At 46.5% G+C, this 72,089-nt stretch overlaps 1 long non-coding RNA gene across 1 annotated transcript; it reads left to right on the plus strand.

Annotated features, from left to right (window-relative positions):
• The first annotated feature begins 3,322 nt into the window (after window positions 1–3,322).
• On the plus strand, window positions 3,323–56,281 carry LOC146866871 (uncharacterized). The gene is made up of 4 exons (XR_014965936.1): window positions 3,323–3,667; window positions 43,764–43,954; window positions 53,857–53,916; window positions 55,547–56,281. It is a non-coding gene; the product is annotated as an uncharacterized LOC146866871 (long non-coding RNA).
• The last annotated feature ends 15,808 nt before the right edge of the window (window positions 56,282–72,089 follow it).

The following is a 72,089-nucleotide window of genomic DNA, read 5'->3' on the forward strand; positions in this document are numbered from 1 at the left end:
TAGTCATTTTTACCCCTGCACTATCCAACACCTACCCTACTGTTGCACTCACTGGAGTAGGAATAGTAATTGCTACCCGTGCACTATCCAACACTTACCCTACTGTTTGCCCTAAAAGTATTATGCGTTGTAATGGTATGCGTTGTAATGAAATGCATTGTAATGAAATGCATTGTAATGGTAGTTTTTAAAAATGCGTTGTAATGGCATGCGTTGTAAAATATTGCAATGTAATGGTAGTTGTGATGTAAAGACTGCGTTGTAAAAGCATGTGTTGTAATTGCATGCTTGTCACATCATATATTCGCACACCTAGATCACTGCCCACTGAACTGTGCTGTACAGCCTAGAGGGGTTGTTGAGTTAGTTTACTATGTCTTGAAACGCTGGAAGTTATGACCTTGTTTTAGTGGAGAAGTGGGGTTTTCTGTGGGGAAGACGTGTATAGAATAGTGGAGGGGAGATTCAGGCGTCATGGTCTCCACTGGAGTTCCAGGCTACAGCAGCTCTTGGTGGTTAGGAAGGTGTTATGCTCCACGTATTTATGTGAAGCGCATTGTGTCATTGTTATTGCGTAACTGGGGTATGAGCAGTGCCACTGGAATTGTGCAGCTGTGGAGGACCAAATTATGCAGCAGGGTTGAGTGAATTATGCAGCAAGAAAAGGCAAATTATGCGGTGTAATGAGGCAAATTTTTCGACAGTATTATTTCATTATTTTGGCATTTTTAGACTTGTTACACTTTTTGGGCATTCGTTGCACCTCATTAGTGCCAATTTCACACCGAATTATAGCAATAAGGAGCATAAAAGTGACCAGTCAACCTTTGCAAACAGCCTTCTGCTGCATGGTAACACATGATGTGTTTTTAGTAACATTTGAACCGTTTAAGTTAGAAACACATTTTATTGGTTAAAATCTGACGATTGTGTAGCAGATGATGGATTATATGGCAAATGTATAATTCTGTAAAAAACTATTTTGATGCACAATCACATTATTCCAGTGGCCCTGGGCATGAGCCATTTTGGGTTGGAGAGTGAGTTCTGGCCTCTATGTTGTGTGTGGCCTTTATCAATGAAGATGCTGGGAGGCCAATTACACACAAGTGCCTGATGGGAGGGCTTTGAGGGATGGGGGCCTATGTTGTTACCTGGAAATGTATTAATGACATTACATGTTACAAAAGAGTCATAAAGGCAGCCTTAGTATTGGGGCATTGTGCATGAATGAGTCTGTTGTCTCTGGATCACTTTTATGAGCATTTGTGAGCATGTATGTGTGCAAGGGGGCTGTTTTGTATCTGTTCAATGGAGATTATTGGTGTATTTGTGCAGGAGGGGGTTGGTATGTGGTGACTTTTGGAGGGCAATTAGGCACCTGAATATAGTAACAAAGTTGTGTGCCAGAAGGGAATGAGTGTACTCTTACCACCCCTGGGATGCTGGCTTTTCTGTGGCTAGTGACATATTCCTTGTCTGGTTGTGACCGGTGCCTATGGCAGGTAGACACGTTTAAATGGTTGTGTGCGGTGCGTATTTTAAAAAGGAACTAGTGTAAATGGGTAAATTAAAGTCAGTGTGGTTGGCTGTCCAGAAGTGTCTCTGTGATAACTATGTGTGGGTGGGACTTGGCCCTTGTACGCAGTGCATAATTTATAAAATAATGAATGCCCATGCCCAAAACATTTCTTAAAAGCCTGAGGCCAACGCGGTGAATTTGCCGAATTCTCCCCTGTCTAGGCATAATTTCACCTTGTTCCTCTTTTGTCCACCACTCTACACTGCATCTTTACAGGGACAGACTGGCTGGAGCGTTTCCTCGGTGGGCCGCCAGGGTGGGGGCTGGTTTTTGTTACCGGGCCGGTTTGCAATATCGGCCCCCTGTAACAAAATCGGCCAAAACCAGCACTGGCAAACAGCTTGACCACACCCGCCCGCCCCTCCCCCCGGGGGGGGGGCGGATGAGCAGTTTGCCAGGGCCGGTTTCGGTTCCCAGTCCGGCCCTGCACGTTGCAGGCTATTTTTCATCTCTGCTGTCTGCCTTTGCGCTATTTTCCCTTCATGTTCTTGTTCCTGATAATTAACGCAATAAGGAAGAAACAAAGATGGGTTGATTGAAAAGGGAAAGAAGGGTGGAAGGTTGAAAGGAGGTAAACGTGAAAGTAAGGCAGGGTGATAGAAAGGATGGATAGATAAGTGGTTGAAAGTATTCATAGGTGGATGGATCAGTGAACTTGTGGTAGAGTAACTTGAAATCTGAGGGGGAGGATGGATGGGTGGATCAGTTGAGCGATTAAAGACGTTATTGATGAATGGGTAAGTAATTCAAATGATGAATGTATGGGCGGATGGCTGGATGGATGGATGCATACATAGATAATGGATGTATGAAATGATGGATGGATGGAACGGCTAATGGATAGAAGGAATGGTTAAATATTGAATGACTGATGAAAGAATGAATTGATGGCAGAATGTATAGATGAATTGGTGGATATCCGTTGACAGAAGGAAGGTCGAAGGCATGAATGGATGGATGCTTGGATGGAAGAGACAACTGAGCTCTTCAAGAGAGGTTCAGTCTTAGCTGCCATCAGAGGTTTGCTTTAAACTGGGGTGTATTTTCATTTTCTAGCTACTCTCTTGCATATGTAGAGGGTTTGTGGTGCAGGCTTTTGTACGTATATTCTTCGTTTATGTGCTGAGGGAGGAGTGTGTGTCGAAGATAAATCGACATGCATGCATACAGATGAAGTTTTTTGTCTGTTCTCGTTCTTGCAGCATAGTTGTGTGCTTATGCGTACTCATGGCTGTTTGCACATATGCCGAGGGAAAACGGTGTGGATGTATGCACAAGGCTCTTGTTTTTTTTGGTGTAGAAAGGGCTCGATGGCTCTTGTTATGTTCTTATGAATTTGTAAAAGGGCAGTGTGCGTGCATGTGTGAGGGGGGCAGGTGTGCATGTTTGTGCCCGCCTGATCGTTATATACTTAAATCTGTGTGGGTGTCTGTGACTATACACGATGGACGTGCTCTGCGTGTGTGGGGGGCCTGCTTGCCTGGTTGTATGATGTGTTTTCTTCCACGCGCTTGTGCGGAGGGTCATGTTTTGATAGGTGTTTGCGGCTGCTCACATATCGTGGGATGGCAGTGCTTTTGGTGCAGATATAATAGGTAGTTGTGTGTGGGTGGTGGGTGCCTGTGGTTTTTAGGGGGCTCGTATGCCAGCCCCGTATTTCGAACCCCTCTCCCAGATCAAAGCGCCGGGCCTAGCGCGGCCTCGGGATGTCGCTCTCGCGAGAGCAGGAGCCTGGTTGGCGGCTGGCCTTCCTCCCAAAGAACATTCTCACTTTCTGTGGGATTGAGCTGCGGCCAGGCTCTGCCGCAGGAATATTTACTTTACAAATCTCAAATAGATTCCAGCATATGGAAAGAGTTGTATATGTCAGCGCTGGAGGCCCCGTTAGCACGCCAGCTTCTTCGAAAACAGCCTTCACCCGTTCGTGCCCTGCGAAGGGGCAAATTGCAGCATGAAGCCATCTCATGGCTGCCCACTACGGCCCAGCCAATCCATCACACAGTACCTTCTCCCGCGCCCTGCTTCCCAGGATTCTTCGGATTCTAGTCAACTACGTCATGGCAGCGGTGGTCAGGTTCTTATAACGTAAGCATCTTTCTGTTCATATTTGCCCTTCTCGCCCAGCATAGTGAAATTGTCACATATGTTTGTCTCCTGAATTTTCTAGACGTTCTTAGAGGGGCACAGGCTGTGCCACACACAGAACTGGTGGGGCTACCTTCAAAGGGCAATTGTAAAGATTGTGCGCACGTGTGTATGTATGTATATATATATTTGCCTATATATTTATATATAGGTGCATGCATAGTCACATACATAGAAAGTCAAATTTAAACATTTTAAGGAAACGTACGTTCGTGCGTTGCCTCAAACAAACGCTTAAAGTACTCCGTTTTCTCTTGGCACGGTCAAAGCTTCTGTTCTTTGTTCTTTTGTTCTGGGGGGCGCCGGGGGATGGGCGACAAACAGGGCTGGAACAGAAGCCCCATCTGACCCTCCTGTGGTGACGCCACCGTATCTCAGTAACGGAGCAGATGTGCGTGTTATCGTGAAGAGAAGTTACTGATAATCCCCAGTGCCCTCCAAGCACATGTCTTCCAGTTGTGACGTGACAGCAAGGCTGTAGCTCGGCATACAAAAACGGACACTTTCAGGATGAAAAATGGGACTGCGACCTACACAAAGCACAAACATCCCCCAGTGCATCTCTAGAGGCTGATTGTTAGGTGGGTACAAAAGAGGTTACAGGTAAACATTGGGAGGTCCCCTACAACGGGTGATCATGAACATTTTATGTATGAATGTATATATATATATATATATATATTCACTTAAAAAACCATAGGTTTCACGCATGTTATAGTTAGGTGGATATTTCACTCGTAAAAAACCAATGAAATTCTCCCGTTATAGTTACTTCAGATAACTATAACTTGCGCGCCCGGAATCCTCTGTTCATGCCGTCACATATTACATCACTCATGACATGGTCAGTGGCATCACCCTTGACATCACTGATGACATCATCCTTGTGGTAGAGTGGCGGTCGCGCGAGTTATAGTTATCTGCAGTAACTATAACGGGGGAATTTCATTGGTTTTTTACAAGTGAAATATCCACCTAACTATAACATGTGTGAAACCTATGGTTTTTTAAGTGAATTTGCAAGGTTTTTTAAATGCTAATTCCTAACTATAACGTGTGTGAAACCTATGGTTTTTTCAGTGAATTGGTACGGTTTTTTAAATGCTAAGTTATGTATGTATTATAATTTTTTTTATATATTTATTTTTCAATAAACTACTTATTACATTTTTTTATTTAATTTTTTATGGTTTTTCACCGTGCACGCACCATGCGCGCACCTCCGCGATTTAAAAAAACACTCTACCCTGCCCACTTTTCACGTTCGCCACCTTCCTTTTCCACTCTCGCACTGAAAACAAACAAAATGGCTGCCGACACTTCCTGGTTTCGACCGATTCGAACGTTGACTGACATGTAACAACCAATCAGAATTACGCTCGCGCACGTTAGGGTGCGCGCACGGTGCGCGGCTATAGATATGTATGTGCTTTTAAATGCAATTTTCTCAGGAACTACTGAACAGATTGACTCCATATATGCAAAAGGCACTTCCCTGACCTGAGGACTACCTCTCTGTCAAATTTCAAGTAATTCTGTTCAGCCGTTCGGGCTGTACCCTCGGCTAAAGGTCCTATGGGAAAATGCATGGGGAAAACGCGTTTTGAGACCCCCTTTTTTCTCGGCCCCCGCTTGACGAATCCCCCCGAGACTTTCAGGGTAGGAGCTGAGCGGAGCGCCCCATTAGTTTTGAAAATTTCGCGAGGATTCGTCAACTGGCGCCAAAGTTATTCAAAATAGAATTTTGAGATTTCCTATGGAAACACGGTCCTAACTATAACTATCTACTGGCGACCGCCAGTAGATAATATATCGCCAACTATCGTCACCACTACTTCCAAAGAACAAGTGCGGACCGCCAATAAGTGCAATTTTTCTTTATTCTATCTGAAGAGTTATTGCTGCCATTACGTGTTTCAGCCGTTCACCGGCCTTGCTCACATGACCTATTATATATATATGTGTGTGTCTGTGTGTGTGTGTGTGTGTATATATATACATATGTGTGTGTGTATATATAAAACAGACTGTGAATTAAACATTATTATGGTCTGTGGAAGGTGTAGTGGTCTTTGGAGTGTTTCAATCACTCCTTTTCTTCTCTTCAAACCACTGTCTTCTGCAGTCTCTCAGTTAGACACTTATGGTCTTTTTCTCTTCATATCATTCTGAAACAATCAGTATATCTCACACTGCATCCCTTTCCTCTTGGGCCCCCTCTTTTCACTCCCTCCTGCACATACTTCCTTGCATCTCTTTTACTTCACCAATCCCCCCTCACTCAGCGACCTCAAATACCTGTACGCACTGCATTGTCTTTACCTTTGACCCTGTCAATATTTCGACGCCTATGTACCTCTTTTACACACTTATGCATATGATCACAATTATAGTTGGCGCATCTGACCATTGATTGCTCTGTGAGCCCTGCAGAGAGGCTGAGAATTGTAGAAGCGTTTATGATCCACTAATGGGCACTGTGAGAGGTTTAGACTGAGCTAGGTCTGAATACCACAGATCTCAATCACGGCCAACTCACAACCTGATCTCACATGCAGGCGACTCTTTACACAGGGCACACTAAATATGAGTAATGTGCTGCATGAAGAAAACAACAGAAACACAGCATCCTGGAAAAAGCCAAGTAAAACGTGAAATGTAAACTAGAAGAACATCTCTCTTCCTGGGCTGAGAGGGTTACATTTGTTTTTGCCGACAGCGGCCCTCACCGGTGTCGGGGCACAAGAAGGGACCAGGACATTTACAGATGGGGCACAGGTCCTCACTTAGCGACATCACTGACGTTCCCGCAGTTGTCTGGCTTCTCATGATCCTGAGCTCCAGGAGGAAGCCAGCATCCTCTGGCATCCAACTGGCTGTTCCAAGAATTGATCTCTGCAAGGAGGGAGTTCTTGCTACAAAATGCTGATGACAGGGAAGTATTAAACATAGAGGGAGGAGTAACGCCTCCTGTCCAGGAACCAGAGCCAACAGGAGGCGCCGCAACTGCTGCGATGGCACATTTTCTGTTTGGAATGGATGTCTCCCATCGCCAGAGAAAATAGGGCATTAGCCATAGCAGGGCAAAGAGTCAAATGTTTGCAAAGCTTCATTGAGCATGATATGTGCTTCCCTGAAGCATCTTGTTTGGTGCCCAATAGGAACCTGAGTACCCTGTACCACAGTTACTGGGAGCATCTCTTCTGAGCAGAAATAACACCCAAGACTCCGTAGCAATGGTGGGCTCCAGCCTTTAGCACAGTCTGATCCAATTCACTGAATGTCCTTCAGAGTACCAGCGTAGCAGACACTCCCCAAATATCAGAAATACAGCTGAACTCCTGCTTTTGTGAAAGGGCTACAAACTCATCTGCTAACAGATCAACAGCACCACCAGCCATGCCGTCACCAAGGTACCACCACCCCATCACCTAACCTGAGTATTATCCCTCCACTAACTCTTGCTCCTGGGCCTACACCCCCCAGACACTGGTCATGCTGCTATATTTGCGTGCGCTTTCACTAATGCACACGCTTCGATAGTTATGTTGTGCATATGTATGTATATATATATATATATATATATATTCGAGGAATATGCTGCTTTCTCACAGAACAGTACTCTATACATTCCCTTTCAAAATGTCATTAGTGGTTTTTCGATGTACTTGCGAGGCAAGTTGCAGTCAAGGCATCCCCTTTGGAAGATTTAAAGAGAGAGCATAAGTAGGTTGGAAAATGTTACTACATTTTGCTAGAGTAATTGCCAGTCACAGGGTAGAGCTCGGTGTGCCGGGAGCCCATTCACAACTGGGATCCTGCGAGCAGCCTCCAAGAACTGCGTTTGAAAGCAGCAATCACCTACACTGAAGAAGTGATCCATTGCATCTGAGCAGCGACATTAAGATTAAGTACTTCTAAAAGAGATGTACTCAAATTCTTGGAGAATTCACACACATCTGAGTAACGATCTCTATACCCAAGCATCCACTGTCCACATCCAAGCAGCAATGAATGAATGAACAAGGTGCTTATAGAGTGCAATACAGTGTCTTTTGAGCCTCATGAGGCTAGACACTGAAAGGAAGTAAGAAGTGATCTTAGCAGAAAAGATGGGTCCTGAGAGGCTTTCTAAACAGTTGGAAGTTGTTTTGCTGATGAAGAGACACAGTAAGAGCATTCCAAAAGGGGGGTGACAAAATGGAAAAAGCGCAACCTCCCAGTCTGAAGTGAGGTGAAGTCTGCAGAAGCAACATGCTAGACCTGAGAGAACGCAAGGAGGGGTATCTGGTTAACAACTTCCGATTCATAGAAATCTTTATGGCAATAGCATAGCACCTTAAATTGGATTCGTTTTTCTTCTGAGAGTCAGTAGATAATTCTACGGGCTTCAGAGATCCTGTCATACTTCTGAAGGTCCATACTAGCCTCACTCGTGTGTTTTGAACCCTTTGCAACCTTCATAATGATGCAGCAGGGAGGCCTAAATAACAGGCGTTAGAATACTTTTATCTGGAATGGATAGCTGCATACACTACAAGAGCTCTCAAATGAGAAGGGATATAATTCATCATCTTCTTGAGATATTTCACTTAGCGGAAGCAAGAAGACACTACATTAGTTTGAGTTACTACCGTAAGACCCTTTTCAAGCCAGGATCCTAGACTTTCGACCCTGTCCACGGGTACAAGCACCGTTCCCAGGTTGGGAGGCCAAAAAACAGAGACCAAGGGTAGTTCTAGCCAAGCAACAGCGCCTCAATTTTTGTCTCCAGAAGTTGTAATTCAACCATTGCACTGTGGCTGACATGCACCCTTTCAATGCTTCTTGGATCTCGGAGAGTGATTCATTGAGTTTTAAAACAAGCTGTGTGTCATGTGTTTAAGACACTGTTCTACATCTAAAATATCTGATAATATTAGCTAGAGGATGGATTTAGTTATTATGAAGGAAAAGGGAAAGTTACGAGCTTTATGGCATACCACAACATGCCAGATAGGATTTAGATCGACATGGGGGAAGAATAAGAGATTGACTTCTACCCTAGAGGAAGGAAGTAAACCAATCTCTGACTGTCCCCGATAGACCATCATCTCCAATTCACCTGACTCACATGGTGTGGTCAACCATATCAAATCCACCTGACATGTCAAGCAGGATGAGCCCACTTGGAAAGCCTAGTTCCAAATCAAGTCTACGATCATCGAGCACTGAAAACAATGAGACTTTTGTTCCTAAACCTGGCCATTTGACTAATGTCAAGAAAATGGCATTCTTCAAGGCAACCACAGAGCCAGTGGTTAAAAACGTCTTGCCAATCTTGCCTAATGCAGGTAGGATGGAGATGGGCTTGTAGTTGTATTTGACTGTTGGGTCACTTGGGTCCAACCACCAACATCTGAGCAGCAATCAACTTACATCACAGCAGCCATCACCAACATCCAGGCAGCAACAAACCTACATCTGAGCACCAATCAACCTACATCTGAGCAACATTCACTTATATTAGATAGCACTCGAACATTCTCTGCCATTTATTGCATAATTTGCAGATTTTAACAAAATATTCTTAGCTAAAAAGCAGCAGTAGCTATCACGGATCACATTGAGCAACATTGCACAAAACACTGTGAAAAAGTTAACTGGTCGCCCTTCAGTTGTTGTTTGCTGTATTCAGATATTTAAATAGGAGTCAATTTTACACACATACTGTAAATATTTAAATTAGATGGATTTGGGGACGGGATTTTGTCTACGGCGAGAAATAAACGCCATAAATAGGTAAAGGTAATCCAAATTAGAAGGTTAGATATTCCTTCTTTTTCATGAAAACGACGCCTGTGTTGAAACAGCAATCCTCTACGTCCAAACAACACCTACACTCAAGCAGCTGCAACCTTCGATGAAGCAGAAATCTGCTACATCTCAAGAAGTATTGAGGACATTTGAGCAGCCATCACTACATCTCTTCTATTTGATGTCAGATGATAACCATCATGTGTTTTACTTGTTCTTGGAAAAAGGGTTTAACCACTGATCCATTTGTGTGCTGACACTTTGATGGTTATTTATTGGGCTTCTCATAATTTGCTCTTGCCTGCACTAGGGACCTAATCTGTGGTTCACATTCTTTGCAATATCTTTCTTTTCAAACCTCAGTGTATTCTATGTGGTTCCTGCCTATTTTTCTTATCATTCAACCTTTACTCTAGATTGAACTTCTGTTTGATTTCAGGTGACTAGCACCACGTGTTCTTACTAGTACTGGGAATATTGACTTAACCGATGATTCACCTTCTAGGGAACATATATATGCTGATCCTTTAATGCTATCCTCTGTGCGCTTCTGGCCATTTGTAACTACCTGCATGTTTGCCAAGGACCTAAATGAAGGGTTCACCTTCGACGTCACCTTTTCTGTATTTTTAAGCTTCAGTGTATCTTTCCTGGTTTCCATCAGTTGCATGGCACTCCCAAACCTGCACAGGTTATCTCTGCCCTTTATGAAAACGGACCTGTTCTACAGCACTCCCAGCCCTGCACCAGTTAGGTCTGCCTTTTAGAAAACAAGTATGAATAACAAAATAAATGTCCACTGGACTGCCTGAGGCATTTTTTTCTCCGATTTTGTTATTTTTACAGTTATTTCGTAGTGTTAAGGAAGTAGAAAACATTGTTATGGGTCTTTGTGCCTGAACTTTTCTGTTCTACCTGTGCTCCAGTGCGAAAGGGGGGCACATTTTAAATTTCCTTCCTGCGTCCCAGACCCGTCGTCACACTAACTCATTCACACACGCATTCATTGGTGGGGCCCATAACACCAACACTCATACGTTTCTCTCACGAGTCTGCACACAGGAGGAACGATGCGCTGGACATGTGGGGGGTACCTTATTACCTATAGGAAAGAAAAATGTATTACAGTATATACATATTTACACCAACACCTATAGGATCCTAACCTTAACATCAAGGCACTCCACCACTTGGTCGAGTGGATCAATTAGTTGGACTGGTTGATGGTGATTTAGAACCAGCTAAAACACATTAAAGCTTCAGAATCCTCTAGTAACCTAAATAAAGAACCACTAACTCATTATTCTGTTAATCAATATTTAGTTTATCTAATCTTTGTTTCAATTTTTATAATAAATTAGCATTTCGGTCAATCAAATTTGAATTTTCAGTCTATCAAAAAAAAATTCATGACATTTTCTATTTACCTATTCTTGCTATCAGGGTTATTTTCTAATTCAATTGGTTCTACATAACCCAAATTCTTTGCTTAATCGTCTCAATCGGAAGCAGGCCAAGACTCAAAAGTCCGGAAAAGTTCTTTGCTCGGCACGACACAGTCCCAATGATCTCCAAAGGACCAAGTAATCGTGCAAGCGAATCGATCACAGGACACACTCTCCTCCGGACATGATCTGCTACCCCCTCTCTATCCTACTACCCTTTTTAAGTCTTGCCTGGCGTAGGCTGTGCGCATGCGCAGTCTTGCTGGCGAGATTTAATGAGATGTGGTATTTTCTGTAAGGGGCATTAAGCCCCGCCCCTCTTTTCCATTGGCTGGCATCACCGTTTATGCTAAACGGTGGCCAGCCATTGAAAAAGAGCTGTTGGTGACGTATTTGCTCGGCTTTTTGAGCCGTCCCACTTGGACGGGCTCGCCTGAATTACGTTAGTCGCAATAGGTTTCTTATCTTTATGGGGCCAAACACATGGCCCCATAAAGACAAGAAACCTTTTAGCAGGCGAGGCCGTCCAAGTGGGATGGCAGAAAAACCAGAGCAAATACGCACTGGCCCCAAACACAGTCTTACAGCTGCTAATGGCCGAATTCACCGGGAATACTGCAAGCCCAAACCACACGTCGGACATTAACAATACTACTCGGAGAGGGAGGGCGAAATGTCGCTTCACCGAGGATTCAAAACGCTGCAGTTCACATATTCATTGCCACTTGTTAGCGAAGAGTATTTACTTGTGGTCCTTCAGGTATCTGTCGCTCTGTCACATTAGGTGTTTTATTCTTATTAAATGGATTTAGTGACTTGCTGCCCTTCTCCACTCTTACCTAGAAGACACTCAGTTTCCTTCCGATTTTAAGATTTCCAAGCATGCCGTCAGCGTGCTGAGACATGAATGGCCCACGTTTCTTAAACCTCGGTGGGTGGAAAACTGAATGTTTGCAACTCAGATCTAAACTGGAAACCTTCACCGCTCCTTCCAGCCCGCTTCTGTTAACTGCGGCATTCTCCGTGTCATTGAGGATTTATTGATCTGAGCTTATTGGTAGCGCTGAAGTCTGTTTCTCCAGTATTTGGAGTATATCGATATAGTACACCGCGTATGTACTAGCTTGGTCTCAGCCTCACTATTTTTAAAATTTCTTCCTCTGATCCGTTCTTGTTCCTGCTTTAACTTTTCCGTTTGTAGGTTACTATAGCCACATTGATTTGTCATTTCACTGTCTATGGCCACTGCCGCTCGACCCCATAGAGATTATCGGATGACTGTGTGTAGGAGCACCTCGGGACATGTGTTGACACTTACTTCTGCAAACCGGGACACTTTCAGGCGCCTCCTTGTGAATTTTGTTAGATTGTGCTGCAGTAAAATGTTTCTTTTTTATGTAAACCCTGTGCTGAACTCTAGAACTGTTAATGCCTCTGTAATGTCAATTACATTTTATCTCGCAACTTCTGCTGGCTCTGGAGCGAGGTAGGCTTCCGCAGTAACATTGTGTGTGTTTTCAGCCTCGGGGTGGGCAAGGCTCCTGTACCACAGGACTAGGGTATGCCTCTGCCCTTCTGCTCTGACAGCGTCCTGACCCTCGCTGTCCAGCCCCTGCCTGTCCCATCCCCAGCCTGTCCTATCCCGAGTAGCAGTAAATGGGACAGGCTAGAAGTCTGTGGCAGTTCGATCATGGCGGCAGCACGGTACCTGGCGAGGCTTCCACTCTCTATTCCGGCAACAGCATCTTGTTTTTTGGTAGGCACAGGGAGATTGAGTGATTTAGCTAGAATCACGGGATGTTGAGCCAACGCCGAGGCTCAAAACTGGTCCCCCAGCTCCAAAGTCGGCAGCTCTGGCCGTAAGGCCACATCCTCTCCAATAAAACTATGGATACACGATTTTGTAATTTAGTGGAATGTGTAGTATAGTTAAGAACTTAAGGTTCATATGTCGGATGCTGAGTTATGTATGCATCCAGGTTTGATTCCCAGTTGGCCAGAAAAGCCCTTTATCTGTCAGTGGTCCATAAAACGAGACGTGTGGAGCAGGGTACTAGTAAGAAGGGCATTCTACGAGTTATAAAACTGTGACATCTTGTACTTATTCAAGTCATATATATTTGCTTCTATCAGCGTTATTTCTTCAGATGATGGTACTTGTGACGTCGAGTTTTTAATGGTAACTTAAAAACTACCGGGATTACAATTAGCAGAAGACAGAAAAAATGCCTCTTGGTCAACAGCTCACGCACAACTTGGGACAGCTTGAGAGGTCTGCACCAACATGGTATTATAAATATCGATTTTTATGTCGTTTTTATGACAGTACATCTAGTAGCACAATCAGGGTCATGGCCTTCGGATCACAACAGATGTCAGCGGTGAGCGTTAACTCGCTCAAACAAATTACTCATTCCTGGGCACTGAGTGTGAATGACCATTTGAAAAAAACAACGGGTTGCATGCACTAGGGCTTTAGGTTGTGACGTCAGTGCAGCTCTAAGAGAACAACCGGGAAAATACTGGGGTTTAGGAAGATACACCAAGTTACCTTTTTTTGCTCTGCGCGCTCGTTTTGCTTAATTAAATGATGCTCTGCTTTAACGCCCGTGACATTTTGCAACCTTCGAAATTGCTCACAGAGAAAATAAAAAACGAAAACAGATATGTCGTAGGCAGTGAATAAGGGGGCGTGGTGAGGACGCACTGTTTTCTGTCTGGTATATATTCACTAGTGCTACTTAATATAGGTTGCATCTCGCTGACACAACTGCGACGAGTTAAAAACATATATATTTTTAAGTATCTTTCTCTCTCTCCGTGGACAAATAAAGCTACTGGAAAACAACAAGACACACAGAAGTTGCCAGAGGACAAAAGCCACGTGTTTTAACATAAATAATTATGTAAATGACTCTGTTTCACCAACTTATAGGCATTAACACGCATATTTTAAACAAGCATTTGCAATGCAATAGGTCTCGCATTAATGAATGTTTGAGCTATTGGCGTTGCTAATAATAATGCAACACCAAAAGCTCAAACTTTCAGTAATGCGAGACCTATTGCATTGTAAATGCTTGTTATAATAAAATTCTGGGTAACATCAAACATTTTTTAGACTACGAGAGAATATGATTGGTCCATTTGGCGAAATTTGCAATATGGTCCAGTTTTCCCACTGACTTGGGTTCTCAGAGAAGTTGCTGGGTCACTTCCTCAGTCTATGTCATGCTCATGCAACATTGTTGAATCTTGGTTATGTGTGGCCATTGTTTTCTCTAGTAATTTCCACTGACTGAAGTTTGGCAGTCCTCCATGTTCCTATCCTTGACCAGGAACACTGTGCTCTGAATTTGAGGATGCCTGGAGATGAAGACATCGCACTCACAAGACGGTGGCCACTTCCGAACTCCATTTTGAATGTCATGGCTTGGTAGGCCCGAATGCCAACTTAAGCAAAGCAACCACAAAGAATAATTAATATGCGGAAATGAAGATTCTAATGTTAAAAACCACACTAATCCCTTTATGTATTAGTATTTTCCTAGCTTATAGTGACATTTAAAGCAACAATACTCACCATTTGGCATCAACAGGAACGCAAACTTCACCAAAGCAACATAAATCATGCAATATTCTATCAACAGAAATACTATTGTTAATAAGCGTACCACAATTAGTTATTAGAGTTATTCTGCCATACAAATAGCAATGAGTCCCGCGTGTAATTTGTGTTTACCAAAAAGGCATGTTGTTGGTTAGTATAACACAGCAAGCAATTAATTCAAATTAAAATTTAAATTGATTACATAATTAGTATTTTGCAAAATAGAGAAGGTATACAACATTTTGCTTTACCTGCTCCATGAATCCCCCCTTTGGTGATTTTTAATATCACCATAAATTCCCTTAAATTTTGATAGAATTTATAATAGAAATGAATTTAGTTCTCTTAAGTTTTGTTAGGTTACATGATTGTTTCCCCTGTTTCATCCTCTCTAGTCTTTTTATATACATTCTCTTTCCATTCTTCTAATTCTATATCTTCCATTTATCTTTCCTTTCTTTCTTTCTCTCCTTTCTTAGCAGTTTCTCTTTTTATATGATTTTGTATTTTTCTTCTTTTACAACATAAGCATCCTAGTCTCAAAATTAATACTAAATATATCACACATGTTAATGGAATTAGAATTTTACCAATAAATGTACTACCTAATTTTAGTAAAACGTTTTTAATAGTAGAAAACCCTTTTCCAATCTTTTCCCAAACACCTTGAACCTCCAATGGAACAATCTCCTTGTGCAAGTCAGTTATATTCTTAATGTATGTCTTTAAATCTTGAATTTCGTCAGGAATATAAGTACAACAATGTTGAACCTTCAGCATTCCACAGACTCTTCCCTCTTTGGCCAAAATATTATCAAGGGCAAGTCGATTTCGCATTACCATGGCTCGCATGGGAACCATTTCTGTATTACTAATAAAAATCCTCCAGCAGTGCTTGTCGATAAGCGATCCACTACTGTAGACAATTTTCTAATTTTGTGTGCATTCAGAGATATTCCAACGGCTGGTATCAGTGCTCCAAAAATATCCCCTACAATTTTTGACCAACTCTCCCTCCTTCTACGTGTTAGTTGTCTACCTATCTCATGTGCACCATCTTTTCCCCTTCCCACATGAAATATCTTTGGGAAGACCAGGCCTAGATAACATGTGCCATACCAATGGTCCGGTAATCGATAATAAGCTTTGTTCCCACAGATAAAATATAATCCAGGGAATACTGGATCATTTCCTCCTTTAAATCCCCATCCACCCATGATTCTATAAGTATCATGGCAGTCACTCGCACCTATGAATGAATTATCATATACAGTTTTATTTCTTCTAATACACAATTTCCCTTTCTGAGGCCAAGCTAAAGCCATAGCTGGACTAGTTTCTCCTTTCAAATGTTTTTCTCTTTCAACGCCCCAGACTGTCTTTTCTTCCTTTCCCTCAGTTATCTTCTTTTGCATTCTTATTCTTCTTTCTTCTACCATATCTAGAAAAGTATTTTCTTCTTTCTTCAAACTACAAGTAAGATTATTTCTGAATACTGACTCTAAAGTTAATTCTCTAGTTTCTAGGAAAAATTTACCTAAAACTTTACCAGGTTTTACTCTATTCAGTTCAGGAACTACAGGTACTTGTGAAAAAATGTTATCTACATCAGAAAAATAATATTCTAGTTTCCTTGTTTTATAAAATAAACTTGCTAATACACTACATGTTATTCCATATGTTACTGGAAGGTGATGATATGTCACTCCCTCAGACACTGATGCAGGTAACTGCATGTAGACGTAGCAGTCTCTCACATCCATTGTTTTTACATATTCATACAACAATTTTGAGAAAACATTGTTAGAAAAATCAGTAATGGACCTATCTTTATGTAAGTAAGTTCTATCTATTTCTTTAATCGGATGAATATCATGAATCTTTTCTACATCAGACTTATTCTCGCTATGACCTTCTATCGTTTCAAACGTTACTTTAAATGAAACTATTAAAGCTAACGCACTCCACAGAAGCATTAGTAATGCTGTACAACAGCAACACACCTTGCACCAACTTCGAAGGAACACACATGTAGATTTTCTACTTTCTGTGTTTGCCATTTCGGAAAATGATCAGTGTCAGCCTCGTCTACACACAACTAGTTTTGTCTAAGCCCACGGCTCTAGGCGCCTACTTGGTTCTTTTCGGTTATGTCTCTTATTTGGTATTTTCAAAATTTTCTTCTGGAACACCTTGATTTCCTCAATTTGGCATTTGATCGTCTTTTACTTTACTCTCACAGTCATGATTTAGAATTTCCTGAACATCCGTCTCTTCCCCGATGTCGAACAAGATAACTCTCAGGATTTCCGATTCTTCGTCTTCCTCAACCACTTCTGGTATAATCACCCCTAGATCCCCTTGGCTGTCTGCTTCCTCTTGTACTTCAGGAAGTGCCACGTACGACCATTCTGGTGACTTATACTTCTGGTTGGGTTTCTTAGTCCGTTTTCTTTCTTCTGACGGTGTCTGTTCAATGTCTTTTGATTTATCTTGGCTAGACACCTCATTCACTTGTTTAGCTCTAGATGACTTTACTCTTGTCAATTGGTATCTCAATCTCTTTATCTTGTTTGGCCAAGCTTCCTCCTTTGCTGGTCTTTTCAACTTGTTTCCCTTTTCCCTTCTCTCAGTTCTCCATGCTCTTTTTCTCAGAACTTGACCTTCCTGTACTACTTCGTCACTGTCCTCAGATTCAGTTCCACCTTGACTCTTACTTTCAGTAGTTTTTCTTTCCGTAACTTCCTTTTTCTTATCTACTTCTGTCCCTCCTCGTGTTTCTTCCACATAATCTTCCTGCTGACTAACTGTCCATTCATCTACCTGGATGTGTTGTTTCCCTACACCTCCTCGGGGTTCTTCCGCAACGATCTTTCCCTCTCTCTGTATCTAGTACCTCACCATATACCTCTGTGTTTTCAGGTGGAATTTCTCTTGTTTTTGCATGTGGAGCTTCTTTATCCAGAATTTCTTTGACAGTCTCTTCACTGTTTTCATTTACTCTTTCATGTGCTTGTACTTGTTCAGTGTCTGACTCTGAGCTAGTGTCAGAAATCTGTAATCTCCTTCTTAATGGTAGATTCTCTGGTGCTATAACTGGACTTGATTCTAACTCCACCTTTTCTGGAGCTGGTCTTGTTCTTGTTTCTTCTGAATCCGACTCGGAACTGGTATCAGATTCTTCAAAATATTCCTCTTCCCTGTTATTCACTGGATTTGGAATTCGCAAGGTATGACTAGCATGAATCCAATTCTTCACTCCTGCACATTTCACAGCTGTCGTCGTGGTCAAGATTACCTGACATGGTTTACCTCACCGTGGGACCAGACAATTTCTTCTTCTATGCACTTTAACTCTCACCCAGTCACCTGGACTTAGATCATGAGCTGGCTTCTTTTCAAGAGTAGTTGCATCCGATCCAACCTGATGAAACACAGAATGAACGGAATCAGCCAACCCCTTGCAATAATCCAACACCAAGTCATCAGATATAGGCAATAGTTTGTTGACAGGAATGAAAACATGTCTCATTGCCCTCCCCATTACTATTTCATGGGGACTCAATCCAGTATTCCTATCAGGGATAGATCTAATAGTCATGAGCACTAGAGGCAAGACATCAGGCCATTTCAAACCTGTGGCTAAACACATTTTTCCCAATCTATTTTTAATGCTGCCATTTACTTGTTCCACCTCACCAGAAGCATCTGGGCGATAAGCACAATGAAGTTTCTGTTGTACATTCAATGCTTCACAAATCAGTTTCATGATTTCATTATGAAAATGCTTTCCTCTATCTGATTCAATCGTGACTGGAAAACCAAATCTGGTAATGAACTCTCTCAATAGTAGTTTTGCTACAGTAATTCCATCACTCCTTCTTGTCGGGTATGCTTCCACCCATCGAGAAAATAGGCAAACTACCACTAGAACATATCTAAGTCTATTGCAGGGGGGCATTTCAATGAAGTCAATCTGCATTCTTGTGAAAGGCCCTCCTTCTCGTCCTATCGTTCCTAGGCTCACCACTGTTTTCCTTCCAGGATTATATTGCTGACATATAAGGCATCTCTGACATAGTCTCTCAGCTAAAAGTCTAAACTTGGCATTATACCATGTCTGTTTGAAAAGTATAATCATAGCATCCCTTTTTACATGTGCTTGTCCATCATACATTCGTGCCATGGTAGAGACCATGCTATCAGTCATGACTGGCCTTCCATCCCTATAAACCCAAACGTGATCGTTCTCTCGAGGTGCACAACCTGCTTTTATCCACTGTTTCCTTTCCTCATCTCCTGCTTTTTCTTGTAACTGCCTTGCCTCCTCCCATGTATTCACAGTGTTAGAAAAAAGCAAGGGACATGAACTTATTTCTTTTTCCCTGCCGCGATTTACTGAATTCTGTTTTCGTGCACAATATTGTGCCATGTCATTAGCAAACTCGTTCCCCGCTGATATATAGTCAGCGGTTTTTGAGTGTGCAGCACATTTTACTACTGCCAATTGCTTAGGCAGCTGTATTGCCTCAAGCAACTTTCCAACCACTTCTGCATTCCTTATAGGAGTTCCACTCGATGTCAAAAAGCCTCTTTGGCACCAAATTTGCCCAAAGTCATGCACCACACCAAAGCCGTACTGACTATCAGTAAGCACAGTGACTCTCAGATTCTTTCCCAACTTGCACGCTCTTGTTAATGCAAATAGTTTAGCAACCTGGGCTGATTTTACTCCTTTCAGACAAGATGCTTCCAATACAGTTGCTACAGTACAAAATGCATAAGCTGCACTCAAAATCCCCTTGTCTGTTCTCAAGCATGACCCATCCACAAACATCACATAGTCACTTTCTGTCAGAGGTACATCTATTATATCAGGGTGTGGCTTAGTACAAAAATCAAGCACTTCCAAACAGTCATGATCCACATCATGCCTGACTTCCACATTCTCAGCATCAGCTAACAATGTTGAAGGGTTCACATTAAGACACCTCACAAGGCTCACATTCGTTGCACCTAAAATGACTTTCTCATACTTAGTTAGACGACTATGCGTCATAAACTGAGTGCGACTCCTAGTTAAAAGGATCGCTACGTCATGAGGCACAAACACTCTCACAGGATATCCCATCACAATTCCTTCACTCTGTTCCAGGCTCTTATAAGTAGCTGCTACAGCTTTCAAACAACCAGGCAATGCCACAGCTACAGGATCTAATATAGCCGAAAAATATGCAATTGGTCTTCTCAATTTTCCATGTTTCTGCGCATCCATTTCTTTCGCTGCAATAGAGCTCAAATCTTTTTCATAGTCAAGCATGCCTAGAGCTTGTGCTTCACACAAACCATCTCTCAATTGTTTAAAAGCCTTCAACTCCTCTTTATTCAATTCAATGGGGTCTTTCACATCGCTCTTTGTCAAACGTACCAGAGGTTTTGTAATCAATGGGAAATTACTAATCCACTGACGGCAATATCCAACCATTCCAAGAAACATTCTCACCTCTCTTTGAGTCATTGTGGCTCTCATTCCTTTGATTATCCTGATTCTATCTGCAGTCACTTTTCTTTGCCCTTTTTCAATTTTATGGCCTAAATACTGTACTTCTTTTTGACAAAATTGCAACTTTGATGGGGATACTTTAAGTCCTCCATCTGCTAAATGATTTAGCAATGCAACTGTATCTACTACGCAAGCTTCTCGAGTCCTTGATGCTACCAATAGGTCATTGATATATTGGACTAATACCGATCTTTCAGGCATTTTTAAATCTTCTAGGGACTTCTTCAGAATCTGATTAAATATCAATGGACTTTCTGTATACCCCTGTGGGATTCGGCACCATGCCAAAGTACATTCGCCAAACCGGCACGCAAAAATCTGTTGGCTATCAGGGTGCAATGGAATAGAAAAGAAAGCATGACACAAGTCAATGACTGTGTACCATTCTGCATCATGAGGAATCTGATATAGAATCACAGAAGGATTTGGTACGATGGGACAACATGATACAACAATTTTATTCACCTTTCTCAGGTCTTGTACTATCCTGAAAGTTCCGTTAGGCTTTTTCAAACCCATAATTGGCGAATTGCCTGGACTACTCATTATTTCTCTTAAAATACCTTGTTCAATCATTCTGTGTATTATAGGAGTAACTCCTGCAATTATTTGGGGTGTCAGTTTATACTGTGGAATATTTGGGTAACTTACTCCTTCCTTTACAGTAATTCTTACGGGATCTACATTTCTCATTAATCCCATATCTTCTCCTGTAAAATCCCATATCTCCGTTTTCACTGTTTTCTTCAATTCCCGAGGCAATTCCTCTGGGTCAAATACAGCAAATGCCTCTGTTACTTCGGGTTCCATATTAGCCATAGTCATTTTGTACAGTACATCCTCATCAGGAGTCTCAAAGGCTATGACATCAGGAGTACAGAAAATTGTGCAGTTCATCTTACACAACAAGTCCCGTCCTAACAAATTTACAGGGCTGGTATCGCACACGACAAAACGGTGCATCTCGGAAAATTTCCCTATTTTATCCTTAACTGGTTCAGTAAGATACGTTTTTATCTGTCTGTTTGAAACTCCAACTACTTGGATTGTCTCATCCGAGAGAGGAAGATTTTTAACATCAGCTGATCTAACAGTTGAACGAGTAGCACCAGTATCTACTAGGAAAGTAACGTTTTCGGCATTTATCTTTCCATCCACAAAAGGGCCTGTCTGGTCTACTTCCAGAGTTGTGCCAAGTACGCACTCTTCTTCCTCTCCTCGGCACCGTCACTAACTCTCTTCTGACTCACTCTCATCGCGTTGCAGCCAATACTGCGAAACAGCACTAGCGCGCGGTAGCTTAGTTACCTGTTCTTCGGTGTAGAATCCTGTCTCATTACTGTATCTCTGAGGGTTTATGCTCTGTGGAAAAGGCAGTTTTGGCACCTGACACTGTTGGGCAACAACCTGCTGCTGTTGCTGTGGTTGACAACTCACCTCATTCTGCACCTGTGGATGTAATGATGCATTATCACCATTAGCACTTGGGGGTAATTTACACTCGGATTTCCAATGCCCTATCTTTCCGCAGTTATGACATGGCCACTTCTTTTTGGCTTCTTCTATACTAATCTGTCCTTTTCCTTTTCCAATATTGGGTTTTTGTCTCATATTGCTCATACCATTTGCCTGTTCAATCAGTTGGGCTTCTTGTCTGTCTGCCACTTTTACTTGAGCCCACATGGCTTTTTCTTTTAACTTACGTTGCTTGGCTTCAATCTCATCGCTAAAATATTTTGCATGCCTTAATACTTCATCTATATTTTTATTTTGCCAATCCACAGTATGCTGTTTAATCATTTCATTTAATTCAGGTCGCAACCCGTACACAAATCGATATACAAAATGACTTAAATCTTTTTCACTCACATTTTCATCACCACTGTATTGTTTAAAGGCCAATAACAATCTCTCATAATAGGCATGTACAGATTCTTTTACTTCTTGATGAGGTCTATCAATTTTTACCCAATCAGTTTCTTTTGGAGGTACTTTATTTTTCAAGAAGGTAACTACCTGTTCCTATTTTCTCATTACCTCTGGATCAGGGGCACCTGCTTTTATGATCTCTAGGGTATTCCTGAGAAGGCCAACCTATCGTAATTTTACATTCTGCCCATAAATCTGCTGGCACAATTATGTCAAATAGACTGTTCAAATCAATCCACAGTACTTTTGATAATTTGACAAACCTTCCGGACTCGGTGGAGAGGGTAGGTCAATACGGCGGACATGAGCGGCACGCAATTTCTACTTTATGAGAGATTCTAGCTCCATGTACACCCACCGAGTACTGCTGCTGTCTTAACTGTTACCGAATAGGGTAATACCAGACACTGACAGGTACTTCAATAGTAGTCATCATCTGGTGTGACACGACCCAGTTCAGAATACTGTTATTATTAGTTTTACTGTTTTGTAGATAGTGTTTTTTTCTTAGGTCCTGAAGAATCGCGAGTACACACACTCATAGCGAGAAACATGTTGACCATCTTTTAGTTCACTCACACATGAGACATTATACTCCGTTGAGTGCCACCTTTTCACGTTTTTAATCAGGGAAGAAGGCCCCAAGAATAAAATTGATTCCCAGCTGGCACTTTAACCCTGTTTTATACCACATAGTCACATCTACACCACTTAGGCCCCCTCACCCGCACTTCACAATACGGCTGTCGGATTGAAGATCTCCGACAAAGTGCCCCTTATAAAGGGAGCCCGTCGGGCATTGCACCGCCGGCCCGACGAGGAGCTAGCCCATATGATGAAGCATGACACCTGCAAGGGTGTGTGAGGGCATTATTATCCGACAAATGGATTACCAATTTCCAATACAAAGTGGATACAATTGGTTCTAGCCTTTCACCTGACTCTTCTCCCCTCTTTCCACTTTGAGGAACAGCGGAAACTACCTTTTTGAGCTTGTAAACCTGTCTACCTGCCTATACCACTCCACCGGCTTCTCGCGAAGACGGGGGAAGTCATTTGTAAATGATAAAATGTCTTGTCTAGTCCAGGAGACATGCACATAGCCTCCTCCTGGAATATCCCTCATGGGACACTCAGTTACCACTTTCTCTTTTTCTCTTACTGGGAAACTGCAAATGTTTTGTCTGTTACAACATCTCGTTTCCGAAACCACCTGCTCTTCCATTTATCTACATCGCCCCATTTTCTCAGTAAAACAATTAGCTCTTTAATTTGTGTCATTCTTCCCGCGGTATTCAAATTCTCAATGTCTTTTTCAGCAAATTCTATTCGGTATGGTTTCTTGACTTTATTTTTTCAAAATCGATACCCATTTCACTTCCAATTTTTCATGTAAATTTCTCGCTCTCCATGTTATACTTTTACATAGAAACATTAGTTCTTCATCCTGATATGCTTTTAATTTTTCTGTGGGAATAGTTCCTACTATCAATTCTTCTAAAGTTATTTTTAATTTTGCCACATCTAAAGGTCGAGGTTCAGCATCTTTTTGCTGTAATCTCCTTAACCATTCGCTTAGTTTATCGGAAGTGGGACCTACAGGAATTATTTCATTCCTCACTCGTTCTGGACTTTTTGGCGATCCTGGTACTGATTCTGTTGTCATTAGTGCTTTATTCGTCAGGCTCTGATTCACTGTAAAATTTTTAGGAGTAATTAATCCAGAAGTTCCTACCACTTTTCTCAATGGATTTTCTCCTGAATCTCTTTTTTCCATTTCGGCTTGCTTATTACTGTTGTAAGGGATCGTTAGACAATTTTCACTATCCTTTTGCTTATCAAAAATAGGCATCACTGGTCCTATTGTTACAGGAACAGTTACAGCTTCCATATTTTTAGTCAATTTCCTAATCTTTTCAGTTAACTCCAAAGTAGTCTTGGCTAATTCAGCTGAGCTTTCATTTGTCATTCTACCAGGTTGTGTATTTTCTGATTCTCTAAAGGGATTATTTTTCCCTACCTCAGGTGGCGTTGACTCAAATGTTATATTTTGTGGTGTCTCTTTCACTGGGGCACTTGGTGTCAACAATGTAGAATTTGGTTGGTACGGGGGAGGGTTTTTCTAAAACATGTCCTCGAGTACATCATCCGCCGACTCATTCACACCATACTTGTAGCCTTCTCACCCTGTATTATTTCTCTTCTCTGTACATTTTCTACTACTAGTCTCTTCAGCATTTCTCATAGGGAACATCCCATTAGCCGTATTCGCACTCCGCCATCTTCTCATTCTGTCATCATGATTTTCCTGTCCACACGGTCTACCAAACATGTATTTATACCTTCCGCCACTCCGCTGTTGCTCTCTTTCATACAGCTTATCTTCCCATTCTGTCAATGCTTCAAACTGAGTAGGTCTAGGTCTCGGTTCTAGTCTCATCATCCTTTCTCTTAAGTTCCTTAATACTGCTAAATTAAATGAACCATGTTCTGAAAACGCTAAAACTCCATCATCTTTTGTATACTTTGCCCAATTATCTAGCCAAATACATGATACCAATATTACGCAACCATGAAGGATGCGGGCGATTTTGGTGGAGGAAGCAACTGTCCCTCTAGTCACAATAGGTTTATCCGTTTTGAATAAGTTCTTGATCTTTCTAAACCAAGACTTTTTCTCTTTTTCTGGTGGATCGTAATACATCATTTTCCTTATTCGGTATCGCTAGATTTCCTCTACGATTATTCTGTGGTCTTATCCAATCGTAGCGCAACTCACACTAACGCACCAATCAGGAGCGTCTATGTCACTTCTGTAATTCTCCAATCCCAGCGCGACTCACACTAACGCACCAATCCGGAGCGTTTACATTACTCTGGCTTTTCTCGCTATCCTACTACCCTTTTTTATAATTATGGGTAACATGAAACATTTCTTAGACTACGAGAGAATATGATTGGTCCATTTGGCGAAATTTGCAATATGGTCCAGTTTTCCCACTGACTTGGGTTCTCAGAGAAGTTGCTGGGTCACTTCCTCAATCTATGTCATGCTCATGCAACATTGTTGAATCTTAGTTATGTGTGACCATTGTTTCCTCTAGTAATTTTCACTGACTGAAGTTTGGCAGTCCTCCATGTTCCTATCCTTGACCAGGAACACTGTGCTCCGAATTTGAGGATGCCTGGAGATCTTCAAAGCCATCCGAGTCTGCGCAGAAGACATCGCGCTCACAAGACGGTGGCCACTTCCGAACTCCATTTTGAATGTCATGGCTTGGTAGGCCCGAATGCCAACTTAAGCAAAACAAACACAAAGAATAATTAATATGCGGAAATGAAGATTCTAATGTTAAAACCCACACTAATCCCTTTATGTATTAGTATTTTCCTAGCTTATAGCGACATTTAAAGCAACAATACTCACCATTTGGCATCAACAGGAACGCAAACTTCACCAAAGCAACATAAATCATGCAATATTCTATCAACAGAAATACTATTGTTAATAAGCGTACCACAATTAGTTATTAGAGTTATTCTGCCATGCAAATAGCAATGAGTCCCGCGTGTAATTTGTGTTTACCAAAAAGGCATGTTGTTGGTTAGTATAACACAGCAAGCAATTAATTCAAATTAAAATTTAAATTGATTACGTAATTAGTATTTTGCAAAATAGAGAAGGTATACAACATTTTGCTTTACCTGCTCCATGAATCCCCCCTTTGGTGATTTTTAATATCACCATAAATTCCCTTAAATTTTGATAGAATTTATAATAGAAATGAATTTAGTTCTCTTAAGTTTTGTTAGGTTACATGTTTGTTTCCCCTGTTTCATCCTCTCTAGTCTTTTTATATACATTCTCTTTCAATTCTTCTAATTCTATATGCATGTTGTTGGTTAGTATAACACAGCACACAGTTAATTCAAATTAAAATATAAATTGATTACGTAATTAGTATTTTGATGCAAAATAGAGATGGTATACAAAATTTTGCTTTACCTGCTCCATCACCTGCACCAGCGTCTACGGAGGAATTAAGATTTTTGAGTTTGTCCTGTACTACTATTGTGGAGCTAAAGGCCACAACAGGACATACTTCTTTCTCACCTTACTCTGCAGATCTCTGGATTTGAGCATTGTGGGAGTTCAGCTGCATCCTGTTATATCTCTAGCAATCGCTCCTGACAGCAGGTGATCCAACCACTTCAACTAGATTATGAAATATTTCCATGAGCCAGGGATTCACACAACCATGTCTCATCAACATACACTGGCATGTTTTCTCTTTATAACACAATATTTGGCGACCTTTATTGCAAACGATGACATTTCTCTGGAATGGGTCAGAAAACCAAAAGTGTCGAGAATCCATCCTGCCACTTTCGAGCTACTTATTAGAGTTTGAGAGACCAAGTGGGTGCTGGGGATAGTGAAGCGACGCAGAAGTGACTTCCGGTGTGATGTTAGCTCGTCTCCCAGTCTTCCTGTTCCAGTTCATTTTACTGGAGTGTATACCTGGTGAATGGTGAGCTGGCTCAGCTGGGATGTATGTCAGGCGCAACAGAACCTTTTATGCCAGGAGTTGGGTTTAGATAGATCTTCTTCTTGAACATTTCTGCTTGGGCAACACTGGTAAGCATGTTGAGCACTACCGCACATAGTTTCATCCCACCACATATTTTTACATTTTTTACATTTCACCCCGGGGGTCTTTTGATGGGGTGAGAGAAGAGTTTTGACTTGCGGTGTCCATAGTGTACATTTCATGATTGTGGGGCTTTGATCCAGACCATTTGCTGGATCATCGGTGGGCAATAATTTTGCACCCCATTTGTCATGTTGAAGTCCCTTTACCCATATGCACCTCCACCAATTACTGCCTGGATTGGGCTGTACTCATTTTGTTCTCTGGTGAGAGCTGTAATATATTGGACTCTTTCTAGGGAGTAGGACTCTGTGAGGGTAAACAACGTTTACCACAAAACTTTTTGCCCGCAGGGAATTACAACACATTCGTTACAACGACCGCATTTTAATTCCGCATACCATTACTCCGCAAGTCGGAACAACGACTTGCGGAGGGGGGAGAAGGTGTTGGATTTAAAATCCAACACCTTCCCTAATGTCCGCACCGACTGGAGTTGGAATAGTAAATTAGACTATTCCAACATCCAGGGCCCCCCCTCCGCAAGTCGTTGTTACGACTTGCGGGGTAATGGTATGCGGAATTACAACGCGGTCGTTTTAACGACCGCGTTGTAATTCCCTGCGTGGAAAAAGACTGCGGGATAAGGAGGCATACTCCTCTTTGACTATTGCACTAGATTATAGAGTACAACATATTGTAAGGCTAAAATATTGGGACCTGAATATCAAGAATAAAATTATTCTGAAGGTAAGTATATATTTAAATATAGATTTACTATACTTAACGTATACGTATAATAGATTACATGTGAGTCATTAAACCTCGTTAATACCATTGTGATGCCAGTAACACTAAACAGATGTGATATGTTGCCCAGTATAAAGGTCTGTTATACATCTATTCTCCAGGTACTGTATCAAAATGGATTGTGTCACATCCAATCCGTAGTCTTAATCATACATAGGACCAATATCTAGTATGACATAACACTGAGAAATCCCACTGGGTTAATTGTTTCACCTTGACCTAGTGTTAATAACACCAAACCACCATACAAACCACCATGACTTCCCCTATCTTCGCGAGAAGCCGGTGGAGTGGTATAGGCAGGTAGACAGATTTATCAAATTATCAAAAGTACTGTGGATTGATTTGAACGTAAATTCAGACATGTGGATTAGATTATATAATGCACAATTATGTATCTACAGAAAGTATAAATACTTCTTTGCTCAGAATTTTAATTCTGTGAAATAATAATAGAATGACTACAAATATTGAGCATAGCATGAACTACAAAGCATAGTCTTTTCTCTATTTCTTTCATTGTCACTGGTTTTAAATGACTCAAAAAAGAAGCAATGGTCATGTGACCAAGACCCCGTGTGAGGTTGAAATGTGTCCTGCTTGTTTTCTGCCGAATAAACACCGATTTTGCATCTTATCCAAGGTGGCTCGTCATTTTCACCGGGATCGGTGAAAGTATTTCGTATATGCACAGACACACACACACATATATATATGTATATGTGTATATATATATATTCACTGAAAAAACCATAGGTTTCACACATGTTATAGTTAGCTGGAAATTTTACTGATAAAAAACCTATGAAATTCCCCCGTTATAGTTAGTGCAGGCAACTATAACTCACGCGACCGCAATCCTCTGCTGATGCTAATACTGTATTTAGACACTTATTTGCCCATGTCTTCTTCCATTAAATTTTAGCTATACATATATTACAATTTTTTTTTTTTCATAAAGACACATATGTCATCAGCAGAGGATTGCGGTCGCGTGAGTTATAGTTGCCTGCTCTAACTATAACGGGGGAATTTCATAGGTTTTTTATCAGTAAAATTTCCTGCTAACTATAACATGTGTGAAACCTATGGTTTTTTCAGTGAATTTGCAAGGTTTTTTAAATGCTAATTCCTAACTATAACGTGTGTGAAACCTATGGTTTTTTCAGTGAATTTGTACGGTTTTTTAAATGCTAAGTTACTTTACGCCATTCGTGGCGTGCGCGCCCACTTAACGCAGTTCGTTCCGTGCGCGCATGGTGCGATTCGCGCACCGTGCGCGCACAGTGAGCACGCGGTGCGCTTCGCGCACCGCGCGCCCACTTTATGCAGTTAGTGCCGTGCACGCACGGTGGGCACGCGGTGCGCTACGCGCACCACGTGCCCACGTTACGCTGGATGGGCCATGTACGCACGATGCGCTTCGCGCACCGTGCGCACATGGAGGGCATATTACGCGCTTCGTTGTGCAAGGTAAACTTTTACATTTTCATTGCAAACATATGCCATGCACAAATGGTGCCCTTCGGGCACCATTTGCACACAGGGTGGGGAGAATATTGTTAATTTTTTATTTTTAACACTTTTTTACCGTACGCGTACGGTAAGCGTAATCGCCGATTTTTCGAAAAAAATAAATATTGACTTTTTGACATTGGGGGTTCTTTGGGGACACCTACATCAAGTCTAGGTGGTTAGGAGCAGTCTATACAGCTCCTTTATATGTTTTTTCCCATTGTTTTTACTCCCCCCTCAGAGTGCGAGAGAGAAATGGCGGCCGCCGCTTCCTGGTTTCGACCGATTCGAATGTTTACTAAGATTTAACAGCCAATCAGAATCGCGCTCGCGCACGTCACCGTACGCGTACGGTAAGCTTACCGTAAGCGCACGGTAAGCGCACCGTAAGCTGCCACAGATATATATATTGCTTTAAATGCTATTTTCTCAGGAACTACTGAACAGATTTACACCGGACCTACAAAAGGCACTTCCTTGACCTGAGGACTACCTCTCTGCCAAATTTCAAGTAACTCTGTTCAGCCGTTCGGGCTGTAGCTGTGTCTAAAGGTCCTATGGAAAAATGCATGGGAAAAACGTGTTTTGGGACCCCCCTTTTTTCTCAGCCCCCGCTTGACGAATCCCCCCGAGACTTTCAGGGTAGGAGCGGAGCGTAGCGCCCCACCTATTTTGAAAATTTCGCGAGGATTCGTCGACCGGCGCCAAAGTTATTCCAAATAGAATGTTGCGGATTTCCTATGGAAACAGGGTCCTAACTATAACTACCTACTGGCGATCGCCAGTAGGTAATATATATATATATATATATATATATATCAACACCAACATCCCTCACCGTAGCAGAGGAAACAGAGAACCACGGGACACCAGGTGAGCTGCCAAATTCCATTTATTTCAGGCGTCGTGCATGACGCGTTTCGTTTTATGTAAAACTTCCTCAGATGCCGCCAGGAATCTCACAAGTGCTTCTCCCGCCCACGTTTAAAAGCATTGCATCCCGCTGCGATTGGTCAGGATACTGCTGGTTTCTTCGCGCTGGGTAGGTACAAACTCAGGGAACTGGATTTGCACGGAACAGACATCGTAGAGTAAGTACTGACCCCAGTGGGCGGTGTCTGCTCCCTACTTCCCAACGCGTACCTAGATCTTTATCCTGGGCGATGTAGCAGCTCCCCGTGTTCCTCACCCCACCGCTGGAAATCCCGGCAAAAGTCCGTGCATACCGCCTCAGTAAGCAGCATGTCCACACGAAGTCGCAGTCCACTGCATAGCGGCCGGACAGATCTCGGGCATGCGGCGTGTCCAGGCGCTACCACAATGTTTGTAGTTAGTCCAAAGCTTGCCACCAAAGTCGCCGGACGCTCTTGGGGTGGGTTCTCTAAGGGGTGTTCGTGGCTGCACCCCAAAACATCAACACCAACATCCCTCACCGTAGCAGAGGAAACAGAGAACCACGGGACACCAGGTGAGCTGCCAAATTCCATTTATTTCAGGCGTTGTGCATGACGCGTTTCGTTTTATGTAAAACTTCCTCAGATGCCGCCAGGAATCTCACAAGTGCTTCTCCCGCCCACGTTTAAAAGCATTGCATCCCGCTGCGATTGGTCAGGATACTGCTGGTTTCTTCGCGCTGGGTAGGTACAAACTCAGGGAACTGGATTTGCACGGAACAGACATCGTAGAGTAAGTACTGACCCCAGTGGGCGGTGTCTGCTCCCTACTTCCCAACGCGTACCTAGATCTTTATCCTGGGCGATGTAGCAGCTCCCCGTGTTCCTCACCCCACCGCTGGAAATCCCGGCAAAAGTCCGTGCATACCGCCTCAGTAAGCAGCATGTCCACACGAAGTCGCAGTCCACTGCATAGCGGCCGGACAGATCTCGGGCATGCGGCGTGTCCAGGCGCTACCACAATGTTTGTAGTTAGTCCAAAGCTTGCCACCGAAGTCGCCGGACGCTCTTGGGGTGGGTTCTCTAAGGGGTGTTCGTGGCTGCACCCCAAAACATCAACACCAACATCCCTCACCGTAGCAGAGGAAACAGAGAACCACGGGACACCAGGTGAGCTGCCAAATTCCATTTATTTCAGGCGTTGTGCATGACGCGTTTCGTTTTATGTAAAACTTCCTCAGATGCCGCCAGGAATCTCACAAGTGCTTCTCCCGCCCACGTTTAAAAGCATTGCATCCCGCTGCGATTGGTCAGGATACTGCTGGTTTCTTCGCGCTGGGTAGGTACAAACTCAGGGAACTGGATTTGCACGGAACAGACATCGTAGAGTAAGTACTGACCCCAGTGGGCGGTGTCTGCTCCCTACTTCCCAACGCGTACCTAGATCTTTATCCTGGGCGATGTAGCAGCTCCCCGTGTTCCTCACCCCACCGCTGGAAATCCCGGCAAAAGTCCGTGCATACCGCCTCAGTAAGCAGCATGTCCACACGAAGTCGCAGTCCACTGCATAGCGGCCGGACAGATCTCGGGCATGCGGCGTGTCCAGGCGCTACCACAATGTTTGTAGTTAGTCCAAAGCTTGCCACCAAAGTCGCCGGACGCTCTTGGGGTGGGTTCTCTAAGGGGTGTTCGTGGCTGCACCCCAAAACATCAACACCAACATCCCTCACCGTAGCAGAGGAAACAGAGAACCACGGGACACCAGGTGAGCTGCCAAATTCCATTTATTTCAGGCGTTGTGCATGACGCGTTTCGTTTTATGTAAAACTTCCTCAGATGCCGCCAGGAATCTCACAAGTGCTTCTCCCGCCCACGTTTAAAAGCATTGCATCCCGCTGCGATTGGTCAGGATACTGCTGGTTTCTTCGCGCTGGGTAGGTACAAACTCAGGGAACTGGATTTGCACGGAACAGACATCGTAGAGTAAGTACTGACCCCAGTGGGCGGTGTCTGCTCCCTACTTCCCAACGCGTACCTAGATCTTTATCCTGGGCGATGTAGCAGCTCCCCGTGTTCCTCACCCCACCGCTGGAATATATATATATATATAATACCAAAAAGAATCTCAGGATTTCCTAGCCCGTTTCCGTGTGGCGGACTTCAGTGAGGTAGCGAGCCCCTCAAAATATCCAACCAATGGTACTTCAATAAGGCTCGCCCCCCCCCCTCCCCCCACCAGGATCTAGGGGCTTAGAAAAGACCAGCCGAGTCCAGAACTGTCTTTCCAGCAGTAGTTTATTTTGAAGAAAATGCAAAACTATACGCCCGTGATCAAGGAGACCAGGTCTATCTCTACACACACACACACACACACTATAAAAAACAAAGCATATTTTGTTATGGTAAAAATATCTTAATTCTCATTAAAGAAAACTTAGACGTTCCCTGAAAAATAAAGCTTAAAGCGATGTTATATTTAGGTGAAAATGTAAGTGAAAGCATTTTAAACTCAAAACTCAAAAAACGACTGAAATTCACCAGTTATAGTTAAATGAAGTAACTATAATATGCACCACACTCGCCATGCACAGGGATGCTATTAATGATGTCATTTCAGATGTAATTAATGATATAATATGTGAGATCATATGTGAGGTCTGAACAGAGCATGGCAAGTGCGTAAATTCAAGTTTGGCTGCAGGGCTTAACCTGCCCCAAGGAACACTGACCCCAAAATGTTTTTTAATTGTTATTTCGATCCAGTGGAAGTCTTGCAGGGGGTAGGGAGGTATTAAACTGGCTCCCAAGAGAGTCCCACAGGATCAAAACAACATAATTATTTTTTTTCTTTTAAATCTAGGCCTGTGTTGGTGTCTGTCTGGAGCACCCCCCCACACACACAAAATCCAGGGGATACGGTACTGCTCCCCTGCTCCCTTATACTCTATTTTTTAAAATTTTCAAGATAATGGGGCAGAGTCCTGTAATGTTGACTGCAACATTCAGAATTCAAGCTCCTGTGTGACTTGAGAGAAGCGGCTGATGGGGAAAAAGCTCCCTCAGTCAATCAGAGCACTCTGCTATTTGAAGTTGTGGCCCTCAAGTGTCCTGCGTGCCTAACTGTCCGGATATCAATAAATCTTGAATCTTAATGTCTCAAAAACTATTGAGAGGATTTATACCAAATCACAAAATGCATGCTTTCTTGACCAAAATCTAGCTTTCAGCCAAATTTGGTGTAATTCTGTGAATTCATTTGGGCTGTAGTCGTGTTCAAAATTGCCTATGGAAATTGCATGTGAAAATTGCGTTTTGGGACCCCACCTTTTTCTCGACAGCCGGTTGACGGATCACCCCAAAACTTTCCATGGTGGAGCTGATGTGGATGCACTATTTTTTGGAAAGTTTTGTGAAGATTCATCAAGCAGCCCGAAAGTTCTTAGTAAAACAAAAAAATCCTCTCCTATGGTAACAATGTCCTAATTATAACTACAAACCACCGTTGGCCGTGCACAGCAGAGGTTTTGCTGCATGGCCTGATGTGTGGCTAGGCCCAGTGGCCAACCCCTCACAGGCAGACAAACTCAGGTGGCTTCCTGCCACCATACACTTCACTGCGCCGAAGAGTTGGCTGCAGGGCCTGGGCCATTGAAGTAGTCCTCCTACCCAAGCCACTTTGTGCCCTAGCCCCATTCTGCGGGGCTGTTTTTTTCAGGAAGTGGGGCACACAGCCTCCTCTAGATCCACTTTGGGCCCTGGGGACCACATTGCCTGGGGCCACAAGATAGTTGTAAAGGGGGCGGGGGTCGCACAACCCCCTCCCCAAGCTACAAAGAGCCATGGGGACCTCATCCCAAGGGGCCTTTAAGGGTAGGGGGACACATAGTCTTGTGGAGAGAGGACGGCATAATATCCTTAGAGAGGGGGGCACTCGGCCCCTCTCCCCTTTAATATTAATCTCAGCCCTGAGGGATAGGGTCCTCAGGCCTTAAGAGGGTTGGGGAGGGCGAGGGCTCGGCACCCTTCTGTTTTAATATTGATCAGGGCTGCAGGGGATGGGGTCCCCAGGGCTTCTGCAGGCTAGGGAGAGACGCCCCACGCACACTTCCTTCCCCCCCCCCACAACAACGCATATGTTTGAGCCCCTTCAGGACCTGGCCCACCACAGCGCTCATATGAAAGTTAAAGAAAATGGTGGTCACAATTTTTGTTTTACTTTGGTCCCTCTGGGACCCTCAACCCCCACAAGTCTACAGGGGGCAGGGCATTCCTACCCTACCCCACTATATATTATTTTGGAAACAAACTCAGGACAGGGGACTAAGTCCCTGAGTCATGGACTGGCTGCCAACAACATATTCTTCATGTTGCAGGCAGCCAATCAGAGTGCTCACTCCTGTGGGAGCCTGACCCCCTGCAGGAGGAAGTTGGCCCAAGGAGGAAAAAAACCCTGGGCCAATCAGAATGCTCTATTTTTATGAGTCCCTCGAACCCAGCCGCCCAGATATACAAATAATTTTGTAGTAAGATATTTCAAAAACTACTTAATGTATTTATACCAAATCACAAAATGCACGCTTTCTGGACCAAGATCTAACTTTCTGCCAAATTTGATATAATTCCGTTGAGCAGTTTTTGCAGCAGGGCTGTCTAAAAAAGTCTATGGAAAATTAATAGACAAATTAGGCTTTGGGACTTTTTGCAGACATTCTCAAAAAAATATATTCTTTAGATTATAGAGATCTTGAGAGATCTTATGAATATATCATTTTACTCCAGCTACATTACATTCATCAATTGTCAATGATACTTAGCTATTGAAACTTGTGTCATATGTCATTTCTTGATCCATTTAAGAATATATGTTGAAATGGTCATCTTTCCGATTAGGACTTGTATATCAATATAAAAACTGATTTTATAAATATTTTGGAATTCCATCTTTTGTTTATTAAGCACTATTTATGAATGTGGATGGATTAAGACAGTTGTGGATGACTGCGCTGCTTTGTTTTAGAGCTGTGTATTTTAACTATATTTATGGATATGTATTTTGTGAATATTATTTTGAATACTGATAATAAAATATTTTTTTAGTTTTTCTAACCTTTATGTGGTCATTAGCTCTGTTAATCATGAAAAATTGTGTTTGTAACTAAAGAGATTGGTTGCCTGAGGATTTACTTTATAGTTAAACATAACTTTTATCAACAAAAAACAACATATCCAAGGCATGCTAACTCCCGCACCGGGGAAGAGGGGGAGAGAGAGTTGGGAGGGAAGAGAATAAGGTGGGGGGAGCCGTGCTTCCGTCGGTGTGTGGGGAGCCGACAGGAACGTCCCACCAACAGGACTCAGTTAGTGCTGTAATTATGTCCATGGCTGCATCAGTCTCCTTTGTGCGAGAGCGAGGGTTAAAAGCCTTGTTCCCTCCGGATCGAGTGTGACATGGTAAGCTCTCAGGCTGGTCTATCGTCGGACTTGGCGTCTACCCTCCCCAGGTAGTTTTACCAGTCAGGATGGTTAGTAAGTGCCCAGCTCCTGCCGCCGCCACTATTGAATGCCTACTGTTCTGCCAGTATACCAGAGTGTAGATCTGCCAGCCACCGCCAAATGGGAGCAGGGGGGTTCTTGCGTTTAGGCACATGGCGATCCAGCTTTTAGCCAGGACCAAAGCTAAGTTGATGAATGTATTGATGGGTTTACGGGATACTGAGGGGGAGGTGATGCCCAATAAGCAGTGTGGACTATCCCCCTGGAGTGGAGAGCCTGAAGCCTCAGAGAGAAACTCCAGTACCTCGTCCCAAAATGCCACTAAGGGTGGGCATGTCTAGATCATTTGTAGAAAATCGTCAGGCGTTGCCTGGCAGGCTGAGCAGGTGTCGGGCACCCCTGGATACATACACAACAGTCTCTCTGGGGTGAGGTAGGTGTGATGAAGGTAGTTAAATTGAGTATATTTTAGTCTAGCATTTGTTGTCTGTAAGTGTAGTGTTAAGTGAAGGATCCCAGATTTCGCGTCATGAGTGGAGTGGTGTTGTTCTATCAGTGCGCAAAGAACTATAAAGATATGTGACAGCCCGACTCCAACTTCCTGTGTTAATTATGCCTGGAGGAAGAGTGAGGTCACAAGTTCATCATGCATTTTGCGCCAAGTCTTGTGCAATTGTTGCGTGAGAGTGGCGTAGATAAGGAAGTAGCCCAGTGGTATGCCGTAGTCGTCCACCAAGCCCTCAAACCAACTAAGAATTTTGTGTGTGAAAAGATCGCCCTTTGTGTCGAGGCCTGCCTCTGGGGCACCCAGGCCGCCTTTGTCCAGGGGAATATATAATTTCATAAGTGCCACTTGTCTCCTGCCCTTATCCATATGACTGCAATTAATAGCGAGCGTAGTTCCGATTATAGTCAACAAGGTAGTTTAATGGGGATGGCAGAAAAGAAATATAACAAACTGGCAGTATCAACATCTTAGAGATGGTAATCCAGCCTACCTGTGAGAGCGGCAGGGATGACCAAAATAGGAGGGAGGATCTCATCCCAATTAGGGCTTTGCCTACATTGATGTCCACCAGGTCTTTGTCTGAATGACAAATACAAATCCCCAGGTATTTTATGGATGCAAAAGTTCAGGGGATAGGACATGCTGTAAAACTCGCTGTTCCTTGGTCAGGGGCATCAGGGGGAATAATTGCAACGTGTCCTAATTCACAGAGAGCCCTGAAATGTCACCAAATTGATGTAAGAGCTCCATAAGGTAAGGGAGTATCATGGCGTTATCCCTAAGGTACACCAAAGTGTCATCCACATAGAGGAAGATTATGTTCCAGCTGCGATCTGCTTGAATCCCCCAATCGGTGGCTCACATCCGGAGCGTGCATGCACATATTAGATCACTCGTGACATGTTCTATGACTTAATTTGTGACATCACTAATAAAATCTCAAATTACATAATTGATGACACCACTGATTACATCATCCAAGCTTCTTTTGTAAATATTGCTCTAGAAACGGTTATGGCATTAGAGTTGTGAAAGAAAGGTTTTTAAAAATAAAAACAGATCTTTTTGTCAAATTTTACTATAATGTTACGTTACCTTTGTTTTCTTCAGTGAATTTCTATGTTTTTTTTAACGTAAAGTAATATTTTGTGCTTTCAGCAGTGCACAGCTGAGAGTTAGCCACAGAGCTTGGCCTGCCGCCAGCCCCTGTAACCAAACCCCATCAGGCTGCCAATTCCATGCTGCGCACAGCCTTTGGCCATGCTCAGTGGGGGGTATCCACAGTTCTTGGCCTGCCTCCAAGCCCTGTGTTTAAACTTCCAGCAGGCTGTCAACCGCAGGCCGAGCGCAGCCTTTGGCGTGTGTGGTGTAGGGTCAGCCTTCGGGCCCTGGAGATCCCATCTCCTGAGGCCAAATCATATACATTAAGGGGTGGGAGTTCAGCCCCCCTCTCTCTGAGCCTTAATTGGTCCTAGTGACCCTCTTCCCTGGGGTCAGTTCCAATAAAAAGGGGAGGGGCGGTATGGCCTTCTCTCAAGCCTTTAAAGGCCTGGGGGACCCATCCCCTGGGGCAAAATACAGTTTAACAGGGGAGAGGGCGTGCGCCTCCCTCCCAGAGACCCCATATTTTGGGGCCAAAATCTAAGGGGAGGTGGGCATGCAGCCCACCTCCCCGAACCTTATCAGGTCCTGGGAACCCTATCACCTGGTGTCAAATACAATAAAAAGAGGAGAGGAGTCATGCAGCACTCCTCCCCAATCTTTTTTGGGCCTGGGGACCCCTTCCCCGGGGACAATATCTAAGGGAGCGGGGCATGCAGCCCCCCTCTCTGAGTCCTTATAGGCTCGGGGAACCCATCCCCCGGGTACAAATGCAATTAAAAGGGTGAGGGGAGGGGAGCTGCACACTACTCCTCCCCGAGACTTTTTCAGCCATCGGGACCCTATCTCCCAGGGTTGTCTGCTATTTGTAAGCAGCCACCAAACACAATGTAGGGAGCTGCGGAAGGAGGCCCAGGGCCCCCGCGACCCCGGCCAGCTCCCCGCTTGTTGTGGGAGACTGTATTGCTCCTGCCCGGAGCAAGCAGTTGTTTATGCTGATTCCTCTGGGCAGCAGCAAATTGTGTTTGCTTTCCTTGCCCGTTACATTGCGGGCAGGGAAACAGAACACAATTCTGCTCCCAGTCGGCAGGAGCAGTTTTGATCCCCTACCGGCTGGAGAATATTTAGTGTTTGCTCCTATTTGGCGGGAGATTTAAAAATGCTCCAAACGGACAGGAGCAAATACGTATTTCCTTGCCTGCTGTAGTTTGAGCAGGGAAACTACTGTGTCCTGGGGGATGGGATCCCTGAGGCCATTAAAGGCTCAGGGAGGGGGGCCATGCAGTCCCCCTCCTTGTTAACTTAACTTACAGCCCCGTTGTCCCCAGGCCCTTTTAAGGCTCAGGAGAGGAGCCCTGCGGCCCCACTCCCTTTTAATTTAATTTATAAAGACTTGGGGACGGGGGCTGTGTGATCGCCCTCCCCTCAATAAATACATTAGGCCTGAGGGGATGCGGTCCCTGGGGCCAAAAACAGCTCATGGTGAGGGGCTGCACTCCCCCTCCCCTTAATAAATAAATTGGATGGGGTCCCCGGTGCTGAAAGTGGCTTGGGGAGGAGGAAAGCTCGCCCCCTTCCCTTAATAAATACATTAGGGCCCGGGAGAGGAAGTAACTGGGCCGAAAATGATTCGGGGAGGGCCGTGCACCCTATTCTATTAAATAAACCCAGCCTAGGGGTATGGGATCCCCGGTTCCCTAAATGGTCTGGGGAGTGGGGCCCTACTGACAGCCCCCTCCACATATATATATATATATATATTGAAAATGGTTTCTGTTTTTTTGCTGAAATCACATAGGACTACAGTAGGATTGTGGCAATATTTGCTGATTTTATCAAATTTGTCTCATTTTAGTCCCAGGCGGGGTATTTCTACCCTGTCCCCTTATATATATATATTATTTTTTTTAACTTTCAGGACAGGGGACTGAGTCTCCGAGTCCTGTAATGGCTGCCAGCAACATTTGCCTCATGTTGGTGGCAGCCAGTCAGAGGTCTCGCTCCTGCAGGAGTCTGAGTCCTGTGGGAGACAGATGGCCCAAGGGGAAAAAAGCTCACTGGGCCAATCAGACCGCTCTACTTTTAAATTGGTGCTCCCACAAGACTCTTGCAAGCCTTTTGCGGAGCCAGCCATCCAGATATACAAATGTTTTTAAACCTTAATTTCTCAAAAACTACTGAGCAGATTTACTCCCAGTCACTATCTGTGGACCAAGATCTAGATTCCTGACAAATTTGGTATAATTCCGTTTAACAGCAGTAGTGCTTCTTAAAGAAGTCTATGGAAAATGCATGGGTATTTTACGTTTGGGGGCCCCCTTGATTCTCGGCTTCTGCTTGACTGTTCACCCTGAAGCTTTCAAGCACAAACAAGGCAAAAAGAGAACTTTTTTGGAAAGTTTTGTGAAGATTCGTCAAACTGTGTCAAAGTTTTTAGCAACACAAAAAGTAGTTCCTTTGGAATCAATGACCTAGCTATAACTACTCAGTGGCAACTGACGCTGGGTATTAGATAGATAGACAGACAGACAGACAGACAGACAGACAGACAGACAGACAGACAGACAGACAGACAGACAGACAGACAGACAGACAGATAGATAGATAGATAGATAGATAGATAGATAGATAGATAGATAGATAGATAGATAGATAGATAGATAGATAGATAGATAGATAGATAGATAGATAGATAGATAGATAGATAGATAGATAGATAGATAGATAGATAGATAGATAGATAGATAGATAGATAGATAGATAGATGTGAGAGGCAAAGAAAAAAGCGGTGGGCTTCAAAATGTTGATTACCCATGTTATTTTGCATAGGACCCTTTGGTCTTCAATACAAAAAAAAGCTGAATGGAATTACACCAAATTAGGTAGAGGGTTAGAATTTTACTTAGAAAGTGTGCTTTTTGCAGTTTGGTGTAAATCTGTTGAGCATTTTCGAGAACTTGGTGTTTCAAGATGGACTTGGGTTGGGCATGAAGGGGTTTAATGATTAGCATATCTGGATAGTGGAGCCCATGGAGGTACTGCCATACTAAATTAGTTTTAAAAAATAGGGCTGTCTGATTTTTTAAGAAGCTTTTTCAGCTGCCGGACTTTTTAGCTCCAAGGTACTATTACCTTGGTATCAAGAAATTTGGGGGCATATCATCAAGGGACTTATCGCCACGTTAGCGTCAGTTTTTGGCGATAAAGCGGCGGTCATTTTATCGCCCTATCAACAAGGCGTCGCTAACCCCCTTTAGCGTTACTTTTCCAGCTATAGCGACCGGAAATGTATTGCCTTGCAAGGCATCGATATTCAACGCTAATGACATGCAAAGTAGGCGTTCCTGACTGAAATTTCACGAAAAAAGTCGCTAACACAGCTTCTCACTATTATCATGGATATCGCTAACCCACTTAGCTACAAAAAAACTCACGCTAACTCCCGTTATCTCCAGTTATTAACACCTGATAAAAACCTGACTTACACTCGAGATAAGTGGGTTTATATAAGGGAGATTAGGCCCGAGCTTCCCCAGAACAGCCACAAAAGCCATGGAGGTAGTCATCATGCAGATTGGAGTCCCACCTAGGCAGCAACAACAACAACCACCGCCAATGCCACCACCCCCAGGACCACCACCACCGATGCAGCGATGAAGAAGACAGTGGGCACTGTGCAGACGTGTCTACCTCACAGACTTAAGGCCAGAGGAAGTCATAGCCCACTACAGGCTCAAAAGGACATCCATCCAGCATATCCTGACCCTGATTGCCAACAGGCCGACGCCACCAACACAGCGGACAACCAACATCCCTCCGCAGACAAAACTGCTCGCTGTGCTGTACTTTTTGGCCTCTGGGACATTCCAACCAACAACAGCCAGTGTCGGTGGAGTATCACAGGCAACCTTCTCAACCTTCCTCCCCTCTGTCTTGGATGGCATACTCAGCCTGATTCCCCCGCACCTTCACTTCCCCAACACTGTACAGGAGCAGATTGCCATCAAGCAATGATTCCATGCCATTGCTGGCTTACCACAGGTGGTGGGTGCAATTGACTGCACACATGTATCATTTGTGCCCCCTGCGGACAGCGCACACATGTACCGCAACAGGAAGCACACCTATTCTATGAATGCGCAGGCAATAGTGGACCACCGCAGACTGTTCACAAATGTCATTGCCAAATTCCCAGGAAGTGTGCATGATGTATTCATCTTCCGACACTGCATCATAAACCAGCGCTTCCAGGATGGCACATATGGAAATTCATTGCTTGTTGGTAAGTAACAACTGAACACACCACATGCCCAAAAAACACAATCATGTTGACCCATCAAGAGGGAGGATGTAAATACGTTGCCTAGGTACTGATAGGGGGGGGGCACAAAAGGCATGGGCACATCACTTCGTGCCACATGCTGATGTATTGTGTACAAGGATGAGGTATACAGGCTCCACTGCGTAGAGCACGGGTACTCATAGTACGGTCCGTGTGCCGCCAGCGGCCTGGCAAGCCTTTCTTGGTGGCCCCGCGGACCTTGCAGACATTGTACCTGTATCTCCTTTTTATTATATTTTATAAGAGTGCCACCAAACACCGCCGCAGCAGCGCGGACTCCGAGAGACTCTTCTCTATGGGGGACGAGCGATTCCAGCAATAGTCAGAGTGGAGATGCAGGTGCGCTAAGAGGTGAAATATAACAAAACCTCGTTAACGAGTAAATGGTCCATTATAGAACTGTGAAGTACTGGGGTGCAGCTGTGTGTGTGTGCCCAGGAAGCTGTCTCAGCCCAGGCTGCCGGGGGAGGGGGAGAGGTGACAGAGGGTGACAGAGGGAGAGAGAGCGGGAAAGAGACAGAGGGAGGGAGACAGAGGGGGGAGGGCGACATAGGGAGGGCGAGACAGAGGGAGGGCGAGACAGAGGGAGGGGGAGAGAGAGGGAGGGGGAGACAGAGTGAGGGAGACGGAGGGAGGAGGGAGATGGAGGGAGGAGGGCGACGGAGGGAGGGAGGAGGAGGGCGACAGAGGGAGGGAGACAGAGGGCGACAGAAGGAGGGAGACAGAGTGCGACAGAGGGAGGGAGACAGAGGGAGGGCGACAGAGGGTGGGAGACAGAGGGAGGGAGAGATAGAGCGAGGGAGGGAGACAGAGAGAGAGAGGGAGGGAGAGAGAGAGAGGGGGAGTGAGGGAGAGAGAGAGAGAGAGAGAGAGAGAGAGAGAGAGAGAGAGATTAAGAGAGAGAGTGAGGGAGAGAGAGAGAGAGAGAGAGAGGGGGAGAGAGAGAGAGAGAGAGAGAGAGAGAGAGAGAGAGAGAGAGATAAAGATGTGTGTATGCCGGGTCTGGTGGCTCAGTGAACGAGGGCGTCCGCTGCAGGGGCCTGTGTTCAACCACATGGTCAGTTTCTTTTTTCAGTAGCCCCGCCCCCTTCCCCACTGACCCCGCACCCACCGGTGCAGCACTCTGCCACAAACCACATTGTAAATATGGGCCCAGAGATAAAGTATGTGAGTACCCATGGCGTAGAGTAGCCCCCATCACCTGACCATCTATGTAGCTAATCAAAGTCATCTTCACTGGTATCCCTGTCCGGTGTGTGGTCGCATTGTTGAGGAATATGATTATGTTGCAGTTCTTGTTGCTGGTGACCTATTCGGGTGACCCAACGTTGCATAAGTACTCACACATGTAAAATCAGTGTGTCAAGTCAGAGGTTTGTTGTGACCAAGGTTGTAACAATGCACTTTGATTGTAGGAAGTGCATTGTGCATGCATAGGCCGTACAATGTGTCATGAAACCACCATCTAGGGCCAATGGTGTTGACTGCTGTGTTGTGGGTGCTGCTGTTGATGGGGTTTAGTAGCATCTCCTCTCTGGCTCAGCTGCACATATTTCTCATTCTCATACCTGTGATATGGTGTGTCATGTGGTTGCCCGAGGAGTAAGTGGATGTGTATTTAGTCACTACTTGTGTGTTGAAATTGATCTGTTAAATGCTAATCCATTACAAATGCAAAGAAGTGTGCAAAGGTGAGCCATGCCATGTGTATCAGCGTGGTGAAGTGTGTGGACAGTCTGATCTTGTCAAATAAACCACATACTGTAAATGTTTTTGAGAAGTTGTTTCATGTGAGTTGGATGCTCTGCTAGTGACAGATGACGCAGGCCAGTAAGTTTACGTTGTGTCACAAGTTATTGTTGATGGTGTGTGCAAACATTCACTGTCCCCAGTGGGCCCTGCAAGTGAGGTGGCTGCGGTCTGTTCCTTAGTTTTAGCTCTGGACATACAATTGTGTGGTGTCACAGGTCTTCCATCAGCATGAGATGCATGTCTGAATGTGAGCTGTGTCATGCGTGGCCCATGTCATTTGAACATTCACATGGCGGTGACTGCGAGGAGTGCGGATCAGTGCCATGGCTAGATGTTAGGAGAGCCAGGCTGGCTTTTGGTGTCTGTGGTTTTTGTGCAGGTATCATTCCCATTTTGTACACTTGTAGTGACACTTATGCAACCGTGCAGCAAGCACCAGCAAAAGCGATGCTTGGAGGATCAACACTGAGGCAATGTACTCAGCATTGATGGCGCTAATTATCCAGAAGCAACACATGTCTGACCTAAGTCTAAAAATAGCAAAAATCACAATAGATATAACTGTCAACACTGCCAACATAGTATGCCTAATGAATCATGTACCCATCTCCCCATTACATGTCATAGGTGATCAAGGATATGCTCTCTGCCCGTGGATGATGACACCCATACGAAACCCCACCACCCAGGCACAGAGGCAGTACAATGCTGCACATCAACGCACACTTGGTATCATGGAGCGTACATTTGGCGTGCTACAGTCCCGTTTCCTTTGCCTGGATATTACAGGTGGCAAGCTGCTGTACAGCCCAGAAATGGTAAACAAGATCATACTAGCATGTTGTGTATTGCATAACATTTGTCTCCTCACAAATGCCCCCTGGATCCAAGTGCCTGCAGCACCGGGCGATGACCAGGATGATGATGAAGATCAGCGAGGTGGCCCACACCCCACAGCCACTGCTGCTGGAATTGCCCGAAGGGACAGGATAATAAACAATTACTTCACTTGACCACATCACATTGTGACTGACAAAAACAGAGACATGTATGTGGAAAATTACCTCAAGAACTGTTTGTGACAATAAACAAACTCAACACACATACCCTGTTTGCATGTTACTCTACTGCATCAGTATATCACTATGAAATGTTACCATTGTACTATAATTGCAAGTAAGAGTCCAAAAGTAAAATCACGGTGTGTATGTTTCATCATCACAGAGATGCAATAGTGTGTCAATCGTGCACAACTTGACTTTACAAGGAGTAAAATCTGGCACACAATTCATCAATGGTTATGTCAAATAGTATGTAATTCATGATTCACTGTGTGTACTTGATATGAAAAATACAAATGTATGGGTTTGTAAGTGCCAAATAATTAGTTTTATGGTTAAATCGGTGTTAAATTTCACTGTTAAGTCCGTGAAAAGGGAGATAAATCAGAAAATTGGGTGTGGAATGGGGCTCAAATCTGAGAAGTGGGTTTTGAATGGGGCTCAAATCTGAGAAGTGGGTGTAAACTGTGGGTCTAAGCATGAAAATGGGTGTGAAATTGGGGCTCAAATATGAAAATTGGGTCCTAAATTGGGGGCAAATCTGAAAAGTGGGTGTGAACTGTGGGTCTAAGCTGGAAAATGGGTGTGAAATTGGGGCTCAAATATGAAAATTGGGTCCTAAATTGGGGGCAAATCTGAAAAGTGGGTGTGAACTGTGGGTCTAAGCTGGAATATGGGTGTGAAATTGGGGCTCAAATATGAAAATTGGGTCCTAAATTGGGGGCAAATCGGAAAAGTGGGTGTGAAATGGTGCCAATTCTGAAAACTTTTATCTGCATGCATCCAAGACATTGACACCAGCAGAGCTCACATGCACACCATCTCTGGACACCTTCATGAAGACCGTCCAGACCGGTCTCTACGTTGAAAAAGTAGGCTCATTGGCAGTATGACCCAAAAGACAAGACGAACTATCTGACCATCTCCCTGCACCCCGTGGTGGACAAAGTCACTGAGAGACTCATAAACACCCAGCTGACTGGCTACATTGAATAGAACTCCCTCATGGACCACTCCCAGTTTGGGTTTGGCATCAAGCACAGCACCAAGAACGCAAACCATGCTACCAATAATTACATACATATGCCACTTGACCTGTGTCACATTGCGGCCAACACATCCTACTACACCTCTGTGCAGCCTTAAACACCGTCTCACACCGCACCCCATACACCACAATCCACGACCAGGGGATACGATGAATCACCCTCCCATGGATCCACTCCTTCCTCTCCGCAATAACCCAAAAGATCACACACCTCCATCCATCTCCGAACCCACAGAGAACAACTGTTGAGTAGCCCAGGGACCGTCACTAAGCCCCACGCTCCTCAAAAGCTACATGGCCACCCTCACCGCTATTGCCAGCCAGCATGGGCTTAGCATATCATCACACACAGAGGACACACAGCTCATCCTCTCCCTCACGAAGAAAGCCAAAGACACAAAACCCTGCTCCCAGAAGTTAATGTCGTAATTTGCTGATTGTATGAAAACCATCTGCCTAAGCTCAACTCAGAGGAGAATGACCTCCTCATCCTTGGGCCATCCACATGCGCATGGGACAAAATCCCTGGTGAATCTTTGGCCTTGTGAGCCTGCCCTCAGTGACAGACCATGCACGCAACCTCGGCATCATCCATGACTCCTCCATCATCCTGACCTGCCAGATCAACTCCATTGCCTGCAACAGCTACAACTGCAGCCTGATCCAACACAACAAATTACAATGGGTAACACCATAATGCCTCAAATATGTCATCAACGCACTCATCACCAGCAGACTGGAGTACAGCAACGCATTTAGCGCAGGGATCAACAAAACGCCACTACACAAGCTAGAAAACACACAGAAGGCTGCTAACAGACCTGTCATCAGAACCCCATGTCACAAACCCATTAGCCAACAAGTACAAAACATCCACTGGCTCACCGTCAAGAATAAAGTTACCGTCAAACTACTCAGGCACACCTACAAATCACTCCACATCATCGGACACTAAGACATCCACGAAAGAGTCACACCAATATCCCCAAGAGGGACTGCTGCTCGGCCAACCTTGCCCTGGCACACTCCCTGGATCCGCACATCCAGAGCGGGAGGAAGACCTTTCACATATATTGCAGGCAAAGCAATGAGCGAGATGACAGTCAACATCAAACACTCCACCACCATGCACGCTTACATGCGGACCAACTAAGCATGGCTATTTGACTGTGACGGAGCTGCACTCTCACTCCCCCACAGCGACTTGTGAGCATCATGGGTGAGTAGCGCAAATCATGCGCACAATCATTGTCTGATTGATCTGCGCAAATACTCATCGCCAACAGACCACCACAGGTGAGTAGTGCCCTGACAATTCACATCATTTTTGGAATACATTTATGTGAAAGTTACTATGGAGATGGTGATCATACATGTTGCATGCAATTTAGGCTGCCAACTGTCATGAAATATAAAATGTAGGCTGTCCTCATTGTGCAAAGCAATCTTTACATTCTATTATTGTGCTTTGATATTAAATTTGCTCTGAGTGTCCATCTGTGTATGAAAATTGTCTTGGCGTGAAAGATTCACGCCCAGGCGATGTTTTCATCATCCACACTTTGGAAAATACATCTCTGTACCATACTGTATCAGCATTGGGACATTTGCGGGCTATTTGCGTGCAGATTTTCATTGCCTACAAGAAAACGGGCTGCATACACATCACAGTTTCAGAGTAAGGACCTTTGCGGCCAATTTGCGTGCAGATTTTAATCGCATTTTCAGAGTAAGGACCTTTGCGGCCTATTTGCGTGCAGATTTTCATCGCATCCAAAAAAATGGGCCGCATACACATCACAGTCTTAGACTAAGGACCTTTGCGACCTATTTGCGTGCAGATTTTTATCGCATTCCTTAAAAAGAGCCGCAAATACACAGGAAGTGATTTATGCATGCTTCCTGTCTCACAGGGGAGTGGTCTTCACTTTCACTTTCACTTTTGAGCACTTTGCTTGTGATTGTGCTGAGTGAAGGAGGTGTCTGGTGGTTTGTGGTGTTGGGCGGAGAGTTTGAGACTGTTGCTGTGTCCTGTGTCCCGTCAAAAGTGTCTGTATAATCTGTTTTAATTGTTTTTGAATTGTTTAAGTGTCTACAGTCCTCAGTCTTAGTGTGTTTGTGTAGGGGTATTTAGTTAGTGTTAGTTTGGAGGGTTATTATTTGTAAGGATTTAGTGGGTACTGGGGTGCAGGGAGATGCTGGCATGGGGAAGGTCAGGGAGGATGACTGAGGGGGCAATGGGGGGCTTCCTCTGGATGGTAAAATTTGACCTTCCATTGATGTTGGAGAGGGGAGGACGTATCCTTCAGGGGTACAATGTTATAGTCCGGAAGCTGCGTTCAGAGCGTGTGCGTGCCCAGATGCTCCGGTGCTTTGGAGTGGACTGGAACGTGCGCCAGTGGAAGCACCGCTGGCAGGACATGCTGGCACGTGAGGCCGACCTCCTAGATGACACTGGAGTAATGCCTGGCCTACAGGGTGGTGAGTACAAAGCCTATTTTACTCCATCACTAATGTTACATACATAAATAAATGATGTGTGTGACAAGAAGGTATGACGTCAAAATGCTGTCTCAACACTGTGACACTGTGACAACGTGGTCAAGACAATGCATGCGCATGATTCACGTGACCTTGGATTGGTATGAATTAGTCTTCCCACAACAGTGTGTGCAACATTAGAGAAGGTGTTTGAGTAGTCAATCCTAATATCCCTTATTGTAGAGTGCCATCAAGCGCAAGTTGTAGTGACGAGTTGCGTTGTAATGACCGCGTTGTGAGAAAGTGCCATCTTTCTTTTATGGTACGCCCCCACTTTTTGCTGAATTGCTGAATGTATTTTGACTGAGTGTGCCCCGGACTCCTGCCAATCAGGTGCCCAGGGCCTTTGTTACTTCCCTAAAACCTAAAACCCAAATTGGCAAACGCTGGCCACATGTCAGCCCCTGGTAAATGGTACCCTAGGTACCCAGGGCCTTGTGACCAGAGAAGGCCTCTAAGGGCTGCAGCACTTATTGTGCCACCCTTAGAGGCCCTGACCCTAACACAAACACACTGCCCTTGCAGGCTGAGTGTCTGGGTACAAGACAAAACAAAGAGTCGACATGGCACACATCCCTGTGTGCCATGCCCACAACCTACACTGCCCTGGCATACATCAGCCACCCCTCTAGGTGGGTGCCCTATGCCAGTGGTGTGGGCACAGGAGCATGAGCCCTGTGCCCCTACAGTACCCAGGTCCATTCCTGGGCACTGTAAGTACAGTGCTGCCATTTAAGAGTATATGGTGCTGAGAGCTCGTCAAACACGAACTCCACAGCACCATGATGGCAACACTGGAGACTGAGAAGTTTGGTATCAAACTTCTCAGTACATTAAACCCGCACTGATGCCAGTGTGGGATTTAATGTACAAAGCACTACAGAGGGCATCTTATAGATGCCCCTGAAACCTAACCTACAATCCACGTCTTGTCTGAGAGGATGCCTAGGCTGCCACACAGCAGACATGTTGCTGGACCCCTGGGTGGAGAGCTCCCGCTCTCCTGGGCCTGCAACAATGCACATGCTGGGCGAGGTGCTAGGTCTCCTCCCCCAGGATGGGCAAGGGAGAAGCTTCAAAGGCATGCCGCCTTTGTGAACTTCTCCAGGCCACTTGCTGTACTCAGCAACTGGCCCCCACCGGTTCTGACCCCCACTCTGGCGGGAAGACTGGCCGGAAACCCCAAGTAAGGACAGGGGAGGTGCCATCCTCTGCCAACCCCACCCCTCAGGTGGGGGAGGCGAGGTGAAGCACATCTCCGGGCTCTCGCCATCTTGAAGATGGGAAGCACTGCCCAATCAGGACTAGGCTACTGCCCCCCTCCCACAGGAGAGTGGCAGGATAGGGGGCGTACCCACCCCAGGGCAGGGACCCATTGGTCCCTGCCCTTTACCTACCTGTAACGCCCCTAAATCTAGTATTAAGGGGCACCCTGAACCTTCCTTCCTCAGATTCCAGATTCTGAAAAAGCCACAAAGAACAAAAAGAAAGAAGACCTGCCGTGCAGCTGCTAAGAAGAGGAAGACACCAACTGATTTTACCCCAGCCCTACCTGCCTGTCGACACTCGAACCTGCTCCTGCTAAATCCCGGCACCTCCTGTGGCCAGCAACCTCACAAACCCCGGAGGACCTGGCTACCTTGTGACTCTGAGCATCTGGGACTCCCATGAGCAGTGGCTCTGCTCAAAGCAAGTTTCTAACCCCTGGCATCAGCCCGGAACCGCGAACCCTGCACACTCTGCAACCGCCAAGCCTGGCCTGTGCCGGAGTGGACAAAGACCCCGAGGACGTTCCCCCGGCGACTGTGACCCCGAATCCGGCACCCAAGGACCCACCTTGACGCTCCTGACGACGCCTGCAGCCTCAGAACCAGGGACCCCCCCAACCGCGATTAACAGAGGGTAAGATTTCACGACATCAAAAGGCACCCCTACACCCGGCGCCCTGCGGCCCCCTGTGCCCCACTCCTGGGTACCTACCGATCCTCCAACTACCCAACTTACCTCTCGAAGTGATGGTGGCCCCCGAAGAATCTTCGTCCCCGAGCTTGCAGCCTTTGTTCGCCCTTGAGCTTTCCCATTGAAATCCATTGAGTGCCCGAAGGCTCAAAAGCACCCTGCACCCAGCCGCCCGAGTGGCCCTGGCAGTGCAATTTCTACTCCTACCTACTTCCCCATTTGCCCTGAGCAAGTGACCAGGAGCCCAGCTCCCACAGCCGCGTGGCCTGCTAGTCAGCAGCCACCAACCAAGGCCCCCTGCCTCCCATAGGATAACATTGGGCCTAACTTACTCTGCACCCGGCCGCCCCAGTGCCGCTGAGGGTGTAACAACTGTACCATCCTGACCCTAGGAGACCCCTGAGTCTGTGCCCAGAACCTTAACTCTGCCAGTCGAGTACTTACCCAAAAGCAGATAACTCACTTTTCTTCCATATGGTAACATTGACTGGTTTCTTCGGAAATTTCTTCTAAGTGTGGAGTTTCTAAAACTTAAAATATTCACTTAAAATCAACCGAGTAATGAAAACGGAAATACTCACCTGCTATTAGGAGTAATCCCAGTGCTGGATCTTGGTGCACAGCACTGACCCTGAAAAGTACTCACAACCGTACTTACCACTAATCCAATTTTCTCCCATAGGAAATCATTGACTGTTTTTCTGTGAAATTTCTTCTAAGTGTCGATTTTTGCAAACTACAAATATTCTTTAAAAATCGTACCAACTGTGAAAACGTAATTATTTACCTGTTTTAGATAGAGGTCCCAGTACTGAGCCTAGGAGCCCAGCCCTGGATTACAAAAGTAACAAGAACATACTTTACCCGTAACTTGAATTTTCTTCCATAGGGAACCATTGACTGTTTTTCTATGAAATTTCTTCTGTGTCGATTTTACAAACTTATAAATATTCCTTAAAAATCGCCTGTATAACTTAAACACAGTTTCTCAACTGCTTACAGGTGGTACACTAGTGCTGGATCTAGGATCCAACGCTGACCTAGAAAAAGTAACCATAACCCCACTTACCTGCTAAGTGAATTTTCTTCCATAGGATAATATTGGTAATTTGATTAGCAAAAATTTCTAAGCGTCAACTTTTAAAATAGCAAAATATTGCTTAAAAATCACAACAGTAACTAAAATGAATTTACTCACTTGTTTCCAAGAACTGTCCCAGGACTGAATCTAGGATCCAGTCTTGGAGTTAGAAAAGTAATCCTGTAAGTAATCAATTGCAAATAACTTAAAATTCACATTGAGCTCAATGTATTATTGTGTTTGAAATTGTGTTGCCTATTGCAACAAAACTGTAACTATTATCTTCAAAAGTCAATTGACTATTGCAAAGTATTTAACTAAAGCATCTCATTCTGAGAAAGTATATTTTGATACCTATTGTTGGTTGTTGGTTCTAAAATAAAACAACCATATATTTTTTATATAAACCATTGGCCTAGAGTTCAGTTCTTGAGTGTGTGAGACCATTTGCTGACTGAGTGTGTACAACAAATGCTTTACACTGTCCTCTGATACTGCCTTTCTGCTCGACCAAGCACTTAACTTTAACCTCTGCCAAACCTCTGGGGACTGTGGACTCTGTACACACTGTACCTATTTGGGAACAGTATATACAGAGCCACTTTCTCACACGCGTGGAAATATATTTGTGCTGTAAAGACCGCATATGGAACGGAGGTCTCCTGTGTGACACGTTAAAAAAAGTGACATGCTTATTGAGAGTGGCTACTCAGCAGAAATGGTCGCAAGGCGCGGGGGGGCATTGCATGTTTAAGTACATCAAGGGGGGTGTCTGTCGAAGAGATATGTCCAGGGTTTATCATTCTTGATGGTGAGCAATGTTGTCTGTCGGAGGTGGAGTGGTATGTCATCACAGGCTGCGTCTGCAAGGTAGGAAAAGGAGCAGACTCACAATCTGGTCTCTCCGGTGCGGCTGAACACGTTGTTGGATAGATGACCTGATCATAGTGTCCTTTCGTGTGTGTTGAAAGTGAGTTGTACACTAAGGTATGCTGCCCCAGTGTTGAGGAGGGCTGTGTAAGCGGGGCTGAACCTCTTGGAGGAGGACTCGAGCTCCAATGTAAAGACAGTGGAGTGTGCGCAGATGGTGGGAGATGTGTCAGTGTCCTGGCAGTGTGAGGATCAGCGTTGGCATGTGGGATGTCCTGTAGCTTGCGGATGTGGTTTGTCTTAATTCTGACATGGAGATATGTACTGTATTTGGGTGAGCTGTTTCCCAGGGCATGTGTGACTGTCCATGTGTGTTTGAGTGGGATTCATGTGATGGCCTAACATAGGAGGCAGAGGGTGTGGAAGCAGGAGGAGGAGATGGGTTAGAACTTGCGGTTCATTAACATATTTGAGTTCATGATGATTCACAGGTTGCGTGCATTGTCCGTGGGGGGCTGTGCTTTTACAAGTGCATGGGATCACTATGTGTAAACACATGCACCTCTGCCTTGGAGCCTGACGGGAACTGACGTTTTGTTGTTGTTCTGTTGTAGGCAGCTGTCTGCCATCCACATGGCAAGGCCTTCCATACCTTCACAATAGTTGTGTATGGCGGAGATGTGTCATTTGGATGTGAAGAGGAGAAGTCGTTTGGCGTCGGCGTATGGTACAATGTTGAGTCCATAGCTTATGACAAATGTGGCAGGCGGAGCCATGTAGCTGTTGCAGAGCGTAGGGCTGAGGTCGGTTCCCTGGTGGACTCCACAGCTTGCTGTAGTAGGGTCTGAGAGGAAAGGGGGGAGTCTGACCCACAGCGTTTGTATGTAGAGGAAGGAGCAGATCCAGTTGAGGGCCTTCTCTCTCCCTGCGTAATGGAGTCTGCATATTGGTGTGTGTTGAGAGACAGTGTTGAACGCCACAGCGAGGTCAAGTATGATGAGGGCAGCAGTGTTTACTTTGTCCAGTAGTGTGCGGATGTCATCCCTTGCATTGAGAATGGCGGTTCATGGACTGTGGTTGAACATGATGCTGTATTGCGATGAGTCGATGATGTTGTGCTGTCTGATGAAGGTTGCAAGTAGGCTGTTGACGGCTTCCTCAATGATGTTTGCTGGGATAGCAAGCAGGGAGATGGCTACTATGTAGTTTGGGATGTTTGTGGGGTCTGCCTTGGGTTCCATCATGAGTGTCTTGATCCTGGCGTGTTCCCTGTCATTGGTCAACAATGCATGTGCCAGAGAACGTTTGATGTTGTGGCAGAGTATGTCTGAAATGTATTTTGCAGGCAAGTTGAAAATGTGTGTGCGGCAGGGGTCCGTGCGGCACCCAGAGTGGAATGACTTCATTGCCTACAGTGTGTCTTCGTTGGTGATGGATGTCCAGTAGTTGTCGCTGGTTTGTGGTTGGTGGTGGTGGTTGGGGAGGGTTCCGTGTGTAAGTTGTCTTTGTCAGAGTTGTCGTAAATGCCCATGATTAAGTGTTTTAAACACAATTGATTCTAATAAATGCTGAGTTGGTTGCTGATGTCTTATGAGGGAGGGATGTTCGTGAACTCGCTGGTGTGTCGGGCAAACTCCATGGATGATGTGGAATATTCCTTTGATGTTGTGCGTAGCAGTGGGGATCCTGACAACATTTTTTGTTCCTAATGTTTGTCATGATGAGTTGGTGTTAGCCGTTGGTGGCGGGTAGGAAGTTGTAGTGGTAATGTACTTGTGAGGTCAAAAGACACTAAGGAAATATGACTGCTCAAGAGTGTCATACATCACACACCTGTATGTAACTGCCTCTTTCAAACTGTAGAGATGCCATCATACGCTGAACAATTTTGACATCATGCCTGTGTAGGAATGGTGCCTTGAGATTGCGTGACAGAACTCATATGTGCATATCTTTAATCACTGATGTTTTGTGTGGCCCGCCACTGCATTCACAGGTCGTGTGTGAATGGCAGTCAAAGTAGACATAGTAATGAGGCCAACATGTAATTCAGCACCACAGTGATGTTGCTTTTTCAGTGACTGTAGTGTATTTCATCATGAATATGTCACATTTGTTTGTGTATGGTACCAACACAGATTTACATTTGTTCACACACAGATGGTTGTCAACCTATCACACAGGGGGACATAGGCCGATTCCGGGACCCACACGCCATAGGTGAGTTTGGGCAAGAAATATTGGCATGGTGTGGTGTCATGAATGTTTGTGCCAAATGCTACACGTTGTCGTTTTGCAGTATGGGTGTGTATCGCATGTCACTTGCCCACAATGTGAAGATGTATTAGTTTTTCCTGCTTTGTGTACAAATTGGAAGGTGAAGGTGGGGCAATGCATCTCATTCACAGTTGTGACTTTGCCCATCAAAAGTCAGTGATACACCTTTCCATTCATGTGCATGATATCTACCACCGAATCACGCAAACTAGTCATTTTCACTGAAGTTGTGTTGGCAATAGGCTCCTTGAGTTTAGCACCTGTTGAGTAGTGCTGCCAAGTCAATAAGGCACACTTGCATGCTGTGTATATCGTCCAAGGTGCGTGCAGTGGGTGTTGCGTCGTGCACAAGGAGGCAGTGCTTTTCAGGCCGTGCAAGCGAGTATTTCACTGTTGGCACAGTGAAATGTAAGGTATGCTGCATTGCAGCTTCACAGCAGTGGCAGTGTGTAGCTTAGAGCAGAAATTAACAATGGCATGTTACACACACATTCAATAGATGTGTATTTAAATTGCAATTGCATCTTTGTGCACTGCAATGGTGTTGTCAGGCTATGTCCGTGGTGACATACCATGCTTGACTCTGGATCATGTGTACAAACTCCTCTGTCACAATTGGTGACATCACTCAACAAGCATTTTCTACGCATGCTTTCCCTCTGCATCATCTGATGTCACATTGATTTGGCAATGCAGGGCTGTAAGACAATCTCTGTGAGTAGGCATTAGCCATCAGAATTACCCTACCCTCATGACCCCAGGGTGCCATTACAATGTGGAATCCATTGTAACAGTTTGCGTTGTGAATGCATGTGTGTTCTCATCTACTACGGAGTGAGATTAGTGAATACAAGACATGCATGAGTGACATATTTGGTTCAATGATGTCTGACACTCGCAGTGTCATAAATTCTGACATTATATAGTGATGGTTGAGTGAGCAACAGCACATCACGCAAAAGTCAGCGTTCATACAACAAACAGGTTTCCATGTGTGATGCATGATGCAGCATGATTGTAAGTGTGAGTAGAGCTGTCCCAGTCTTGTTCCTGTGCATGTAGGGTGAGCTTACAATAGGTTGACATTTACACCTGCACACAGCCACACTTGCACTCTTGTGCAAGTGTGCCAGTCTAGGCACTGACTCAATGAACTGCACAAAGTTGCTGGTGGACACACAGTGCTGCGCATGTGCATTGTACATAAGTAGCAGCAGTGTGTCACAGTATCGGATGAGGGTGGTGCTGTGCACGGAGGGCTAATGCCTCCCTACTCAAGTCAAATGTACATGTCACCCAAACTCAGGGTGTACAATGATGCCATGTTTTGACCGTGTCATTAGCATTTACATATGTCAGTACATGTCCCATGCCATGCACTGTCATGTCAGTATCCACAGCCTGTAGTGAACGATTCATGCCTTGACATTTGTTTGAACAGGTCACTTTTTGACTTAACAGAGTTACGCCGGTGTGTTACATCCAATGTTGTTTTGTACTTGGAACATAGATTTCACGTTGGACCATGACATAGTGTTATTGCCTGAGAATTGACAATTTGCATATTTTACAGACAACATGACACCTTCACAGCAACATGCTTTTCAGGTTGCCAAGGACCGCTACCTCCATGTACACAAGGTCCACAAAGGGTATCGACAAATGGCGAAGAGGCACCGCGAAGAGAAGAAGGCTGTAACATGGAAGGCGCTGCCAGAATATGACATGACCAGCCCGCAGACCATCCCCTCAACCTGTGGGGCCAGTGTGGGTCAACAGTCACTGCATCCCCCTCTGACCACACCTGCCCAGGTGCCAGTACCCCCCGCACCTGTGCCTCAGGTGGCGGAATCGATTGCAGAGCTAATGCGTGTGGTCAAAAGGAATAACAGTTTTCTGACTGACATTCGGAGTGAACTACTCTACCTCAACAGGCAGATCCATGAGATCCATGGACATCTGGAACTACCATGATTCCTCCCCATATTGTCCCCCATCCCCTTCTTCTTCCTGCACCCAATGTTAATATTTTAATTAGATGTGTTGTTAGTGTTGTTTGGTATTTTGTAGGTAGAGTAGCGTTAGCATAGGCATAGGTAGTTTTAGATTCTGACTCTTTTCTTCAATAGATGTATATAGTATTGGGGCTAAGTTTCATTTTCCTTTAGGTGGGGGGTTGATGTCTGTTTTATTTAGGTGTGTTAGTGATTAGTTATGGTAGAATGTGTAGGTAATGTTAAGATATTTGTAGGTTTTTTAGATTTAGTGATAGTAGTAGGGATTAGTGTTAGTGTAGGTAATTATTACGTTCCTGTTCAAAAATAAATCTTGTTACATTTGATTTCTGCGTGCACTGATGTCAGGGAGGATGCTGGGTGTGGCGCTTGCTCCAATGTGTGCAACTCATGCCATCTGTGGAATTCTGCTTGGATGTGTATCTAGGGTTGTGACCTGTTACTTAGCAGGATGGATAGTGTCCAGATACCTTAAATGTGAGCACAGTGTACTTGCATGGCTGACAGATTTGCAAGGATAGTTCACGGCCTAGTCTATTGACATTGTTTTGTGGCGCCCAACATCTTAAGTGTGATGCATAGAGTTAAACTGCACATGGTTGCACATTTACAACTCAACGTAGGCACATAGCATTGTGAGTCTGTCAGAGTTGCTACAGTTATCCATCATGGAGATGTATGTATGCCCCGGCTACCACATATGGCATGCGAGAAATGCATATACGATGCTCCAGGCTCTGAGTCCATCTCCATTGCACAGACCTTGGCACACTTGATGCGTGGTGCCAGTGCATCAGCTTGTTTTGCCTTGCATGTTCCTGTGCATGGATGACCATTCTCGTTTCCATGCATGACGTAAGTCAAATGTGTGTCCATTGGTAACGTCACAGGGCACAACAGTGTTTGTGAATCACATGAGTTATGTGGTACAGAGTTATGACTTTGGAATTGAGGTCTTTCACAGATACCATTTATGATTTGCACTGTTAGGTAGACTGACTTAACTTCTACTATCTTACTTTTGTGACACCCTTAATGAGTTACATAATGCTTTAGTCACTGATGACGTTTTGTTGCAGGCACACTGTTCTGCATCACCCAGGTGTTGACATGTTGCATTGCTCCCTGTACCAACAATCTCATAGCCACTCATCCCAGCTGTTTCTTTGGGCATTGGCTCATAGTGATGACACACTTGAAATGTTGGCACAGAATCAGACTATATGTTAATTGCAGTTCTACAGACATCCATGGACACATTGGCCAATATGCTGACAGTGTGCACAGCATGAGAGGGCTCAGGATTTGTTTGGCATTGTTTGTGCACAGGTAGGGGCTGAATGACGCTTAGCTCTTTGGCTACAGTCACTATTGTGGACTCAAATATAGTGTGGCTGACTTTGTAGTACCATATATGTATGTTACACATGACCATAGGTCACCTCATCAATGTGAATCTGCTGTGCATCATCTAGGGATGTGATATGCAATGCGCAACGTCACAACAAGCTTCGTCCACCACTTCTAGTGTAAGTTGATATGCCAGTACAATATGGTTTGCAATCCTTCTGGGTGACACTACTTGTGTCCTGCGACTGAATTGTACATGTCATCACACATGCATTTCTCAACAATGGACGCGGGTCCCAGTAGGTACACTGCTAGATTTCGATATCTGATAATTGTGGGCACAGCATCTTAGACTGTGTACCCTTGTTTTAACCCCTGTGCACCTTCTTCACTGTCTGCCTTCTGTAATTTCTTCGGTACATTTGTTACAGATGTAATTTTAATTTGACCACTGTGCTTTCTTCAGCTTGATTTGGTAGTATTCCTCCTTTTCAATATTAGGACATGTATTGTCTCTTGCCTTTTTCCGAACATCTCAGCCCTCACTTCCCGCAGCAGCATCCCCTGCGGCCACGCCTCCACGCACGGCCATTTTTGCTACTATCCCTCACACCTGCTCCTCCCTCCCACCTCCCCTTCTTATGGCAGCCATTGTGTGCCCGCATCGCAGGCACGCCAAAGGCGCACAAAATGCAGGCCTGTCTGTGCCCGTCCATTCCTGTACCGCACACAGCGCCAGCACGCCTGGCACACAAATATTTCACAAAACACAATGCCACTATGATGCCAGCAGCCTCCACGCACTCAACATCGGAGGATCACACACCTGCATCCGGGTGGCACCAGAACACACACAAGGACCCTTATCATGTTGGATCTGCAGCTCCACCACCTTCTGATCCACAAATCCACAAACAGGGTAAGAACCCAACTACCTCAGATCCATTCTTCTCAAAACACACTCCGCCCGCAAACACGCTGTTGAACTCTGGGACATACTCGTCAGAACATCCCCATACGCTGCCTTCCTGACGGAGACCTGGCTGAACCCCTCCTCGGCACACAACATCGGCATTGCCATCCTGGACGGCTACAAGATCATCCACAGGGACCGCACCAACGGAGTAGGAGGAGGAATTGCCAGCCTCAACAAGAACACTCTCAGAGTCTCGAACGACACCAACGACATCCTCAGCAACGCTGAACACCTGCACTTCATGATCCACACCGATCCCAACACCACCCTCAGAGTAACAATCATGTACAGACCCCCCAGAACCCGATCACAGTTCGGCTACTCCATTGCCTACTTCGTCAGTACACACGCACTCGCCTCCACAAACTACATCCTTCTCTGGGACCTGGAGTTCCACCTCGGGAATAACACCACCACCAACTCCACCACCCTGATTGACAGCCTCGCCAGACTCGGACTCAGACTAATCCTCACAACACCCACACACTCTCCTGGAAAAATGCTTGACCACATCATCTTCTCTGCAAGCTCACATGTCTCCTTCAACCACACCACCAAACTCCACTGGACCGCCCATCTACACATCCACTTCACCTTCTGGCACCCCACCTCGCACCACTACACACAACAGATCCCACACCACTGCTGGGGCAAAGTAACCGAAGACCAGCTAACCACCACACTCGCCCGTAGCCCAACCACCTACCACGCCGACCCCCACCACACCGCCCGCAACCCGAGACAATGGCTCGATGACTGCACCAAACAACTCTCCCCAACCACAAAACCCTCAAACAGACACACCAGCAAGAAAGCCATCAGGTTCACTGAGGACCTCCAGGACTCCCAGCAAACGTGCCAATAGCCAGAGGAGGAATGTCACAGTGAACAGATGACGGACAGCTACGCAGCACCCAAGAACGCCACCCACAGACACCATCACCTCATCTGATCAGTAAAAGGGCCTCCTTCAAAGACCGCCTAGGCAACTACAGCACCAAAACTGCCCTCATCGCCGCCAACGATGACATCATGGCCCTGCTGGTCAATGGAGAAACAGCGTCCCTGATCCTCCTGGACCTGTCAGCCGCCTTCGACACTGTCTGCCACCGCACACTACGCACACGCCTCCACAACGCAGAGATCCGAGACAAGACTCTGGAGTGGAACACCTCCTTCCTCTCCAGCATAACCCAGAGCATCCGCCTCCGCCTTTCAGCTCTGAATCCACCACAATAATGTGTGACCTACCCCAGGGCTCATCCCTCAGCCCGACATTGTTCAACATCTACATGTCAACGCTTGCCCACGTTGCCTGACTGCACAAACTCTACATCATCTCCTATGCCAACAACACCCAGCTGATCCTCTCCCTCACCAAGGACACCCTCACCGCCACAACCAACCTCCATGTAGGAATGAGAGCCGTCGCTGAGTGAATGGAGTACAGGCAACTGAAGCGAATCTTAGACAAGATGGAAGTCCTCTTCCTCGGCTCCACCACCTCAGCCTGGGACGACTCCTGGTGAACAACCGCACTGGTAACAACTCCAACACCCACCAACCACGCACTTAACCTGTGCTTGTTCCTCTAATCTACTATCTCCATGTCAATGCAGGTCAAGGCCATCTGCTCCTCCGGCTTCAACCCCCTCCGCATGCTCCGCTGGATCTACAGGTGGATCCCCAACAAAACAAGGAGAAAGGTCTCCCAGACCCTCAGCAGGTTGGCCAAAGAAAATGCCCTCTCAGCAGGGCCCTCAACCAAACTCCTGAACCGACTTTAACGCATTTGAAAGTCCTCAGCACGCCTGATCATCGACATTCCTCGCAGCAGCCACATCACACCCCACCTGTGAGACCTGCACTGGCTCCCCGTCAACAAGAGGATCACCTTCAAGCTCATCACCCACACACACAAGGCACTCCACAACACAGGCCCAGCATGCTTCAACCGACGACTCAGCTTCTACACCCCGAACCTGCCAGCTCCGCTCCGCCAACCTCACCCTCGACACAGTCCCCCGCATCCAAAGAGCGACCTCTGGTGGCAGATCGTTCTCCCACCTCACCGCCCAGAACTGGAACACTCTCCCCATCCTCCTACGGCACACCCAGGACATGCTAACCTTCAGGAGACTCAGCAAGACACGGCTTTTCAGGCAGTAGCAGCATCCCCCACCCAGCGCCTTGAGACACTCACGGCTGAGTAGTGTGCTTGACAGATGTGCTGCTTGATTACTTGATCAATAGATTTTGCACATAAGCGGTCATCTCACAGCCTATTCGTGTCAGATTACACATGTACATTGGTTCTATTTCCCTTGCTGGACCTTCCTGTGTATTCACAGCCCCTTACTTATTGCCTTAGTTAAATACTAGATTGGTAATGGAAACACGCATCTGTGTGAATTTAGGGAATTTATTTACAATACAAGGGTTAGACTGGACCAGAAGTAGCCCATACAACACAAGATTGGATAGATGCCCGTCAGAATGGCAGACAGTCCATTGGGAGTGACAGAGCCAAGGGAAGAGGTGGAGTTTTCAGTGCCATTGTCAAGGAAAAGAAGATTTGCTGCAGGTCCATGTGTGGGTCCAAGGTGAGTGTTGATGGACGTCGGAAGACAGTGGAAGAGGAAGGTCAGTGGAATGATGTTAAGAAGAATACAATGGTGAGACAGGCCTTTGTACGTCACTGGTAGGTGTACTTGCGCCTTTCCAGTGTGGCAGTTTCATCCTCAGATTCGTCCTCTGATGTGTCATGTGTCTCACATGTGGGTGGTGGTATGGTGGGAGCAGCACTGTGAGGCACAAACACATCAGGGTGCGAGCTGAGGATGTGAATGCGCCAGCAGCAGCAGATGTTGGTGCAAGACCGTTGGGAGGCACAGATGTGACGTGATGTAGCAGGGCCTGGCATATCCCTGCAAGATTGCGCTGGTGTTCAGCCGTGGCAGACATCTGTTGGAGTTCCCTCTGCTCCCTGGTCTCCATTATCCGTGAAAGTCTGGACAATTCGGCACAGCCACTACTGGATCATGACCCCAGCAATGTCATCCAGGGTGCGTTGGGTAGCATTGAGGGGGATGTGGATGTCTGTCATCCTCTGCATGTGGTCGTGGATGCGAATCAGACACCCATGTAAGTCGTCAAATTTGGCTGCCAGTCTCTCCAACCCCACCCGCACATAGTCACGTGTCTCAAGCTGGACCTTAAGCACCATGCGGTGAAAGGCCACATATGGGTCACCAGGGTCCTGTGAGGCAGCTGTGGTGGGAGGTGCTTGCTGCTGGGTGGTTTGTGCAGGGGGTGGGCTTGGCGCAATGCTGCTGGGTGGCCCTGCTCCTGGAGTTGGTGTGGCAAGGCAATCCAGGATCCGTTGGAATTCATCCACATTGATGGTGGGGGTTTCAGACAAGTCATCGTGGCGGAGTGGGTCGTTCTGCTGTCCAGGAAGTGTTGTCTCTCCCTCTGCAATGTTCATGGGAGATACAGTTTAACAGTGTGTTACATGTATGGGCATGCATTATTTGACTTAACAAGCAGACTGCGGGAGACTGTACATTATAGATATTTTGTACAATATGCATGGTATTTTCTGGATGATGATTATTTCAGAGACATCACGGATGTGAGGGTGTACTTTTACATTTTAATATCACAAGTTACCTATGTGAGAAATGTATCTTGACAGTGTCTACACACAAATGCTACCTGTTGTGTCCTGGGTTGTGTTATGTGACTAATGCAGTCCGGAACACCTAGTAGGCAATGTTGATGTACTCGGATTGGTATGTGTGTGCACTGCATTGTGTGATGGGGGCACCTGCTGATTTTGTTTAGCTGCCCCTTGTCCCTTTCATGAAATGGGTCTTTGACTTCTGTGTATGTACACTGCAGACATGTGGAAAGCTGTGGGGATTGTGTGTCTTTCTCAGAGTTGTGACACTTGTGCATAGTAGGTCATCAAGTGTCTTGTTCACATCAGGGGTTGTGTGTACATAAGGTTATGTCAGGGTGTGACATGCTCCTTTGAGGATGTGTTCCACACTCCGCAACATTAATCTCTTTGTCCTGCAGGCATGCTATTCATCATGCCCTGTCACTTGCCTTGTCAGTGTGGCTCAAGGAGTTGCAGCTTTGCAGGGTCTTGCACATGTGCATGTGCTTTGTGTGCGATTAGTTATGTGTGAGGAGGGCCCACTTTTGGCACATTGGCAATGAGGGCCTACTTGGGGGCATAATATCAGGGACGGCCTTAAAATTATCGCCGCTTTAGTGTGTGGCAGTGGTGGGCCGTTTTGTGCATCATACCAGGAGGTGACCTTCTGTACTCTGCATAAGTGATTTGATTTAAGAGGGGGGGACTTTCTACTCCATGCAGCGATCACTGCGGATATTTGTGCGCATTGTAAAGGGGACATAGCAGAACCTGAGGTTTCTTTAGGGTGCCAATACATATTGACAGCAGCGGGGAAGTTTAAGGCAGTCACATGCCTGTACATGCGCATGACTCTTGAGAAGCTGCCCCCTTTGGACATACTTAATTGAAATGGGAGGTAGATGTAGGGAGAGAGATACCAGAAAGGGCTTGGGCTGAGATTCTAGAGTAAGCGTGGAGGTGCACCAGGCACGCCTGCTTTCAATGGCTTACCATGTGCAAAAAGGAGTATGCAGTGTGAATGTGACTAATCACGTGCATGAGTAAGCATGCCAGCAACAAGCTCAGCACACCTGCAACATTGCACATGTGTCTGGCTCATGTGCAAGGTTGTGTGTGGCCCTCCAAGTCACCCTTGATGGCCATGCACATCCTTGCACATGAGTCAGACACATGTGCTATTTTTCAGGTGTGCTGGTCTTGTTGTTGGCATGCTTACTCGTGCACGTGATTAGTCACATTCACACTGCATACTCATTTTGGCACATGGGAGATGCAGCCTTGTGAAGATGATTTAGATATGGGTTGTGATGGTGCAAGGGGTGCATTTTGGCAGCATGCTGCGTCTCTATGTGATGTGGCATTTTGCTATGTGATGTAGCACTTATTTTGTGGTCTGATGTTGTACCTGGACTGTGTTTTGCTGACTTTTCAGTGCACATTTCAATGTCAGTGTGTCCGGCAATGTGTGTCTAGCAATGTTTAGGTTGGATCAGGTGATGTGTGTCCATGCCACCATGCACAGGGTGTAGGACCGGGGGTCACCAGGCCCTAAGGGGGTAACGTGACTCGAACAGGTAGGCACCCGAAGGCTTACGTGTGAAGCGACCATACAGCACACACATCCCCTGAAGCAGGAAGCGCACGCAATAACTGACACCACACCGTAGGCTCAATGGAAATCAATCAGGTTTATATAAATCAGGTTAGATTCAATAGCAGTTCATTAGGTTTCAATTGGCAATACCTGGATACATTTAAAACGTCAGGTTCAAAAGCATTTCATTACATTCCCATTGGCGATACCTGAATACATTGAAAACATCAGGTTCAAAAGCATTTCATTCCATTTCAATTGGCAATACCTGAACACAGTAGAATGTCAGGTTCAAACGCATGTCATCACATGTCAATTGGCAATACCTGCATACAGTGACCAAGGCGCGACACCTGGTGATCCTGGGGAGCGTCAAGCACAGCGGTTAAACATAGCGCTGTGCATAGCAAACAAACAGCGTTTTAATCAGGCCTAACAACATAGCGCTGCGCACAGCAATTTAATAGCGCTCAAAATCAGGTTGCATGAACTTGGCACTGCAAATAGCAATTGGATAGCACTGAAAACCAGGCCCTAGGAACATAGCGCTGCACCTAGCAATTTAATAGCGCTCAAGATCAGGCCCTATGAACATAGTGCGCTTGGCAGATTACTAACACATCAAATTTGGCCCTCACAACAAGGTGGAGAACCATAGCCTTCCAAATCGGGCCCTCAAGCAGGACGTAGCACTCAGTGTCCCAATAGCGCTTCGAAGGGGAACTCACTAGCGCTCGATAGGGCAGTTCCACATAGCGCTCTACCCAGGCCGAGTCAGTCGGGCACCAAGCGAAGGGGCCGTGGCCCAGTTCCGTCACGCTCTGGGGTAGTTTGGGGCCTTGCGTGGGATCTCCCCGGGGGAGGGGCGTGCTCCGGGCCTCGGGGGCCTCCCGCCCTCCTCCTCGGAGATTACCTGAGTCTTCGGCCCTCGCGGGTCACTGCTGTCGGCTCTTGCGCTCGGGGCCGGGGAAGTGCGCACTCCGGCTCCCCTCCCGGCGACGTCCGGGTCGAGAGGGATGGTGCGGGGGCTCCCGGACGGGCCAGACGTGGCTGGGGAGCTCCGCAGTGTTCACCGGTGCTCCCAGGGATCTCCTCGCGGCTGCAGAGGCCCGCGCCCGCAGCCGCCAATGGCAGTGCGGTCTGCGGGGGCGCGGCCCACTCGACCAATGGCACTATGGCGGGGGTGGCGTTTGGCAGTCCGCCCCCGTCAGGTGACCTGAGTGCCTGGCTTCAGGCCTACGCTGCTTTCCGGCGGCCTACTCCGCCCTGGGTCCGCGATACCTTGGCTGCGACAGCAGCGGCGGGGCTCCGGGCTTCTCCGCGGGCCCCGGTGTCGATGGAGGCAGGCTTCTTGGCCCCGGGCCGCAGCGGTGAGTGCGCCTCGGGTCCCCACGTCAGGGGGAAGGGGCAGAAGTCAAAGGGGGTGATGGTGGTTTCGGCGCCCAGCGCCGGTGGCAGGACTGACTAGGGGGGATCCCAGGCAAGGTCGGGGAGCGCAGGGGTCACAGCGCTAGTACCTGGTTGATCCCCCGGCAGTCCGGTAGAGAGTTTTTAGGAGTAAGCTTCAATAGTCAATTTCAGCAATCAGCTTCGGCCGTGAGCTTCAGCAATCCACTTCAGCCTTAAGTTTCAGCAGTCGTAATGGCGCAGATGGTTCTCGCGCCCTTAGGAGTTCTGTTCCTTGGGGGGGGGGGTTGAGTTGGTGGCTAGTTTCCTCCTAGTCCAGCTTGGCAGATGCCCCCTGGGTTTCCCTACCGCTGGGCTAGATCAGTGGGTAGGACAGGATCCCTCACTCACTTAAAGGACAGCGCCTAGGCCCTGTCACCTTCAGAGGCATAAGTCCCTGCCTAGGCCCTACCGCCTAAAACTCCTGCGTGGGTTCCCCAGGTCTGCGTTACTCCAACTAACTAGAAAAAGTTCCCTCCCTCTGTTAAGTAGCCCTAGGTCAGGTGACCACCTCTTGAGGCGGCAAAAGTAAAACCCCACCCTTCTTCTAGAAGGTCCCAGCACATTCCAGGAGCTTCCCCACTCTAGGTATAGGACAAAAAAAGGCGGGCTGGTGTCGCAACATTGTTGGGGGGTTCCAGCCAGCTCCTGGCAGCTAGGGTGCACTAGAAAGGCCACTCCGCAGTAGCAGGGGCCTGTGGCAGCCATCTTAGGGGAAGGGAGCACCTGCACCTTAACACTGATTGGCAATGAAAAGGCGCCCGGAGACCTAAGTCTAACACCAAAAATGAGGGTGGAAAAAATGAGGCAAGGGCAAACATACAGGGGAAGACCACCCTAGGGCTGACAGGTCTAACACGCGTCCCCCCCAGCCGAAAGAGGGGAGAGCTCCCCAACCTCTAGGGAGTTCTCATCGCTAAGGCGGAAAAACCGGGAGAGACCGTCAGCATTGGCGTGGTCAACTCCGGGCCGATGTTCCACCTGAAAGTCCATCCCCTGTAGGGAAATGGACCACCTCAGCAACTTGGGGTTTTCGCCTCTCATCTGCATGAGCCAGCGAAGGGGGCGGTGGTCTGTCTGAATCAGGAAGTGAGATCCAAACAGGTAGGCCTCAACTTCTTCAGAGCCCAGACCACCGCGAAGGCTTCCCGCTCGATGGTGCTCCATCGCTGTTCCCGAGGGAGGAGTCTTCTGGAGATGAAGGCCACAGGTTGATCTTGGCTTTCGGGGGTGAGTTGCGAGAGCACCGCACCTATGCCGTGCTCTGAGGCGTCCGTCTGTACAATGATTTCTTTACTGAAATCTGGGGTTGCGAGTACTGGAGCAGTACACATCACATGTTTCAGCGTTTCAAATGCCTCCTGGCAAGCAGCTGTCCATATGACCTTGCGAGGTTGTTTCTTGAACGTCAATTCTGTCAAGGGGGCTACGATGGTGCCATATCCCTTGACAAACCGGCGGTAATACCCAGTGAGGCCGAGGAAAGCTCGGACCGCAGTTTGGATCTTGGGGGGCTCCCAGGCCATGATGGTCTCTATTTTGGCCTGGAGGGGTTGCACCTTACCCCCGCCCACCCGGTGTCCCAGGTACATGACAGATCCCTGTCCAATCTGGCTCTTGCTGGCTTTAATGGTTAGGCCAGTGCGTTGCAGCGCCTGCAATACCTCCTGGAGGTGCTGCAGATGGTCCTCCTAGGTGCTTCTGAAGACAGCTATGTCATCCAGGTATGCCGCTGAGAAGGACTCCAGGCCAGATAGTACCTGATTCACTGACCGCTGGAACGTGGCCGGAGCATTTTTGAGCCCAAAGGGCATCACTCGGAATTGGAAGTGGCCCTCGGGGGTGGAGAACGCTGTTTTCTCCCTTGCTCCATCGGCCATGGCAATTTGCCAGTATCCGGACGTCAAATCGATGGTGCTGAGGTACCGGGCTGCCCCCAGCCGGTCCACCAGTTTGTCTGCTCGTGGGATGGGGGGAGCATCTGTCTTTGTGACAGAGTTCAACCCCCTGTAGTCCACACAGAACCGAAGTTCTGGTGTGGTGCCCGGTGGGGCCGCTTTCGGCACCAACACCACCGGACTAGCCCACGGGCTGCTGGAAGGTTCGATCACCCCCAGCTCCAGCATTTTCGCTACCTCACTCTGGATGCTGTTTTTCACTCGGTCAGATAGCCGGTAAGACTTGTTCTTCACCGGTGGGCTGTCCCCTGTGTCCACATCATGGGTACACAAATGAGTGATTCCAGGCGTGAGGGAGAACAACGAGGCGTACTGCCCCAGCACCTGGCGGCAGTCCCTCTGTTGCTCTGGGGTCAAGGATGGGTAGAGGATTACGCCCTCCACCGAGCCATCCTTCTCCTGGGCCGCCAGAAGGTCAGGAAGAGCCTCACTCTCTTCCTCCTCGCTCCCATCCGTCACCATGAGGAGAGCAAGCTCAGATCGCTCATGGTGCGGCTTCAGGCGGTTGACGTGGAGCACCCGATAGGGCTGAAGGGGGGTTTTCAAGTCAACTACGTAGGTGGTCTGGCCTCGTCGCTCAACAATTTCGTACGGACCAGTCCACCGGTCCTGGAGGGCACGAAGCTCCCCAGGTTCCATGATCCACACCTTCTGTCCAGCGTCCAACTCTACCGTCCGAGCGTTGCGGTCATACCACTCCTGCATGACGGCCTGGCTAGCCTCTAGATTCTCTGAGGCCGCCTTCCACAGCTTGGCCATCTGGCTGCGGAATGCCAGCATGTAGCTGACAATATAACGGGGAAGCTTCTGCGAAGTCTTCTCCCACCCCTCCTTCACTAGGCTGAGGGGCCCCCTAACGGGATGGCCATAGAGCAGCTCGAATGGGCTTAACCCGGCTCCCTTCTGCGGCACCTCACGGTAGGAGAATAGCAGGCAAGGGAGGAGGACGTCCCACTTACGCCTCAAGCCCTCTGGCAGGCTCCGGATCATTCCTTTCAACGTTTTGTTGAAGCGCTCTACGAGCCCTTTAGTCTGGGGGTGGTAAGGGGTGGAGAACTGGTAGGTCACTCCATACTCCTTCCACATGGCCTGCATATAGGCCGACATAAAATTAGTGCCCCTGTCTGACACCACGACCTTGGGGAATCCCACTCGGGTAAAAATCCCCAACAGGGCCCGCGCCACCGCCGGTGCAGTGATGGTCCTCAGAGGAATAGCCTCTGGATACCGAGTGGGGTGGTCCACCAATACCAGAATGAACCGGTGTCCCGCTGAGGTCGGAGGGTCCAATGGCCCAACAATGTCGATTCCGACCCACTCAAAGGGGGTCCTGACCACCGGGAGCGGTTCCAAAGGGACCTTCAGTTTAGTCCCAGTCTTGCCACTTGCCTGGCAAGACTTACAGGTCTTACAATAGGTGTCAGAGGCAACTCTCATCCTGGGCCAATAAAAATGTGGGACCAACCGCGCAAAGGTTTTGTCCTGGCCCAGGTGTCCGGCTAAGGGAATTTCATGTGCCAACTCCAACAGGAAGGCCCGGTAGCATTGGGGGACCACTACGGCCCTTGAAGATCCATGCACCGGCACCTTAGGCTCACTATACAGGAGGCCATCCTCCCAATATACGTGATAACCGCCAGTCTCCTGATTGGCTGCTTGGGCTTCGGCCTGCCGCCGCATGCCATCAAGCGTGGGGCACTCCCTTTGCGCCTGACAAAATTCCTCCCGAGTGGGCCCTCCTTCCACATGCCAGTCGGCAAGGGTCGGCAAGTCCCCCACGGGAACGACATCCACCTCCGCGGACTCCGGGGGCACCTCTGCGGCCTCCCCATCCATCACACGGGGCGTGTCCTCCACCACTTCCTCCTCTCCAAAATCGGCATTTTGTTGGGCCATTATCCCAGGCTCCAACCCGGGTTGAGTTCCATGCCGGGCAGCCATGGACCGCGTGACTACGCAAGTCCACCCTGGTAACCCCAGCATCTCTGTATGAGCTTGAAATTCTACATCTTTCCACTTGGTGTGCTCCAGGTCGTTCCCTAGCAAACACCCTACAGGCAAGGCAGGGCTCACCGCAACTCTCAGTAGGCCTTTGACTCCTCCCCACTCAAAGGGAACTTGAGCCACTGGATAGCGACTCACACTGCCGTCAGCCAATACGGCCAGATGGAACTCCTCGGGGACTACTTGCTCTGGGGACACCAGCCGCCTCACTACGGTGGTCATGCTGGAACCTGTGTCCCTCAGAGCCTCCACCTCCTCCCCGTTAACTCTCACCTTCTGCTGGTATTTAGCAGTATTAGGGGGTAGGGACACTACGGGGACCATCTCTCTATCCCCGAGTGAAACCAGGGTCAGGCCTGTCCACTCCCCTTCCCTATCTAAGGGCAGCTCCACCCCAAGCGCTACACTAGCCACCCCGGAACTTTTCCCGCCCGTTGGGGCTGGGGGTCTCTTGCGACACTTAGGATCGCTTTTGTAGTGTCCAATCTCCCCACATTCGTAGCACTTCACAATCCTTGGCTGCTGACTCCTGTCAGGGTAAGTGGGCTTTGGGGAATTGGACTGAGGTGGGGTCCCTACTCCTTTCCCAAACTGTCTATTTTGTGGGCCTCGCAAGAACTCCACCTTTTTATCTCCCCCCTCTTTCTTCTGGGGGAAACCCTGTACGCCTCTCGAGCCATCTCCCTCGGGGCCCTTGTGAGACACCCGGGTGTTAACCCAAATGTCCGCCTCTTCCGCAAGCTCACGGGGATCAGTTAACTTGCGGTCCACCAGATGTTGGCGCAGCTCCGGAAAACACTTATCCAAGAGGTGCTCTCTTAAAAACAGATTGTATAAGCCCTCGTAATCATGTGCTTCGCTGCCACGCACCCAACCATCTAGCGCCTTACGGGCGTAATCAAAGAAATCCACCCAATTTTGCGTGGACAGCTTATGGCTGCCACGGAACTTCTGCCGATACCTCTCGGGGTTGAGGCCAAATTTCTTAAGCAGGGCTTCCTTCATGGGGGCATACCTGACCTGATCTGCCTTCGCTAAATACAAAATGGTGTCCCTGACATCGGGAGGTATGTAGCGATACAGGCCACCCCCCCAGTTACTCTCAGGTACCCCATAGGCTGTCAAGGCTACCTAGTATGCCTCCAGCCACTTGGCGATATCATCCCCCCTCGTGTAACTGGCAATCACGTCTTTGGGCAAATAAAATTTTGACTCCTGTGGAGTCTTTGGTACGCTGCCACCATTGTCCTTATTGGACACATTCAACTGGAGAGCACGCAGCTCCAACTCTTTCAGCTGAAGCTCCTGCGCCAGCTTCTTTTCTTCCATTGCCCATTTTCTATTTTCCCTTTCTTGTTCTAACTTGGCAAGCTCCCACTTCAACCGCCTCTCCTCCCTCCTGTCCTCATACTCCTCTGGAGACGCGCTCCTCCTAGACCCTGTCCTACTGCTGGCCCCAGAACGTCTCCCTGGTGGCACATTTTCAGACACATCCACATTGAGCAGGTCTAGTACCTCCTGCGCGCTCTCCTCCTGAAGTGCATCCTGCGCCTCCTGTCCCTCATCCCCTCTCCCCTCTGGGTGGGCCTCTACCCATGCCCTTAAGGCGGTACGGAGTTCCGGTCCTTTGGCCCTCCGCACCCCAGGCACCCCCATCCCCTGCCCGAATTCTCTCAGCTGCCTTACAGTATACCCCTCAAGGTCGGCTAACCGGAACTCCATCGTGACAGGTGGGGACCTAGATATCAAGGAGAAAAAATACTAGGATACGGGTGACAGTGTCAGGCTAACTAGGATTCTACACCTTCAGTCTGGACAGTGGAATTCAATCAATGCAGTAATAAACAGTTGCAGAGCTTAAACACAATAGGCGTCTAATTGCGGCGCCCTCCGCTTCACTGGAGGGTTCTGTATGGTCACAGGTCCTTATCCCACCGCTCGCCAACAATGTAGGACCAGGGGTCACCAGGCCCTAAGGGGGTAACGTGACTCGAGCAGGTAGGCACCCGAAGGCTTACGTGTGAAGCGACCATACAGCACACACATCCCCTGAAGCAGGAAGCGCACGCAATAACTGACACCACACCGTAGGCTCAATGGAAATCAATCACGTTTATCTAAATCAGGTTAGATTCAATAGCAGTTCATTAGGTTTCAATTGGCAATACCTGAATACATTTAAAACGTCAGGTTCAAAAGCATTTCATTACATTCCCATTGGCGATACCTGAATACATTGAAAACATCAGGTTCAAAAGCATTTCATTCCATTTCAATTGGCAATACCTGAACACAGTAGAACGTCAGGTTCAAACGCATTTCATCACATGTCAATTGGCAATACCTGCATACAGTAACCAAGGCGCGACACCTGGTGATCCTTAGGAGCGTCAAGCACAGCGGTTAAACATAGCGCTGCGCATAGCAAACAAACAGCGTTTAAATCAGGCCTAAGAACATAGCGCTGCGCACAGCTATTTAATAGCGCTCAAAATCAGGTTGCATGAACTTGGCACTGCAAATAGCAATTGGATAGCACTGAAAACCAGGCCCTAGGAACATAGCGCTGCACCTAGCAATTTAATAGCGCTCAAGATCAGGCCCTATGAACATAGCGCGCTTGGCAGATTACTAACATGTCAAATTTGGCCCTCACAACAAGGTGGAGAACCATAGCCTTCCAAATCGGGCCCTCAAGCAGGACATAGCACTCAGTGTCCCAATAGCGCTTCGAAGGGGAACTCACTAGCGCTTGATAGGGCAGTTCCACATTGCGCTCTACCCAGGCCGAGTCAGTCGGGCACCAAGCGAAAGGGCCGTGGCCCAGTTCCGTCACGCTCTGGGGTAGTTTGGGGCCTTGCATGGGATCTCCCCGGGGGAGGGGCGTGCTCCGGGCCTCGGGGGCCTCCCGCCCTCCTCCCCGGAGATTACCTGAGTCTTCGGCCCTCGCGGGTCACTGCTGTCGGCTCTTGCGCTCGGGCTGGGGAAGTGCGCACTCCGGCTCCCCTCCCGGCGACGTCCGGGTCGAGGGGGATGGCGCGGGGCTCCCGGACGGGCCAGACGTGGCCAGGGAGCTCCGCAGTGTTCACCGGTGCTCCCAGGGATC

Source organism: Triturus cristatus, chromosome 1_2 (assembly GCF_964204655.1).
Source record: "Triturus cristatus chromosome 1_2, aTriCri1.1, whole genome shotgun sequence".
NCBI classification, from domain to species: Eukaryota; Metazoa; Chordata; class Amphibia; order Caudata; family Salamandridae; genus Triturus; species Triturus cristatus.